The sequence below is a fragment of the Delphinus delphis genome, chromosome 11 (assembly GCF_949987515.2).
Source record: "Delphinus delphis chromosome 11, mDelDel1.2, whole genome shotgun sequence".
Taxonomy (NCBI): Eukaryota; Metazoa; Chordata; class Mammalia; order Artiodactyla; family Delphinidae; genus Delphinus; species Delphinus delphis.
The window spans coordinates 68,383,517-68,455,605 of record NC_082693.1 but is presented as its reverse complement, the minus strand read 5'-3'; the positions used below and the strand labels follow the sequence as shown (position 1 = coordinate 68,455,605).

Below are 72,089 nucleotides of genomic sequence, written 5' to 3'. Positions count from 1 at the left end.
GCAGGCGGACTCTCAACCACCGGGCCACCAGGGAAGCCCTACAATCTATCTTCTTTTGGCTCAATATGTATAAGGGTTGCTATCCATTAAAGTTACATAATAATAGCATAGATTTATTTGTAATTAGTGATCTTTCCATTTTGAAAGTTTTCCAGTCAAAGAGACTTTGGATAGAGCAGGGAACACTTGGGCCTTAGAGTGTTCCTGTGGTATAATACAAACTACACCTAACTAGATTGTTAATCTCAAGCATATCAATTAGCCTCTGTGCATAAATTTTTCCATCTTTTAAATGGAGCTAACACTACCAATCTAGCCAGGCTCTTGTAGGTATTAAATGAATCAACCCACCAGAGAGCCCCGGTGTAATCCGTAACATAGAGTTGATATCCACCCATCCATTCCATTCTTTCACCAAATCTTTACTGAATAATGTTTGAGTTCCTGGCATAAATTATGCACTGGGACTACAAAGATAAATAAGATACATCTGTATCCTCAAGAAGTTCATAATCTAGTGGGTAAAACACACAGCTTATGATATATGGAGATAAATAAAATGAGAGAGGTATGCCACAGGATAGCACAGAAGAATATAGAATAGAGACACTAAACAAATACCACTTCCCTTTGGAAGAAAGGTCAGAATAAATAAAATCATTGCTCTATTCCAATTCTAACATTAAATATCAATCATTTTCTTTTATTTTATGAGACAGCTATAGAAAAATATGTTTGAGAGATGACTATGCATGAGAAGTGTGTTGTGTCAAATAATATAGTCTTCATTTTACAACATGATTTGGGGTTCATGATATCTGAACAAGGCTGCCTCATTCTACTCTGTTTAAAGTAAAACAGTCACATTTAGCAATCACCAAGGACTTACTGTGTACTAGAACATGTCCTAAGTATTTTATACATATAACTTATTTTATCCTTACAATGAACCACTGAGGTAGGTCCCATTATTGTGTACACTTTACAGGTCTTGAACTTTTCTACCTATACATACTCACATACTGATTTCTAATCTTCCTTTAAATACTATTTATATGCTGAACTGACTTCCTTATTTATATCTCCAATTCAGACCTTTCCATCTGAACTTAACCTTCATTTATTTCACGGCCTTAGATGCACAACAGGCTTTTCAAACTTAACAAACGGAACTAGCTTCTATCTTATTCAACAAAATTTTCTCCATAGCCTTTCCCCTATCAGTCAGTGTTGACCCTTTCTTTCTGCTTAATCGGACCAGAAATCTTTGAGTTATCCCTGATTGTATTCCCCATGAGCAATCCACTCACAAAGCCTACTAGCTCTATTTTCCAAAATATGTTCTCAGATCTGACCTCTTATTATTATCACCATTGCTACCACCTGGTCAAAGCCTCTTCTTAAACTCTTGGCTGAATTTTTGCAGTAACCTCCTTACTGGTCTCATTCTTCTGACCTCACCCAATTTCAATCTATTCTTGACACAGCCATCAGAGTGATCCTGTGAAAACATAAGTCCTATCAGGCCACAACTCTGCTCAAATTATTTTCACTGCTTCCCAACTCACTCAAATAAAACTGAAGTACCAGAAGCCACCTAAGGAACCTATAAGATCTCCATCTTCCTCTCCTCTTACATTGCTCAGGGCTTTTGAACTTGCTATTCCCTTCTTAGAAAGCTCTTTCCCCTACACTTGTAGAACCTTCTCCCTCTCCTCCTTAAAGTCTTCTCTCAAATGTTATATTCTCAGCAGAATCTTTCCTCATGCCCCTGTTAAAAATTGACCCCCATTTACCCCTGCATTCCTTATCTACCTCCTTATTTCTTTCTCATTTTTCCTCAGAGCACTTCACTAACTTCTACATATTTCTGTTATTGTTATCTAGTGTCTGCCTTCTCCCACTAGAATGTAAGGTCCATGACAGAAGGAATTTTTGTTTATGTTGTTCACTGCTCTTTCCTGAGCACCTAATACAGTGTCTGGCACATACTAGGCTCTTAATACATCTAAAGTGTTTGATCACACTTGCCTCATGTAGCAAGAGGCAGAACAAGAACTGAAACCCAGTAATCTGATTCCAGAGTCTGTGCTCTTACCCTTTGTACTGTACTCTTGAGATTACCTTTAGCTTATCTGCATCTCAACCCCGAATACCCATTCTTTTCATCATTCTCAGTAAACTGGACCACTTCCCAGAATTTCTCTGGTGTTGCAACTCTGACAACATGTGTAAACTGAACCGATGAATGCAGAATATTGTTATAGAAGAGTGGGTATAAGAGGGGATGTATTACTGGAGGAGCTTAGAAGATGTCAATTAGGGAGATACTTGACGGTATGTCAAATCATGACAAAACTTCATATGGTTCTAGAGTCAGTGTGTATGTACTCCTGAAGTACAGCCAGTAAATTTAGGAAATGGTTGTTAAGCACAAGAAAATTTTATATTTTACAGATTATCTGTAACACACACACACATACATCCCACTCCCCCTCCCCCTAAACTGACATTGATATTCCATAATATTCTACTCCCTAAACATAGACACACCTGCACAGGTTAGTATGAAAGCCAAGTTGACAGCATGTTTTATGCACTGGCTTATTTCTTGGCCAAAGATTTGTTTTCCGTCATGGAGATCCGGCTTTGGAGCTGTTTTTAATGCAACATAATAGAACACTTATAGAGAGATCTCAGCCAACTTAAAAAGTGAATATTGAACACCTCCTTTGTCCAAGGTGCAATGAGGCTAGGAAGAAGGATAAAACATAGTTGTGTCTAGGAGTTTGCAGTTTGATGAGGAAAAAACACTAATATATACATAAAATAATTATCAAATAACTAAGAGACAAACTGTAATCCTGACTGGAGAGAATTAAAATAAAAAGATGAACCTATGAACGAAAGTAGTTAAGGAAGGGATAAAAGAGAACACGTAGTAAGCACCTGCTCTGTGCCAGGTGCTTTGCATATATTGCCTCACTTAATCATCATAGTAACCATATGGGTCTGAATTATTACATTACTTTTATAGGTGAGGAAATTGCATTGAGGTTAGTCCAGCAAGAATTTATTGCCAGGTTATTGCAACCATTTTTTATCTTCAGCTTGGCATTGTGTTCCTGGCTGAAGACACAAAATGATTGTTTTTCTGCCCTTTATGAAACTTCAATCTTTGCTGAAGGGGTTGGTAACAAGATAGGTGAACATAATTTCAATTGAATGTTGAATCATACTAATAGGACTCAGCTTACATTCTGCGGGAACAGGAAGCTTCTACTCAAAAATGCGGGGTGCCAAGGAAGTTTTTCTGGAAGAGGGATGCCTGTACTGAATCTTGCATGATGACAATGGTGAAACTATGATTTTCCAGACAGAGACGACTGCCAGAACAAAGTCACAGAGTTCTGATACTGGACAGCATATATATATATTAGTCAAAGTCATGCTAACTGTTATAACAATCCAACCCAAAAATGTATATTGGCTCAAACCTGGTAGAAGTTCATTTTTCTCACACATGTACTATCAAAGTGAGTGTTCCTGATGTCAAAGAGGGTCTTCTGAAGGTGATGACTCAGAGAACTTGGATCCTTCCATCTCAAATCTCCACCATCACCAATATGTAGCTTCCAAGGTCTTCAAACTTTTTGGCATCAGGCTGAAAGAAGGGTAAGAGAACTTATGGGAGGTTCCTTTCAGTCCTGGAAGTAGTTGACCTCATTTCCATTTGCCTAGAACACAATGGCCACTCCCATCTGCAAGGGAGGCTGGGAAATATATTCTATCTTTTTTTTTTAGGAAGGGAAAAAATTGTTTTCATGCACACATTAGTGGCATCTGCCAAAGTGAATAAATTCTGTTATTGCTGTGGAATAAGGTTCAGTGAGAGAGAAAGGAACAGCCCCATCATAGACAATCTTTCATTTCATGATAAGAAATTTCAGTTCCAATCAACATTTATTGAGCATAGCCAGATACTATATTAGGTAGTAGAAGGCAAAGAATAAATCACAAGCTTTGCCTTCAAGGTGGTTATATTTTAGTAGGATTACATTGAAAAGTACATCGGTAAGAGAAGCTTTGATTTTTATCTAGTAGGTGATGGAGACATGGGGACTGGAGGAGCACTGAAGTTAGGGGATGGGATGATCTGATTTGCTTCTATCCGTATTTATTTAGATGACAGCAACATGACGCACTTGAGAGTGAAAATCTGAAGGGAAACACAGAGAAAAATTTGACTTAAAATAGATTAATATGAGTGACATGGAAAGAAAAAATGAAAAGTAAGAGGTAACAAGTTAATATATGTGGAGAATAAAGCAAGAGTCATAGATGAATCCTAGGTCTCTGACTTGGGTAAACGAGGGGATGGCTTTACCAACAACTAAGATGTTACAAAAGAGGAATTTGGTCTAGGAAATAGGATAATGGAGTGAATTCAATTTTGACAAGTTTAGTTTGAAATGCCTGTGAAACATCTAGCTGGAGATATTCATCTGAGTCTTAGGTACTGGGGTAAGCAGCAAAATGGTCCCCCAGGGATGCCCATGCCTTAACACCTGGAAATTTACATAGTAAAAGAGACTTTTGTATGCTAACTTACAAGGTAAAAGAGACTTTGCAGATATGAATAAATTAAGAATCTTGAGATGGGAAGATTATCTTGGATTATCCAGGTGAGCACAATGCCATCACAAGGGTCCTTGAAAGAAGGTGCAGGAGGATCAGAGTCAGAGAGAGAAGATAAGAGGATGAAAGCAGAGATCAGAAAGGAGAGAAAATGCTATGCTGCTGGCTTTGAATATGGAGGAAGGGACCATGAACCAAGGAATGCAGGCTTGGAAGGAGAGGCAAGGGAACAGGTCCTCCCCTCCAACCTACAGAAGGAACCAGCCCTACTGACACCTTGACCTTAGCCCAGTGAAACTGCTTTTAGACTTCCTACCTCCAGAACTGTAAGAGACTAACTTTATGTTGTTTTAAGCCAGTAACTTTGTGACTCTTATAGCAGCTATGGGAAACTAGCACAGGTACAAATATTCATTTCCCAGGAATAAACACTTTGTTATAAAGCAGAAACTAACACACCATTGTAAAGCAATTATACTCCAATAAAGATGTTAAAAAAAATAGGTAAGTGATAGTTAAAACCATGAAACTAGATGCACACCCAGAAAATGTGAGGAAAATATAGAGAATAGCATCCTGGGGATTACAAAACTTTCAGAGGAAAAATACTTCTGAGGCTTGACCAAGAACTAATGAGCAGGGTGGTATCAGAAGGACCAGGAGACCACGGCATCGTAGAACTTAAGGTTAAAAACAGAATCAGGATGGAAAGAAGTTATCAGCAGGTTCAAATGCAGGAATAGAAGAAAACTCTTTATAAGTTAAGGGACATAAATTTCTTGAATGGAAAAGTGAAGGTGATAGGCTGGAACATAAATTGGAAGAGGAAGAGAGAATATCATTGTGAAGCATATATATTCTGAAGCATTAATGATGTTGTGGACCTTTCTGATCTGAAGTTTTGATATTAAATTAGATTCTCAACTTAATTCCACTGTGGGAGTGGGGTAGGGGGTGAAGAGGTTCCCCACACATCCAACAAGCAATGCTCTGGATGCCAGCAGGGTGTCCCACAATTCAACTTAATTCTGATACTATCTACCTAGAAGTAGCATCAGAGTCCACAGTTTAAGGGGTTAGACTTACTAGACTGACACCCACCCCCCACCCATTTCAGATGCCAGTTGCAAGCCCAAGTTGTTACCTGTCCTTCTAACTGACCAGCTACAGATCAGAGGTTTCTACAGCCTCCTCCTTGGATTTCAGATGCCGGTAGCCAAGTCCAGGTTCTCACTTGTACTTCTGAAGGAATGGCTATAAATCAGAGGTTCTCAAGACGCCCCTCCTCTGGTTCGATTAATATGCTAGAGAGGCTCGCAGAACTCAGAAAAACATTTTACTTCCTAGATCACCAGTTTATTATGAAAGGATATGTATAACTCAGGAATAGCCAGATGGAAGAGATGTATAGGGCAAGGTCTGGGAAAAGGGCAATCACGTTCCATGATCTCTCCAGACATGCCACTCTCCCAGCACCTTTCACCTGTTCACTAACACAGAAGGTCTCTGAACCCTGTCCTTTTGGGTTTTTATGGGGGCTTCTTTACATAGTCATGATTGACTAAATCATTGGCTATTGGCTATTGATTTGCCCTCCGGCCCCTCTCCCCTCCTCAGCTGGGGGTATGGTACTGAAAGGTCCAACCCTCTGATCACCTAGGTCGGTTCCCCTAGCAACCAGCCCCCATCCTCTGGTAAACAACTACGGGCTATCCAAAAGTTGCCTCATTAACATAACAAATGATACCTTTATTGCTCTTATCACAGGAGATTCCAAGGGTTTTAGCAGCTCTGTGCTAGGAACTAGGTTGAAGACCAAATATATATTTCTTACTATAAATCACAATATCACAGATATCAAGTTCAGACTGATTTTTTTTTTTTTTTTTGGTACTTCTACCCTGCCCATCTGCATGGCATTCTGTTGTTTCCAATTGATATCCCACTTTTCTCTTTGTAGTACAACTTATTTCATGGATGCATAACTGGTTCTTATTAAAACAATGCAATGTGATACCTGTCTTTGGAATATTTTTATTCCAAACTTCTTAGAAAGTAAGCTTTTGTTCTACTTAAAGGATGACGAACATCAGGAAGGTGGGATTTCTGTGAGTGGAAGTGGCAGACCATTAACAGTGAAATCAGAATGGTATGACAGTTTTTTTCCTGGGGCCATGGCTCCTTTGCACTGCATTGACTTTGCATCCCTTCTTTCATATGCACGACTCTTTATGCTAGATGTCAGGATCTTCAATTTACATGTGCAAAAATAGAGATCTGAGAGTTTAAGCAACTTGCACAAGGCCATAGCTGATAAGTAGCAAAACTGGATTTTAATCCCGATCTACTTCAATCAAAATTCCGGTTCATTCCACTACTCTCTTCTGTGTTGGTCTATAGGATGAGGCAAATAAGGAAATTGTATTACATAGACAGTAAGTTATTAATCAGTCTCCCCTAAAGAGACATCTTTTCAACACAAGGAAAGTCTTACATAATTTTTTCTATAATGAAAAGTCATGTCATTGTATTTTTAATACTGGCTAGTTTTATTTGATTGAGTGCAATATGCTTCTCAACTGGTATCTGCTTGATGAAGATACAACATAATTTTTACTCTTACCGCTTCAATGACTTTAGCATTTAGTTACTGAACTTAATGTATGGAAAAATATTTTAAACTTTATATACTATTAAAAAATATAAACTGGTACATACTCTGAAATATTCTCCGTAAGTTAGTAACATATGATCCTACTAGACTATACATTTTCTAAATGCTATAATTATATAAAGTGTGCAACATATAATAATAAATTCTGACTTCCATAGTTCTCAAATATTTCATATCTTTCTCTAAATGAAGTGTTTCCTCTGTAAATGTTAACTGCTCTATTTTTTCATGTTTTCCTCATTTTCAGAGATTTTCCTGCAATTTCACTTCAAGGATTGATGCAAGTGCAGCTGTGGTTTTTTAAGGAGGTGTTTACACCACTTCTTGCACAGAGAGTTCGTCCATCATATTCTACTCACATATTTCATGAATTAAAATATAGAATGACAGTGGCAAATGCATTTGACACCAGCTAGGACTCCAGAAATGCAACATACATAAGGAAAAGTTGAAGTTAACCAAATCTAAACATAAATATAGGGAATACCCCAGTATGACCTTTTGCCCAAATGAGTGTAAAGATGTTTAAGATTTTAGTTCCCAGCTAGGCTTAATATTGAATATAAGCTCTATATTGAAAAGACATTATTAAAAAAGAACTAAAATATAAAATAATATTTACTTCTCTATTCACAAATCACTGTTTCCAGTGAGTTTGACATTCCTACATTCCATCCTTTGGTTCAAGAGGACCTTTTCAAAGAACAGAAAACTTCACAATTCCTTCCAAAAAATTTGGTTGCTTGCCTCTGCTTCCCACAGAATAAGATTAAAAGTGCTTTACTACAGCATCTCCAAACCCTTCATGATTAGGCATGAATTTTTATTCAGACTTATCTTTTCTCCATGGCGGAACCACCATCATATTTACTCTACCCCAAAACATTGCAGGTACAATCAAATTATGTACATACTGTGTAAGAGCAAAGCACAGAGCCTGGCAACAACAAAAACATTTTTGGTAAAATCTGTCAGAAATATGTATCATCTCCTTCAATGCTTACTTACCTATTAGCCATACTTCAAACTCCAGCTTAAATGTAACCTCTATCAGAAGCCTTTCTATTTAGTCCAGGCCTAGCTATTTACTCCCTCCTCTGTACTCTCATCAAATTTCTAATGGAACACATTATGTATTGCATTGAAAGTTTATGACTGCATGTCCGTCTCCCTCATTGGACTGTAAACTCTATGAAAATAAGCACCATGTCATCTTCGTCTTCAGATCCCTAAAGCTTAACACAGTATTCATTTTTAATTTCATATCTGAAACTTGGTCTTGGTAGAATCCAAAATCATTTGGATTTTAGAAAAATAATATGGTATATATAATACGTAATCTGTAAGACCACAACCAGGTATCGGCGACTGTACCCTGTAATCACCATGATATTTCTGCAGTGAAACATAGTTTGATATTCATTAGTGTTATTTACCAAATATATGTCCACTCCTCTTCCCTTCCAGGCACAGAGTAGGATTATACTTCTTGTGGTTGGGAAAAGTCATGCAGCTAGTTCTGTTTGTGAGTGGAAGTGATGTGTGTCATTTCTAAATTCAAGTATTAATTGTTAATGTGAGATCCTCCATAGTTCTCTAACCCTCTGGCATGACAGTCAGTGGTATCTGAGGTGGTGGATGTCCTACCAGCCCAGGTTCTTGAGTGACCATGTCAAACTGTAGTGAACGTATTGTTTTAAGCCACTATATTTGAAGGTTGTTTATTACTATAGCATAACCTAGCTCATCCTGACTGATATGTAGATAAGCGTTCATACTAAATTGACAAAAAACGACTCTAGACATCATGTTATTTCAGATCATGTTTTGTAATCAAATGCAATCAAATGATTTATTTGGATCATATTGGGGTTTTCTACCAAATTAGTTACCAAAAAACACCTTTCAATTTTCAGAGTTTCATAATTTTGAAATTATGAAAAAGGCACTATGAGCCAGTATCTATCAAACTTACAGCAGGCAATAGAGCCCAAAACAGTAGGCATTAAAAGGAAGGTAAGTGATTTCCCTGGTGGCACAGTGGTTAAGAGTCCACCTGCCAATGCAGGGGACACGGGTTCAATCCCTGGTCTGGGAAGATCCCACATGCCACGGAGCAACTGAGCCCGTGCGCCACAACTACTGAGCCTGCGCTCTAGAGCCCTCGAGCCACAACTACTTAGCCCACGTGCCGCAACTACTGAAGCTCACGCACCTACAGCCCATGCTCCGCAACAAGAGAAGCCACTGCAATGAGAAGCCCACGCACCACAATGAAGAGTAGCCCCTGCTCGCCTGGAGAAAGCCCACGCGCAGCAACGAAAACTCAACGCAGCCAAAAATAAATAAATAAATAAAATTATTTTTTGAAAAAAGGAAAGGAAGAATCTTCTTTAACACAGGGGCATGAACTTTTTGATATTTTATCTGCTTGTTTTATAAAAATGTTACATGTAAATGGTAAGAAAAATAAAATAGTGTAGATCTACTAATATTAATTTTGCTTTTATCTTATGCAAGGGAATAGAAGCAAAAATGAAAGCAACTTGTCTAAGATCACAAAATTAGGAAGTAGGTCAGTCAGGCAGCCTGACCTCAGAACCTGTGCTGTTAACAACTATAATACCGGAACTATGCAGTAACTCTCAACCTAAGGAAACAAAAATATCCACTAACATTTTTTTATTCCGTTTATCCTGGGTCTTATTTATCACTAATTTAATTATTTTGGGGATCCCCACTGAAATTCTCTTTGAGTTCTTTGATCCTGAGTGGTTGACTCCAAAACCTATAAAAGGATTAGCATCGGAGAAAAATTACTTAACCCTACAATATTATATTAGCATTGTCTTTAAAAATACCATTTCTGTGTTGTTGATCCATATTTTATTTGCCAGTAATTAAATACAAAGTATATATTTTCAGAAAACATGTCATAGACACCCATCTTTCTATTTCAAAATGTCTTTCAAGAAACAGTCATTACCACTGAATGCATAATAATAAAGTAATACTATTACTTTATTTATTTATTGGACACATAATATCTGCCAGATGTAATACGACACATTTTGCATTCATTACATCACTTGGTCTGTACAACAGTCAGGTTCTGTATTCTTAATTTTATTTTACATATGAGGAAACAGACTCAACATAGATTTAGTAATTTACTCAGAGGTAGAGCTGTTATTGCAAATGAGATCAGCCCAGACTCAAAGTCTATGCTCTGTGGGATATCAGGTATTTGGATGGCCATTTCACAAGTAAATAAACTAAAAGTAACTCCACACAAGGGTTTTGGAGTTTTGCCTCTTTCTTTTTGTATCTCAAGGAAAACACCATAATTGTTCATATAAAAAATGCATTCCATTCCAGTATGTATTTTAAAAATGAATGAATTTATTGAGTATTCTCTCTTGGAAAACTCTAATAAGTCAATTTATATGATATGGTGGCAGATAAACTGGGAAATTGTGGTTTGGTTTCTTTAAAAGTTTATGTTAGACAATTCAAATTTACAGTGAGGCATCTCAAAGAGGCATAATCATTTCTTCAGCTACAAACCATGTACTTTTTATTTCAAAATGTAGCCCATATAAATATTCCTTGTACAAAGAAATATGGTCTTTTTAGCTCTTTCTGGGGAGAGTATATTTCAATATGTGTTTCCTATAGCCAATCAGCATTAACAAGCCCCAGTGCATACGGCACTTTAAAGAGCTTTGATGAACTTCAGTTAAAAAGGTGCATATTGATGGAAAGATGCTCAACATCGCTAATTATTAGAGAAATGCAAATCAAAACTACAATGACGTACCACCTCACGCAGGTCGGAATGGCCATCATTAAAAAGTCTACAAATAAATGCTGGAGAGGTTGGAGAGAAAAGGGAATCCTCATACACTGTTGGTGGGAATGTAAATTGGTGCAGTCTCTATGGAAAACAGTATGGAGGTTCCTTAAAAAACTAAAAATAGAGTTACCATGTGATCCAGCAATTCCACTTCTAGGCATATATCTGGACAAAACTATAATTCAAAAAGATACATGCACCCCTATGTTCACAGCAGCACTATTTACAATACCCAAGACATGGCTATTGTATTCATGTATTCATCAACAGATGAATGGGTAAAGAAGATGTGGTGCATACACACACACACACACACACACACACACACACACACACAATGGAATACTACTCAGCCACAAAGAAGAATGAAATAATGCCATTTGCAGCAACATGGATGGACCTAGAGACTATCATACTAAGTAAGTTAGAAAGTTAGAAAGTTAAGTTAGAAAGACAAATATCATATGATATCACTTATATATGGAATGTAAAATATGACACAAATGAACTTATCTACGAAAGAGAAACAGACTCACAGACATAGAGAACAGGTTTGCGGTTGCCAAGGAGGAGGGATGGAGTGGGAGTCTGGGGTTAGCAGATGCAAACCATTATATATAGAGTGGATAAATAACAAGGTCCTAGTGTATAGCACAGGGAATTATATTCAATATCCTCTGATAAACCATAATGGAAAAGAATATAAAAAAGAATATATATATATATATATGCATAACTGAATCAGTTTACTGTACAGCAGAAATTAACACAACACTGTAAATCAATTATACTTTGGTTTTTTAAAAGGTGTGTATTATATTTTAAAAATCATGCATTGCACAATTCAAAGATAGTTTGGTAGAGAATACGACAACACCTATACCAAGAAATCTATTTCTAACAAATTTTGGTGCTATTTATCAGCAGATACTGCCTAGTTTTCCTTAGAAATCTACACAACCAACTTCAGAAACACTCATGCCTAAGAGAACACCAGAAGCAGCAAAAATCCCCTCAAAGAGCAATGAAATACCTTTCCAGAGAAACCAGATCCAGATTCCATACCATAATTCAGGCAGCACAGCCCATCATAAACAAAAATTCATTATGCCTGCTGTGTGGAAAAATGTTAAGCAAGAAGAAATAAACAGAGAATGTTTTAACAAATCATATTAGCCAAATGAAAAAAAAAAAGGATAAAGCCACAGTTCTGAATGAGTCTGCCAATAAAGCTTAAAACCGAGCCAAAATTTGGAAGAAATCTAAACATAGCCAGACCAAGTCTGAGTCTTCCTATGATATTATATTCTGTTTTTTTCCTTTCAACTATTTCCTTTAGGTTTAAGGGGAAACCTTGACCAGATCTAGAGATGTAATATTAAACGCACCCAGAGTGAATCTGAGCCTAAATTGAGGATGCAACTGAATGAAACTTAAAGACATGAAACAGAGCATCATTCTCATAGAAGAATTACAAAATACATAAGGAGAAGATGAAAATATTTGTAGTTCTAGAAGGTTGCCTTTAGAAAAATCTGAAAATGGTTGTTTATCATCCAGTCCTCCGTCAATGTGCCAAAGCATAAGTAGATGCAGTATGTATACTTCTCAGAAGTTCAGCAGCACGTTCAAAGTCGTTAGAAACGTGTGATAAAGTGTACTGATCTGTGTAGCTAGGACAATCAAAATACTTTTTGATTTGGTATAACACACACAATGACAATGAGCTGGCTGAGAAAATCCAAAGAGAATGAAAATCCCCATCATGAAATAAAATCCATCATTTGTAGAACAAGGCAATCATTCAGTTCTCTTCCATCCTGGTACTTTGGTCAGGTGCTCACTGCCTAAGGCAAGTGGACAGATATAAACTGACTCCCCTCTATGGCTGAGAAGGCCCTCTTCGTGTGCTGGTCGCCGTCCCACAGTTGTGATCTTGGAAGAGGGAGAAGGGTTAAAGATGAAGTGTGGAGAGGGAAGAAGGGAGAAAGGAAAGGAAGACACCTTATAGAAGCAGGTAGAATTTAACTGCCTCACCTCTGCTGGGGGGATTGGGAAGTTAGGCACATCTTTTTTTCTTGGGGAATGGTTCTTACATGCATGCAAGAACAAGCTGGGCTGCAGAGTCAGGCTAAATGTCTAAATGTGTCTTTGTGAACTATCCTGAGATCTTAACCACCATTTTTAACATTGTTTAATATTGGAGAAAAAAAAATAAGGTCTATTAAGTTCCAGTTAACTGAATTATGAAGACATTTTTAGAACACATTGCCTTTAGAAATTGTTGTATATTTATACAGTATAGTGGAAAGCCGTGAACTAAATACTATCAATGTACTAACCACAGCAATTGAAACACATCACTCTATATTCACAATTGGGACTCTAAAAGAAACAAAAAATTCATCATCTGAAAATTATAATTGATCAGATGATTATATAAAAGCTGTGTCACATTCTTCAATACAGATTTTTAAAAATAATGTTATGAATATTGAATTCATTCCTCATGGATACATTTCTGAACTAGATGTGTGCTTTGAAACAATCTGTGTTTCTTCCTATACTTCATACCTATATATACTCAAGTGATCTTAAAGAGGGAAAAAGATGACAGAGGAAATGAAACAAAATATGTAGCACATCTTGCCCTACGCATCCGTCTTATCATTCAGTGTCCTAAGGCAATTCTCTCTCTCTAGTCCTTTCTGGTCACTTTTCCCTTTTATATTCTGTACCTCTCAAATGATTAAATGATTTTATTTAAATCATTGTTTTCCAATCTCCCTTCCTAAAAGAAAAAGGAGGATGGATGGTGGAGGAAGAGAGTACAGAAGGGGGAAACTCAGTGAAGACCACGAGACAGTTCTGAGAATCAAAGTGCTAGAATGATACACAGGTGTCATTCACACAGATAAAAACTGCACATATCTGTGTGTTCATTATGGCCTTAAATCCTAAATTGGAGTGGGGGTAGGGGAGTTAACAAGTCAAATTTTGAAGAAGATAATTTTTTTTAAATCCCTAAGCCTGAATTTTAGTGAATGTATAGTTTCATTCTCTTCCTCAGTGCCCTTTTTCTTACTAGAAATACTAACAAGTTGAAATAAGGATTTGAATTTCCCCTCCTTCTGCAGCCCCTACAATAAAATAAATACATGTGTGTTTGTGTGTGTGTGTGTATTTACGTATGTAAATCGTCATGAAGAAGAAACAGTGAGTCTACAGTGAACAATTAGACTGAAAAAATTAGACTCAGAAAAGCTGACAGATGGTTAATTCATAACTATTACAGGACATGGCTTGTGGACAATTTTTTTTCTTATAATTAAATCCAGCCCTATTCCGACACACAACAAGTTTTGAAGATTATTGAATTCAGTAAAACAGACTGGTTAGTAATCTTGTTTATAGCCCGATTATTATCAAAGACTTACTTATTTGCCTACATTTTTAAAAATTAGTCTTTGTTTAGAAAAAGGCTAAAAGAAATACATTCATCTATATGAAGCTAATACTAAGATTTCCTTCTCAAGTCTTAAAATAAAATCCCAGAAAACAAATATGCAATTATTTATTTCCATGACATCTACTATTTCACGTGCTTTAAATGCTATCAGAATAAAAATTATGGCAATGAATCTGTTTCAGGCTAATAGCTAAATATTCCAGCTTAAATAGACATTCTACTATGTGCTGTTCAACAAAAGCTTTCCTTATACTGTACTCAAGGCTGACAACTTCTAGTTAATTTACTGAAACTGAAATGTCCATATTTATAATATTAATAAATCATTTGTTTCTGTGCCTGCTTCCATAGGCACAGAAACAAATATTTTGCTGTGTGATTATATGTATTGAGGATTCACAACTTTTTAACTTAGCCAGATTACACTAGAGATTTAATCGACGTTCTTTATAAGCAAATACAATATGGAACTACTGACAAGAGGAAAGATTCAGAATTAGAATAATAAAGAAAGATGAGGATTGCTTCTTGAATAAGCTGTTTTACCAAATAATCTATGTTACCTTTAACGTTTTGTATCCTGTTTGGGGGAAAATGTTTGTTTCTTTATGCTTTGCAAATCACATATAAGGTTGTTGTTTTCACATGTAATATGAAATCAGGTTACTGAAAAATAATAATTACACTGAATACATGTTTCATTTAACAAAAATTTTAAAGTTTTTTAGCTATTTCTTCACCTTAAGTTACACATACATATTGCACAATCTATCCTAAGAATAAAAACCTGAGTTGGTCAAATTAATCAAACAGCTATCCCAATTTGATATTTTACTCTGCATTTTAGAGAGCAAAAGCATTATAATTTAAAAAATTCCCTAGAAATGGAAAATACTCCTTGTATTTACATTTTAGTTAAATACCCACACTTGTAATACTAAAACTTAAACTTTGCATTATCTATGTAATTGCTATTCATTATTATTAGCATTCTAATTTTTAATAATTGTTACTTTGAGTAACAAAATATGCATAAAATTAGAATATGTACATAAGCAAAATATTTTTAATCTCCAGTTGATATAGATTTGGATATGTAGAGAATGAGATGTAAAGATACAGATGTAATTGTTCATATACTCCAGTGTTCATGGATCCCCCACCAAAGGCACAAACATAAATATGCTACCCCATGAATGCATCCACTCACATACGTATTTCTTTCCTCTTTTTCTCTTCTTCCTTTTTGTTCTGTTCTTTACTCTGCCTGCAAATGTGTATCTATGATAGAGAGACAGAGACATCAATACACTTTTAGATGGTTTTTAACTTGTCAATGTACTATAGTACTTAGATGGATTTAGTAAATTTTAGAAGTTGTAAAGCAGAAGTATATAAACAGATAAGGAGGATTTGTATCATTTTTTACATATATATTCATAGGTATATTGTGTACACATTCATATACATAGACATCCACAGAGCACATGTTACCAATCAAAAGCTACATAAACTTAAACCTAAGTAAAATCTTCAAAGCTTGTCGGCCTATGAAAAATGTACATTGCCTTTAATTCAATGAAGAAAGCAAAACAAACAAACAAAAAAAACCTTTCCATAAATAAGCACAAGAATTCTTCTATATTTAATTTTTTTCCATGGATCTATAAAGTCAGGGAGGGGAATAGGCAAAGATGAACTCTCCTCAATTTTTGCTAAGTATCGTCTAACATAAGAGCTAATTGTTAATACAGTGGTGACGTGACATTCTCCTTTGAAATCAGGTATCATATATCTTGCTGCCGTTTGTTTATGATCTTTTTTTTTTTTTTTGGTTACTCTTAACTCAAAATTTTAATTTTGAAAATTAGAATGCAAGCATTCACCTATTTATAGAATATGTCCCTAGGCACCTACTAAATAAAAAGAACTCTATGAAATACTAAAAGTATAAAAAAAATATTCTCTGTAGTATGTGTAATCTAGCAAAGGAAACAATTGCCTGTTTGGCTAACTATAACACATGAAGTAATGGAGGTATGATCAAAGTGTAGTGGGAGCATTCAGGAGAGAGTGATGAGTTCCAACTGGGGGGCTGAAAAGCTGGAGACTCCACAGATACGTTTTTGAAGAAACAGTAGCAGCTGATTTCAAAGAAAATGTCATAACTTGAAATTTACAAAAATGTCAGGGAAACATGGCATGTCATAACAAACAAGACACAGAGTGATGCTGTCTAGTCATATAAACCAGTTTGATGTTTTGACTGACTTAATCAGTCAGGTCAGGAGAAAAAGAGAAGGCTGTACTCTATGACTGACGTGACAGGTACAGACAAAACAGTACCCCGTGTTTGTGTGCGTAAAGAACCAGTGTGCATATCTGTTTACATTGCACAAGAGAGACACATAAGTGATAGAAGCGACTATGTTAATGCTTTTAAGGAGCAGATTGTTCTCTTTACCCTGTAATGACTCTGAAAAAGAGAAGAGAAAGGTAAAAGGAAAAATAGAATTATTAGTGCTAAGGAAATACAGAGAGGAATTATAGTTAGGGGTAGAGAGATAGAGGGTCAAAGGCTAAAAGAAAAGCAAGATTTGGCAACATGGAAGGAAGGAAGGAAGGAAGGGCGGGAGGGAGGGAGGGAGGAAGGAAGGAGGGAAAGAAGAAAGAAGAGGGAGGGAGAAAAAGAAAAGGGGAACGATCAACACAGAAACAGGAACTATTGAAGAAAGATGAAGGTGAAACATCTGTTAAGTGCTGTGTGTGGGGGGAGAGGAGGGGGAAAGGACAGGCAAACTTATGCCCACAGACAACAGGGCTCTCACACGAAAATGTTTTCTTTGATTGTGTGTATCCAGAAAATTTTTTGGTTTATTTATCCTTGTCTAGTAAGCCTGTAGGCACACAGGTTCTATGTTTTAAGCATTCTAAAATTCCTGTTACAATTATCCACTGAAAATGCACATATATATCTTGAATAAAAAGGCACCAGGCAAAGATATTTAATAAAAGAATTTGAAGGAAGCTATTTCATCGTGTTTGTTTCCTTTTGGCTTTGATGATAAACAATGAAAGATAACTGTCACGTTAACAAGCTAGTAAATAGTATTTGCCAAGCCTGTTTCAGTCCCATAAAATTTCTTTATTACTCCTCTTTGTTCAGCACAGTACCCTACCCAAAGCATTCTACCTATGCCCATAACTGAGCTGCAGAGACTTTTTTTTTGGTATTTTGATGTAAACATGCATTTGATATAATAATCATTAAATTAGAACACATGTCATTATTTTCAAGGACTATTTGCTACTTCATAAGCTAATCTACTCTGTAATCAGGTAAAATATAAAGCTTTACAGCTTTTGGAGTGCTCTTCAAAAGACGATATTTATGTCACTTTTGATGGTATTCAATAGATACATGCTAATTCATAGGGAGCACTGTTCTCTTTTTGCTTCAGACCTGGTAGAGCTGATGTCGGCAAACATAACTCCCAACTGAGCATTTCAGATGTGGAATACGAATTGCTTTTTTACCTTTTAGTTCGCTTTAAAATGTGCAAATCTCATTTTCCCTTAAAAAACTAGAAATGGAATTATCATTTACCATGAAAAGATAAATATAGTTTAAATATACATATATGGTTAAACCTCTTTATGGAAGAATTCCAAACAATAAATGTAGAAGAAATAAAGAAAATAGAAAGTCACCATTAGAACGCCACAGTAATAATGACTGCAGGCAAGATCCATGAATGAACACTGTAATTAGCAGGTGAAACTTTAAGGAAAAACAGGATATTTGTGTATCCTCAAGGTACCTCCCCCAAATCCTTATTAATTTCTGTGGTGGTTTTAACATATGTCCACAAATCCTTTGATCCTCTTCCCTCCAGGAGGTGGAGTTTAATTCCCCTCCCAAACAGAGTATGGAATAGGAAAAAAATAGTAAATTTGAAGTGGAGAAAATAGGTAGTGTCAAACACTACCTTCACCAAGTGATCAAGGCTAAGGTCACCAGTGGTGATCCATGTTGATATCATGTACCCCTGATATAATATGATGAGAATGGCATTTCACTTCTGAAGGTATTCTTTCCAAAATCTCATAACCCCACCCTAATCATAAGTAAAAAAATAGGTGAACCCAAATTGAGGTATCCTCTACAAAATACTTGACTAGTACTCTTCAAAAAGTTTAAGAACATAAAAAACAAAGGAAAACTGAAAGACTGTTACAGACAAGAGGAGACAAAAGAAACATGATGATTAACTGCCATGGAGTATCCTGGAGGGGAACTGGAGCCCAAAAAAAGGGGGGAGCGTCTGTAGAAAAACTACTGAATCTGAGTTTAGTTAATAATATGGTACCAATGGTAATAGATTCATTTTGGTAACTGTATGATGGTACGACAGATGTTAACGTTAGAGAAAGCTGGTCAAGGGTGTAGAAGAATTCTATGTACTATCTGTGCAACTCTCTATCAATCTATTATTACAAAATAAAAAGTAAAAAAAATATCAAGTTCTTACAGTAGCCCACAGGTACCTTAGTGACTGGTCCCTTGTATCATGTTCTCCCTCACACAGTGGGGAGAATCCTCCCTTGGGACCTTGCAGTTATTTCCTCTGTGTCAGTGCCTTTCCTCCCTATGTCCCCTTGGCATCTCCTGCATCTCCTTCGACTCACCTTCTCCAAGAGATGTCCCCTGACTATGTCAATATAAGCATAGTCCTCTTCCACTCTAGTGTTTCCTTACCTCCTCTTTCCTCTGTTTTTTTAACTGAGCACTTATTTGTAACATACCATGTTTTCACTCATTCCTTTAGAATATAATCTCCATGGGGACAGAGAATTGTTTGTTTTATTCACTGCTCTATACCAAGCACCTACAACAGTGTCTAGCATCAGTGAATAAATATTTCTTGAATGAACTAATGAATTCTATAAATATTGCATCTCTACTATGTTCCAGATTCTGTGAACAAAAAGGACATCATCCCTATATTCATGGAAGGTTACAGTGCAGTGAGGAGTTAGACACAGAAACAGCTGTAACAAAGTACGATAATTGCCATAACCAGGGAAATAGAAGGTGCAGGGCGACTTTGAACAGAACCACTTGGGTCAATGTCAGCAAATGATCAGGAAAGACCTCCTGATAAAAATGACTTTTAAGTTAGAACTCAAAAGGCGGGAGGGTAACTAGATAAAGAAGAAAGAGAACATTTTTTCAAGGCAAAGTTAATAGAAAAGAATCTCAAAGGGAAAGGACCAGTTTGGATGCCCACCAAGACTCTGAGAATAACTACAAAGAAAACTCCTTGTGGTGAAGGTTCTAAGACTTGGGACCTTTTTCAGATCAAGATCTACAAGCGATTCATTGACTTACACAGTCCTTCTGAGATTGTCAAGCAGATTACTTCCATCACTACTGAGCCAGGAGTCAAGGTTGAAGTCACCATTGCAGATGCTTAAATCAGACTTTTTAATAAATTTACATCTAGTTGTTAAAAAACCCAAACCCTAAAGATCAAAAAAGAGCATATAGTGCATCCAGGAATTGAACAACAATTGGTCATGGGTTAGAGATGTTAGCAGACACTGGATCACAGAATCCCTTGTCCACCATGTTACAGGATTGTGACTTTAACCTAAGTCACTTGAAGACACTGAAGAGTCTGAAGCAGAGAAGTGACTTGATAAGATGTGAGTCTTACACTCGATTGCAGTTTAGAGATGGGCTCTGGATCGTGACAGACACAACTAGAGGCAGAAATGCAGTAAGCCAGGTAGACACAGGGAATAGATTACATTTTTATTCCAATGTGGAAAATTTCTGCTTTTTATCTTGTTTTATGTGGAATATTTAGGAACGGCTTTTTCTTCAAACTAATGTTAGTCATTAACTCATGAAAGATAGGTTCAGCATGGCCTTAGAGCATCTTTCTTCCTCTCTTACTTTCATTTGTTTTTAACCTGCACATGAACAATCACACACACAAACACACACATTCACGTACATAAGCACACACGTCACATTGAGATCTATTTTTAAATAGCCACTATATAGTAAAGGGAATAGGATCTTTATTTGAGAGGATTCTTCTACAAGGTACTGGGATACTTAATAATGAAACTCTAGTTTCTTAGGAGCTACATGAGTTCTTTAAAGAGCTAAAGTTTATCCCTGCCAATTGAAAGTCCAATATTAAAATACTTTTAAAGTGGCATTTTTTTCATTCACTCAAGGTCAATTTAATGCAACTGCATCACATAAGACTAACATTTAAACTTGTTTATGATCATAGTTAAACTATAAACCCCAGAGGGCAGGATTTATGTCTAAGGATGTATTCCTGTATCCTCCATGATACTTAGCACACGGCTTGCCACAAAGTATATGTTCAGATTGTCCATACATGACCTCAAATTAATTCAACAAAATTTTGTTGAGTACTTCCTATGTGCTGTTCATGGTGTAACATATTGCTGCCCATCAGTAAATCCTATCACCTTATTTAATTAACATGATATACTGATTATTTCCTTAGAAATATTTTTGCACAGAAGATCATTTTTGGTGGCACATAAATTGGCAGCTCACACCATTAATATTACAAAATGAAAGACCTTCTTTTCTTTCCTTCCTTTTTTTTTTTCTTTGTACACTCCTACTTTCAAGAAGTTCTTCTCCAGGATCTCCCTGGCCTCCAGCGCTCTCCTGTTGCTCGCCCTCGAAAGCTGTGTAATGAGGTGTCTGAGCCAGTGATAATCCCCTGAGGTTCTCAACGTCCCAAAATTCCCTCTCTCCCTTCTCCGTCAACAATGAAAACCTGAAACCAGTATTTTGGAAAAGCATTTCTGGAAGGCTGCCAGCCCCTGACCTGGACATTAGTGAGGCTTGATTCTCATTCCATTCATGTGACCTTATTTCTTTAAAAAAAAAAATTTAAAAATGTGGTAGGTTTTTCAGAGGCGGCAGCATTGGTAGCAAAGACAATAGAAGAAAGAGTTAAAGTTGTTTTACAGAAGCCAAAGTGAGAGAATCCAGTTCGTTTAACACTGTTCTTCTCTTCTTTTGGGGCCATATTATATGTGCGCTTATGATTAATTGCACTTTAACACTTTTTGATTACTCTGCCTTTGCCAGAAATGAACCCTTGATACTTTGCTTTCATGTTTGTCAGTCTCCTCTCACATTAACTGTACATTTACTCTTTCATATCTCATGGCATTGAAAGAAGAAATATCGGCACACAATAGCTTGATTCACAGCATAAGCTGGAAAATGCCCCAGAAACAAGTGGGCCTTCCTGTGGTTGTGCGAAAAACAGGAATTCAGGATGTCCAGTAGATTCCAGGATTCAATCACCACTTCACCACTATATGCACAGTGAGCTTACACGCCTCATTCTGCATCCTGGGTAATGAGACCTCGTAGTAAGGTGTCTGAATGAGGGGCTCTGTAATGCAACTTGGGGGGGGAGTGTGTGCAGTCATTGCCAGTTAGCCAGTCTTCTATGGGCCCTAAGAGCATCTTAAATGCTTATATTCAAAGTTCAAGAAATGATTAAAGACTTGGGGGCAGTAGGTTTCTCTGAAACGTAACCAAACAGGCATGGAAATCAACATGGCTGGCACTTCAAAACATATATTAAAAGTGAAAGGTTAGTTGAAGGTCAAGGGGGGGGTGACAATTCACCTTATGTCCTTTCAAAATGGTTCACAGTCAAAAGTATCTCGTTTGCAAGGTTACCTAATTTTCTCCCTCTGTCAATGGAATCAAAAGTAATAATCCAAAGGAGATCTCGTCCTCCTTGAGGCAGGAAGCTTCCACACTATGCCACTCATGTATTCCTTGCAGTTGATTAAGATCGCCTTACATGTGGGGAAGCTGTTTCTGATCCCCTTATCACAGTGTAAAGTAAAACATGCTTGACTGGTTAATAAAAATGGAAGATGGAGTTACAAAGAGGAAAAGTTCACTTGAGAATCCAAAGACTGAAGTTCTTTGGTCATACCCAAGAAAGTCAGACAAACATATTTTGGAAATAGATGGTTAAAGGCTCCTTGGCAAAATTTTTCTAATTTACCATTAATTATGAATATATCTAAGAAAAAGGGCACTCTATATTAGCTGTGTGAATTCAAATACATAAAACAAAACCCCCCAAAATGAATGTTTTCCAGACTTAAGTTCCACAGGCTAGGTATGCAGTTGCCAAAGGCATCTGTAAAAGTAATTTTTTCATGTGTACAGGGAACACTAAATGAGTTCACTGTACTTCGTAAGTTATTAATATGTATGATTTTTGACTTCTTCTTTCATAAATCACTATTCATTCTCTCTAGATTTTCCATGTATAATATAATCCATTTCGGACATTGCACAAGTAGTCACTTCTCTAATGTTTTGCTATAACAATTAGAACACAGAACATCAGACCTTCAGTTAATCTCAGGAGTCAGCTAGATTGGCCTCATTTTACAGATGGGGAATCCAAGACACAGAAATTAAAGTCAGAGCTGTGTCAGAACTGGTTCCCCAACAATGCTCTTTCCATGGAGGACCATATATACTATAATGGTTACAAGTGTTGGTTGTGCAGTCTGGTTGCCAGAGTTTGTATCCTGGCTCTACCGCTGACTAGCTGTTTTACTTTGGATAAATTACTTACTCTCTAAACCTCGGTTTCTTCATCTATGAATTGGGAATAGTAATAGTAGCTGCCTCACAGAATGATTCTGAAAATTGTTGATGAAGTGCTTAGTGGGATACTAGTTGGCTATACTAACCTTTGTAATATATCAACCATTTTTAATAATCTCACTCCCATTCGGGCCATAAGAGCTAAAACCAACATTTTCTCCAGGGGAAGTTTGCCTGAAAGGGGATGTTGTTTGAAATCAAACAACCACCATGACAAATTCTTAGTTTCTTTATTCCAAAGCCTCTTTGCAGAGTGTCTGATACCACTAAATGTCCATTTTTATTAACATCAATCTCTATTACCCAGTCATTCAATAAGCTGTAAGAATCATGAGATCTTTAATGGGCTATCACATATATGAAAAAATATATAGGAAAAAATTAAAAACCAATTATGGAATATAAAGAACATTAAGCATATAATATTTAATTATTATGGCTTTCAGAAACAATTTTTGAAGATTGAACTATTTTGACTTTCAACAGGAAGAATGGCTTTTATTCACAATTGTTTTTAAGTAAGGAGACTCACCAACTTATATTTAACACTTGTTATATCACTCTGAGTATATTTTCTTAAAGCACACTCCTCTCTGTGGTTGAAAAGTTCACAAGAGGCCCCTTTCGTTTCTCAAGCCTCACATAAATGGAGCTGTTTCAGGACATTGCTAAGCACTTAGAAAGAGTTTGCAATGTGGTTCATTTTAGTGCCGGGAAATCCTTCTTGGTGTTACCCTGACCTCAAGTGGTCTATTTCCTAATGCTTTTAGCAGTCAAAAACATCATATTACATTCAAACCTATTTTATACAGTTTATAAATTAGATAGGAAACACCAATCCACTTTAAATAGCCAGAGTTTTCCTTAAAGTCTGAAATAGAATTAGTAGGAAGACCAGTTTGCTCTTTGGAGTTCATCCTACTTCATTTTTGGTCCTCCTTTATCTCACCTCCTCTTCACATAGTCCAAAACTGTATGTTCTTATTGTCCAGGACCTCACATCTGATGCTTCTATTTTGGTAGTGTCACACGATTTATTTTCCCACAATGAAACCCATGTACCTATTTTTTATTTTCCCACAATGAAACCCATGTACCTATTCCCTCAAGACCCTGAGCAAAGTACATATATTCTCCCAGCCTCGGTTTCTTCCACATTAAGAGGTAATAAGAATACTTACATCAGTGTTCTGAGATCTATCCAAACTGTGGCATTATCATGGCATAGTGGGTAAGATTGCAGGCTCACAGGTCAGATAGAGATCATTTCAAAGCACTTTTCAGCTACATACTACGCCTCTTGAGTAAGTCTCTTAAGTTGTCATCATCTGTAAAGTGGATATAAATGGTGAGATTGACTTCAAGGGGTTGCTGAAATCATTAAATGAATCAATGCAAGTAGAAAACTTCGCACTGTGTGTAGTGCGCAAAGTGCTCAAAAAAGACTAGCTATTGTCACTATCATCATGAAAAGCAACTGGCACAGTACTTGACATGTGCGGTTGAATAGATGGAAATTATAAAAAATCAGGGCTATGGCATTTGACAATAATAGGAACAAACGCATCCTCACCTCTAGGTTAATAGGTGATGTGCCACCTTTCAGATGCAACACGTTATATGTTAACTCTCTGGTGACACTCAACCTCATTCAAATGATGGAGGGAAGTATGATTTGGAAGGCAGATCTGTGGCTCAGGACCCTCAAACTGCAGCTCACAGGGGCCAGCCCGGTACTCTGATCACACACCAGGCCTGCCCTGACTGACTGTTGCCTATGGGGGCTTCAGCCATATCACATGTGCTATTCATTAGTGAGAATTATATTTTACCTTTGAAGTTCCTGTTTTTAAATCCAATAATACTAAATATTCAGCCATCCAAATTACATATAACTGCTTTAGGATTTTACATACCTCCTTATGGGCTTACCAATTTCTGTGTCAAATACAAACTTTATTTTATATACACTAAATCCCAAAGACATTTATTTTGAAAACTTTTTGGCACTCTAGTTCAAAACAGATGAACATGACCCAATAAAGCTAGGTCTATTTGATAAATTTTGTGATCACATCTTTGAGTCAGGCATTCCAAAAAACCTGTTTTTAACAATAAAAATCTAGTCAATATACTCACTTACCCTGAGGAGAGCATCAAAATCTACATTCGGATTTCCTAAATCAGGTGTTAACTAACAAAAAAATTCTGTGATTAATTAGACTAGAACAACTCTATATATTATACATCACCTCCTAGAGATCGATTCACTATGTACATGAACATGTTAAAGTTCTGAAAATTCCTAGAGGACAGAAATCTGTCCAAACTTGTTTTGCCTACCTGATAAACTTATAATGTGTTTTCATTTGAACAACACCTATTATCAATCTGAGGGATAGTGTTCCTTAAGACATATTATGGACAAAAAATATTAATGACTAATATAGAAAAATTTTTTTTCTCTTAGATTGGGTAAGTGGACAGTATTTGGTATCTCAGCTGTCACTTCCAGCCACTGGAAAGGAAAGAAAGTCCAATCTTGCTACAATCTAGATAAGTTACACACTTAACAGCCTACCACTGAACTTTGCATACCTCTGCCTTTGCGGTTAGAGGAGCTGAGGCTGGCCAGGAATTAACTGAAGATAATTTATATAGTTCCACAAAATTCTAAATCGAGAATGTCAAAGTTAAATACAAAAAGCAATTTCTACTAAACACATCAAAAATAAGTATAAAATATATCTTAATAGTTCAACTAATAGCAACCTACAATGGCAAAGTGTTAGAATTGAAGGTGTTGAATCCAGTCATAAAAATATTTAATAAACATTTGTTGAGCACGAAGCGTTGGATGTCTAGACGCTGGAGACATGCTGTTGGAAAAGACACTCTCTTTCCTTAAGGATGGTGGGTGAGATGGATGTATTACATGAATAATAGATAGAAGTGGATATTGTGATGCAATGAGCATAGGAGGCTATGGGAACAGATCAGAGGGCACTTAGCCCAATCCTGGGGATGCAGTCTCAGAGATTTCCCTAGGATATAGGGTTGTCAGAAAAAATAGAAGATGCCCAGTTACACTTGAATTTCTGATAAACAATGTATAATTCCTTAGTATAAGTATGTTCCATGCAATATTTGTAACTGGGTATCCCGTGTTTTTATTTGCTAAATCTGACAACTGTAACTAGGACATGATATTTAAGTTGCAATCTGAAGAAAGAGTCAAATGGAGAAACAGAAAAGACCAACAGAAGTAAATGGACCCATATGTACAAAGATGCAGATTTAAGTATGGGCAAAGTGCCTGCAGAGCAGTACAGGTCAGTATGGCAGACTTAAGGATTTGGGTGGAGCAGGAAGTTATAAACATGTTTTGGAGTGTCTGCTTTCTTTAGAGGTGATGGGGAGCCATGAGATGGTTTTATGTTTAGTGTTATCAGATTTGTGCTTTAGAAACAGCAGTCTGGAATAGGGCCAGACTGGATGCACGAAAGCCATTAAGAGAGTGCTGTTAGTAAACTTACTGAAAGATGATGGTGCTTGAATTAATATGATGACAATGAGAAGAGATATTAATGACTTCAAAATATATTTAGAAATTAGTGTCATGGTTGGGGGTTCATATTCTGAAGTCACACTGCTTTGCTTCTTGTGAGCTGTGTGTGGTAATATACCATAAGGGTTAAGAATAAAGGTGTTTCAGTCTATTTATACAGAGTCCCCTCTGAGCTCAGGTCATACCCTAAATAGGGTATGACCCCATTTTTTAAAGTTATGTGTATAGAATGCAAATGCATTAAAAAAGAACTGGAAGATGAAAAAAATAGAACAAAACACAGTACTCTTCATGGATTGGCAGAAATCAAAACCCAGTTGTGGAGGTTTGAATAGTAAATGGCAAGTGAAAGAGACGAGGGCAGATATACCTTCACAGGAAGTTTTGGGGCAAACCTGGAAGTAGTGAAGGGGTGTGAAGATTTTTTTTCCCACTTTTATTATTATTATTATTATTATTATTTTTTTTTTTTTAACACATAAGGTTAGGTAAATGGCAGAAAGAAGCAGCTTAAACAGACAGGACATACTGTAAAAACTCTTGACAAGATGGAAAAGGATGCAACACAGAACAAGGATTAGAATTAGAAAGAGAATATCTCTTCCCCTAAAATAAGCCAGAAGAAGGAAAGCACTTATGGATACAGGTATATTTGTCGATGTAGTGGCAAGAAATTGGCAGAGTTCCCACAGGATTTTTTTTTTTTCCTCATGGAGAAGATGCAGCGCGGTGGGAGAGCATTAAGGTAAAAGATTTGAAGAGTGGACAAGATTTGAAATGTTTACGGTTGAAAATGGGAAGAAAGAGCGACTGGCTCAGGCATGTGGAGGGTCCCTTTGGGACCGAAGGCCCACATTTTTAGTGGACCTAATACACATTCTTTTAGTGGAGCTAATCTGCACATATTTCTGATTTTTTTTTTAAGCGATGTTGATTAGCCCAGGTGGAGGCAGGTGTGATAAAAGGAAAACAGCAGGCTTTTGAAGGTATTGGCCAAAGAGTAGTGAAAGAGTGGGCTGTGAAGTTTAAGCTGGATAGGAAAAAATGGAGATATGGAAGGGTGTCAGAGAAAACATGCAGAGGCCCAGGGACTGGAGGATTTGACGAAGTCAGATAATAGGCACATTGAAGAAAGTAAGTTAAAATTTGTGAACGGGGTAGGGTACTGCCAGAGAACGGGAAGGTGGAATTTCAGACTTCCATGATGGTACAATTCTGGGTAACCTGAAGCTCTGAGGTGTCACTAGAGATGTAGATGCCTGGAGGAAGGGGGAGGCGAGAATTACTGGAGTTGATGCTCCAACGCACCGAACAAGTTTGTAATCCACTTAGTAAAGTTTTTAAAGTCTTTTCTACATCAGCTAGAATGTAAAATACAGTTGAACAATCTTAAGAGTGTATTTATCTTAAAAACATGCAGCATCCTGACTCTAAACAAAGCTGTGAATTGGTGAATTTTATGTACGTATAGCATCTGTTCCTCTTTGTTGGTGTTTCTTATTACTGTTACCTTGGCCTATTTTCCTCCATAACAGACCCATACATTCCCTCCCCCTTGAAGACCCCTTTGCTTTCTTCAACATTACCCCCATGATCCTAAAACTTCTCTGTTTCTTTAATTGGAATCTGTCAGTTTCAATACCTTAGATTTTCAAGACAGCTCCTTACAAACTGTTGATTAGAAAAATGAGTGATTCCTGTTAGTGAATTGAGAGGGAGCAAAGAAGAGAGAGCACAGACTAGATCAAATGCCTGGGCCATATCCTAGTCCTACCACTTAAGTAGCTGTATGACATTAAAGAATCTTAACCTCTCTGTGCTTCGGTTTTCTTATCAGAAAGGGGATATAAGAAGACTTGCTCATCTGTCATGTAATAAGCACTGTTTGAGTGTTTGGTAAATAAAATGACTGTAAATGAATTTCTGTTCTTTCCTCACATACAATTGTTGGGATTCCTGGATACAGTACTCTAACTATGAGAGAGAATTCTAGTGGAGGGAATTTCACACCAGCCGCTCGGTTGATGACCCTCTCTCGTAGACGTCTCTTACACCTGTGCAGTGCCATCTACTGGTAAAATAATAATAAGTGGATTTAATATTTTCCTCAATAATAAATTTTTTCAAGTTTCTGAACTTTTAAAAATGCATGGAGATCTCTGATCTTTTGCTAGCCCGATATCCTTCACCTAACCTGTTTCTTGTTTTTCAAAAGGTAGAGTTTGCCAAAAATAAGATAAATACAATAAATGCACAGAATGTTTAGAAGGAATGGCTTTCTACAAATGTCTGAAACTGATTATATTATTTGTGGGATAAAGCAATAACTTTTAATCCATATCTAAGTGTCTGATTGCTGAATGGGTTATATACTCATTCAGGAAGACAAGTGAATAGCAAGACCAAAGTATTGCAGGTCCATGGTAGATGGGCAGCTTCCATGTGGTTTATCAGCGGGGTCTACTCAAGATTATGTCATTCACCTTAATAGCGTCAGCCAAACATGCACTGGAGGGAAAGTAAGGAAGTCGCTTTCTTACGGTTGCTGTGTTATCCCAGGTAGCTGCTCTTTCCCTGAATGTCACCTAAGACATTAGACTTGAAGAATGGGTTCTGGCTGGGTATGGGCTCCAGGAAAGGGGAGAATAGATAAAAGAAGAAGGGATAGATAAGGAGTGGGGGAAAGAAACTATAGAAGAAAGATCGAGAATTAAGAGATAAGTAGATTAAACAAGCTGATACAGTGAGTTGAGGAGAGATACAGAGGGCAATCAATCTTTTTCTTGGGTATTATAAATTGTCCCCAATTTGAGTTTTTCTCCATTTTTATAATAGGCTCTAAATGCTGAACTCTAGTTTTGTTGTATATGCTGCCATCAAACTGGTTTCATGGATTTCTTTAATGATCTCTGATCAATTTGACTGATTGATAACTGACTTATGATAGCCAAGGATAAATCCATATGATTTCTTAAGTGTCCATGAAATTCTCTTTGCATGGGAAGGCTTAAATTAGAGATGATTTCTTATTCCACGTTTTAGATTCTTTTCAGGTGATCAGATTCAACAGACTTTGAGACACAGCTATGACCACATCCAAAAAAGAAAAAAACAAACAAACAAAAAAAACGCTTCTGTTAGTGGACTAGGATAAAGGCAATCTTCCCCAAAGGGGTTTGTTTGTAAATTGCTTTGGTCCACTTTACAAGGTCAAATCCATTCTCCTAATGATGAATCTCATCTGTTCTGGCAGAGAAAGAAATGTTTTCTTTCACTTCTACGTGTGGCCAGAGCTCATTCATCTCAGTAAGTTCTGAAGAGAAATCTAGCTACATCAGAGAGAGGAGTATTCAAAGGGCAACTGATGGCCAGGAAGATATATGGAATTCACTTTCCTGAGACAGACATTCAAATGGTAACAAGTGATAGAAAACAGCTCTATATTTCAGCATGATGTGTGTTCGCTCCTGATGATTAAACCCCCTGTGAGCCATCTGCGTTTAATGGGTTAGAACTACTTTGTAGCTGCAGTTTTTTCCTTCCACTGCTCTCTTATTTATTTGAGAGAAGACCGAACTCCACTCTTTAAAAGTTAAGCATGTAAGAAACTCTGCCAAGAGAATCAGAAAGAAAAGACAAATTTATAGCCTAGTGTTGTTTTAAGCATTTAGTAGTATAAATAAGAAGTGTAGATAAATGTGTACAAGTAGACGCATAAGTGACCCTCTGTTTATCTCGGTTACATTATTTGCCTAAATTCCAGAGCAGAATTAACCCAATTAGTTTATATAATGGCTAATGCTGTCCCTCAGCTGAGCTATTAGGGACATGTATAACTGATGCTAGACCAGGGATGGTGTTATTTTACTTCTAAGTCAAGCCTTGGGGACTGTGGTTTGTATCCAGTGATTCTTGCAGATAAAAATCCGAATCCAGTGTGGAAATTATTGTAGCTTGAAGCAATGTATACTATTGGTGTTATTGATGCAATTAAATTGAACTTCTGGTTTAAAATGCCAATGATGATAATGGCTTTCTATATGCAACTGTGTCTTACCCAAGCCATGTCACATTTTACTAACATCTCATTATTTTTCTCTGACTTAGAAAAGTCGGCAGCCATAAGCACTCAATAAATATTTGCTGAATTGAACTGAACTCTGAGAACTGAGAGGTGAGGTGGCACTGATCATCAGTGACACATCTGGGATCAGAATCTTGATTCTGTTCTGCCAGACACTTAGTGATCCCAGCCAAAGCCATTGGAAATATTACATGAAGAAGTTTAAATCTAAAAAAAAATGTCACACAGCTACAAATGTTAATCTGAGTCATATAACTATATAAACCCAGTAAATTCTCTCTTGCCATGTATTTTCACTCAATACGTTGACTGATTTCAGGGTTTTCCCCCTTCATAACATCTAGCTTATAGGTCTCTTCCTAGGTCATTAAAATTTTTTTCAAAGATATTTCCCTGAACAATTTCTCCTGCCTTTTTTTTTTTTCTTTCCTTTGAACCAGAGAACATATCTACAAGGGGAGGCTTCTTAGGGCTTTAAAAACATCAATCAATTTCACAGCTGGGAATGGAGAGATCTAGATAAGAGGGAGCAATTCGTCCATTGAACCTCTGTTTATAAAATTTAGGCAAGAGTTTTGTATAAAATGAGACAAACTTTGACCATACTGAGGCAGACAAAGAGTTAAGGACACAAAAGCAACACCCAGCTGCTGCTTCTTTTTCTTTTCCCTTTCATGGAGTAGGGAGTATTTTTCCTGTAATGACCTTAGAATCTTCTGTCTTTTTCTTGGTCAGAGATCAAGGGGTACACCAGGGTGAAACCTTCTTCTTATTGAACTTTTCTATCAACTTTCTGCATGCGTACTTTGAAGCTGCACTTACAATTTTTCCTTGTTTTCTGTTATACATTTATTAAATATTAAATATTTTAATAAATACATTTATTAAATATTAAAATAACATATTAAAATATGTTTGCTGTATTTTCATATTAGGTAAGTTTCAGCAAATGTTATCCATCCAACTAAACTGACTGTTCCCTGAAGACAAAAGTCATGGTTGCATTTATTCATAACCTCCATGGCTGGCACAGCACATTGTAATACTATGAGCTCAGCCCATATTCACTGAATTGAGAGGAAAAATCTTGAAAAACATTATTGAATAAAACAAACTGTTTCTCCACTGAACTTGAGAGCTTCAATCCAGTTAATAAAGTAATAATAATAAGGAAAAGAAATATTTAAAATAGAGAAAAGTTGTTTGGAAATATTTTTAAAAAGTTGTTTTAAAATTAGAGAAAAGGTTTGGAAATATTTTAATTAGCATGGACATAGTCTTTCAAGACACATTTGGGTTATCTTTCAGAGAAAAAGAGATAAAATGCTATACTCTTATAAGTTCCTATTCATCTTTCAATGTCTGGCTCAAATGTCACCTCTTCTCTTCAGCTTTCCAGGACTATTTATAATGGCTGAATTAATTGCTTTGTTACCTGTTTTCCAATAGTATTTTGCTTGAGCCACTTCCATGCCATATTTTTAATTATTTATTGTACTTTTTCATCTCCCCAACCAGCATGTAGTTTCTTTAAGGTCTTAGCACAAAGGGAGTTCTCAATAAATGTTTGATAAATTGAGTAAAACTGAATTTAAATATTAAAAAATGAAGAAAAGGAAGAAAAAATTTAACATCAACTCAACAGGAGGAAAAATTAGAATCTGTAAAAAAAAGTATTTCCATTAAGTACTTTATAGACTACGAGAAAGTATTCTCAAATGCATATTTCAATTATTTTTTTTCATAGCTTTAAAGAAAGCATGTAGAATAAGAAGGCAGAAAGAGAGGTGTTGCACTTAGAAGCTCCTTATACTCTCTGACCATAACTTTGCTTATCTGTGAAATGGAGATGATGATAATACCCACTGTCACAAAATTGTGAAAGTCAGGGAAAATAAATGTGAAAGTGCCTTGTTAATTCAAAGCTTTATACAACTTTTTCAATTATCCAGAAAACTAAGGCTCAGAGAAATTGAATAACCTTCCTAAAACTTTAAAGCTAAAAAGTGGTGGAGCTAGATTCCTAAGGCCAAACTCTTTCCATGATGCTGCCCAAACCACTTGCCTCTTCCAAATGCCTAGCCCCCATCTACTGTGTCCTGGTTCCTCAGTGATCCTCATTAAAATGCCTCATTCATTCATTCAACAATGAATGCTCTGGGTCTGCCTGCCTTAAAAAGTCCTATTCTCTTTTAATCCTCCATTCTGCTAGTAAGAGATAAATAATCTGATAAATTATTAGGCACTCTATTATACTCCTTCCACAACATAGGACCATCCTCTAGGGTGAAAAATTATTTAATCTGGAGAAACGACTCTGGTGCATCAAAAGGGTTTCTTAATCCCTTTTGTGCCACAGACCCCTCTGGTAGTTTAGTGATCTTGTGAACTCCTTAGTAGATGTCTTTAATAAAATATATAGGCTTAAGAGGGAAACTAACTATATTAAAACACAGGTGTTCAGATATTTACAAAACTAATTTTAGGATGTAGTAGTATCTGTGAATCTTTATCGACAGATAACAAGATCTAGCAACAGAGCTAAAAATTACCCCAACTTTGTAGTAGTTTGAAACTATTGAAGCAGTCTGAAAACTGTCCTAATCAAGTGATAAGCTTGAATTATTTCAAGATATCTTTAATAACCCTAATAAATGTGATATGCAAATATCTGTTCTTTCTATTGGTGACAAAAGCACAGGTACTGCTAAAACTACTCAGATCTGTTGTCCATTCATAAATAAAACGCTATGTTTCATTCTAGGTGTTAGTGGAAACAAAGATCTAATTATTTTTCTATCTCAGTTTATGTATCCTCTGAGTTCTATCCAGAGATACACCCTCCTATACCCACTCTCCCTACATTATGAACTCTGCTGTAGTGATATGGAGAGATTTTGAGCATTTGAATCTTTTCATCTTCCCTAACTGGACTGTGTAAGTAACCTGTAGGGGGCTCCTTTTGCCTTCTACTGAAAATTTATGTTTTGACAATGCTGGTAACTGTTCTGAATTATTGTCTTAAGTCTTTAAAGTGTATGTCAAGGTAAATAGATTTAAAAAATTACAAGTATATATTATGTGAAGATGCATGAAAACCTTCAGTATGCAGTATCTCTTTTTCTAAAGTCAGACATGCTATAAAATAGTGTCATGATGAAATACTCAAGTCATTTATTTGTCCCTTGAACTTAGAAAACTGCATAGTGGTATACAACTCTCAGACTAAGAAGAAAAAAACTTCTGTTAATCCTCTACTATTTTATGCAGTAAAATTGAAGAATTAGCTAGGCCCTGCCCTGAAGCCTTGCTCACCGTTTTTGCAACATATTTCCAGGATAAATGACGGCAGTATGTTTATTTAAAAAGTAGAGTTATTAAAATAAAACAAAATCCTGTTTTAGCATTTACTATACGCTGTGAAACCAATATCGCATTTAATCTGTTTTTGAGGTTCCGTGCCATAAATGCTGACTCTACTACTGTTAGGTATTTCACTTATGATCTTGCTTTCATTTGTATCATTAGTGACATTACTGCCTGGCTTGTATAAAATATATGCAATATATGCTAAGAACAAAAGTACTATTTAACACATATCATTCTATTAGATTCCCTCACAAAAAGTCATACTTTCTTCAATGCAAAATATGAATAGCTATAAGGAAATAATGTCTGTTTGAATTTTAGATGACTAATTTCTTAAAGTAGAAATGGCTTAAAGTTAGCAATTATATTTTAAATAATAAACATACATCTTTATATTCTAAAAAGAGAAGTCAATCCAAGTAGAATTTTAAAAATAAGATCATTCCCATATTTCTTCTAAAATATTTGGCAGCAAAAGTGGTCTTTTTTTAATGAAAAATATATATCTAACATAATCACTCATCATTTACAATACTATTTGATTTAAATGTTGAAAGACAAAAGTTAGGGTCACTGGTAAGTTTAGAAAATTACTTGAAAATTTCAAACAGCTTATGCAAACACTGTAGTTGATCTTTTCACTTCTTATTTCTCACCAAGGCATTGTTTAGTTGCTGATAAACTAAAACTACAACATTATATATAAAACAGCATTATATAAAACACAGGGAGATGATGTATGAATTGTACCATGGAAGTCAAATAAGCGTCTGGAATTTGAGATGAAAAAGTAAAGATACTAAAAGGAAACAATAGCATATCATCTTTGTAAAAACTGTGTTAAGTGCATTGGTCTGCCCCTCACTCCTTCCTTGGAGGTAAAAAAAATCAACAGCCAATTGAAACGATGAAACTAATACACTCCAGTAATTTATACGCACAATTTCATGAGTTTCCTCAAGGTTATATAGGTTAAGTAACTCTGTTATTCTTTTAAGATATGTTGTCAGGACTGAGGGCAAAGATTACAGTGGCTTTATTTCTCTGCTTTCATAAAACGTTACATAAGAAGAAAATAATCAGTATTTAATGTCCATAAATAAATATTTTCAGAATTTCACAAACCATTTTCTGAAATTTAATTTTATGTTTATGAAAGAAACTGCATACTTTAGCTAATACTCCATTAAATTTCTTTCTTATCATAAGGTCGAAACCTTAACCAACTCACTCAGGAAGAAAAAGAGTATAAGAATCATCTATTAAACCATCTGTGCAAGAGAAGTGTGGAAGGGGCAAATAGAGGATGAAATTGTTACAGGAACAAATGTCCAAGTGGATCAACTACTTAATGAACCAAAATACCCAGTTTCAATACTGTCAATAATGAACCAAAATAAAAGTAAACGAAATGCTCCTTAGTTTTTCCTTTAAGTAGGTACATTCAACATTTTTGTGAGTGTTACGAATTCTAGTATATAAAACTTGTTAACCTAAGTTCAGAAAGAGCAAGAGAAAATTCAGGAAGTGCATCTATGCACTTTTTGTTTTAGCTTTATCTTATCCTACTACATCAGAAGTTCATTTTTGTTATATTTTAGTCACTTAAATGTGTAATAAAATTTTCAGCCAATAAAAACAAAGGTCAGAATGTTAACACAAGAAAATTCATGCAATTCTTACTACCTTCATAAAATGAGAAGCACGGTTGAGGGTGCAAACTTTAGGCATGTGTCTGTCCAGGAAGACTGTGAACTCATCAAGGGCAAGAACCATGGTTCCATTAGTTTTTTTATTATCCCAAATAGTACTTCACACACTGTAGGTGTCAAAAAAAAACAAATGTGCTGATTGAATTAAATTTATACAAAGCATTGAAGACGTAGAACTTCAATTAAAAAGATGTTATTTACACTGAAAAGAATTGAGTTACAGAAGCTCCAACTAATTATTAGAATTAATGAGGAAAACATTTAGAGAAGGAAAAAAAAAGGAAGTGAAATTCAAACTTGATTCAAAAATGAGTTTTGTCTCTCATTTTAAAAATATAAGTTATTAGGCAAGGGACACTAAAATTTCAATTATGAAAGCAGAAGAAAATGAACATGGATACCACTGATTGGGGAAATTTTTGAAAAAAAAATCTCACATTTTAGTTCTAAGTTTTAGTTCACAAATTCCTACTGACCAGATATATGTGTGTATTAAAGAAGTCATTCTCTTCTAAAACATGAAGGATATTTAACAGCTGCCTAAACAATCCTTTGACAAAAGCTCCTGCATGTAAGCATAGTTCTCAGGGCCAAAGTGGAACAAGTTTGTCTTGGGAACAAAACGAAAAAGAGAGAACACAAAAGTAATAAAGAACAGAGTTATTATGAAGTCAAAGAATGTTTGTTTAGGACATCACTCATCTCCATCATCTGCTTGATTTAAAATTTTATTACAGAAGATGTCTAACTGCCGTAAATATTTTCCCACTAGAAACAGACACTTACTGGATTTAAGTACTTTTTCTGAAATTTAATTTTAAAAATTCATTTATTCTTGCCCTTCAGCCTTTAGGGCTTCCAAGCATATCCCTAAAGGTTGTAGGAACCACAAGGAAGATTCTAAGTGAGTACAAAGAGCAGATCGTGCTCTGATCCAAGCCATGGAAGCCATCTTCATTTCAATTAATTTACTTTGCCTTTATGAACTTAAGAGTCTTTCAAGGAGGTTGACATTTCACTCATCTGAAAAAGCCTGGAATGTGACAGGGGAAAGGGAGGAGAAGTAAATCAAAGGGGTTAGCAATTTTCCAGATGCAATGTATTTTTCTTCTCTTCTTTTCCACCAGAAATTTTAGAGAGCCTTCTGACATTTTAATTCCCTGTGCAAAACCACAGTAGCAAAAAATGCTTACAGCTTCTATGTCAAAAAACAAACACACACACGTGCACTTGCACATACTCATGAAATAAATACAGATTCCAACTGCTGCTCCTTTAACTGAAAATATTTCTTTGAGTGTATTTATTAGATGTTTGTGTGTACAGTTTAATTGACAATTTTAGTTTAAAAGCAACAGCGGGTTTTGTAACTTTCTTTTTCTCTTGTGTGTGATAATTAATTGCTGAGTCCGTGCTGGCTTTTTCATTAAAAAGATGGCATTTATACAAACTGTTCTTGTGACTGTATTTTAAATCACACCAGGATATTTCAGTTATCACCTTTAGCCACATGGTTTCAGGAAACGATGCCCGAATATTTCATGCAAATGCTGGTCATTTCCGAAGAGTCCTTTTTTCACGGAGTGGAAATTCACCAAAACACGTAGAGGTAAAAAAATCTTCAAGGCCTGTAGATAAATTCTCAGCAACAGAGGATATGCCCATTGTGTCTTGGAGCCAGAGAGGGAGAAACGCCAGTTAACTCCCCCAAACACCCTGCTTCAATATTTACCTGACAGCTTTGGTATCTTGACATTTTCCCCAGTGCATTTCCTCCTTTTTCAGGTATTATTTTACAAGGGATTTCTTGTTATACAGAACTAACATAAATCAATCTATAACAGAGGAATTTGTTTAATACATTTATTCTTTTCAGAAGCTGCATGATCATATTTCATTGACTCGTACAATAGAAAAAAAATCTTACTACTAAAACAGAGTTTGTGGAGACGGGTGCATGGTAAACCTATTTAGTCTTTTCAGAGGTTCATTCTTAGATTTTAATGTTAAATAATAACAACTATTCATTTAAGCTGGTCTCACTGTATATCTTGACCTTTAGCAATTCCACACACAGCAGCTTATTGTGGTATCCTTTAAATATGAGAAATAAGAATGTTTTACTTTGCCATTAAGAGAAAAAGAAAAGAGTACTGTATGTTACATGGCCCATGAAATATTGGCAGTGTGCTCCTTGGCTTTCATTCGAAGAACTGCGATACTGGAGGACCTCCTTTCAAACTCTGGCTTTGTTTCAAATGCATGTCCATTGGTAGCCCCGGTAAGAAGAGAGTCAGTGAAGAAATTGTTGAGGGGCACATGGCTGAACTGGTTCTGGTGGTTTGAAAACCCTGTGTAACTGGAATCTGTCCGAGGCGAGTGAGAGTAAGGTGTCATACAGGAGGAAGTGTCACGTGGCAACATGCATGAAGTGACCACAGAACCACCACTTGCATTTCCTGCCCACAGATTGTTCTGAATCTGGAATATATAAAACAACAAATATTACATTTACACGTTCTCACTTTTGTTCCCTTACTTTTGTGAAACTGTATTTACGAAGTTTTGTTAGTTGTTCATTTTTTTGTTAGTTGTTCAGTTGTTTGCTCCTGTTGGGTGGTCTGTAATTTCATTCTGAGTACATCAAGCAATTACTGAAAAATAGTTATTTGAAAGATTCTTCTAGTTTGTTATACTGGAATGGATCACCAAAACCCACATATTTGACCACATAAAATACTCTCAAAACATGTCAATCTCGAGTATTCTTTTTATAGTCATGATTTTTAAAATGAAATCTGGAAGATTTAGTCATGATTCCTGACCAATTCATGTGCTTAGAAAAGTGGTTAAGAATATGGTTTGAAGTTTAAATATAGTTTTCATCTTTCTAAACAAAATTACACAATTGCGTTTGTTTTTTTAAATTCCACATCTGGACTCTTGATGTGGTAGTTTGTGCTGGAAACCAATGCTGATACGAGGCTGTTTGTTCTTCAGAGATATTTTTGATCAAACTCATTTTGGAAAATGTTCACTGTTTCATTGTTTTTCATATCCTATAGTCTTGAATACATAGCTCTGTGAAAAGGACAATTATACACATATTTTAAACATTTATTCTATGATTTATATGTGATATACTGAGGTTGCAGCATAAGTATGACATGTAGAACAGATTTAGAATTCTAAAACTTGACTATTACCCAATAATGAAAGCACAATTGAGAAAAATATGCAAGTATTAGCAAAAAATATCATATGAATACAAATAAAGTACTAGATAACATCTTATATAAGATTGAAAACTGGGTTATCATTTGTGCCCAAGAAATTCACATCTCATCTCATTAAATCTCTACAGGAAACATTTCAGTGCAATATTATCAGCAAATACAAATTTCTCTAAAGTTACTAGCATGTAAAAGAAACATTAAGTAGAATTTGTATACTATGAATTCTAAATAGGAGGTATATTAAACTAGCTATTTAAAGAAGGGCAAAACAAAAGTGATCACATGCATGACTGAGAAGCACAGAGAAAATCCTGATAAACGGCAGGAGCTGGGAAAAAAGGAAAATGTTGCTTGGTATAGCATGGCAGAGAGATGCAGCCTTAGAAAACGAAATTTAAAAATTATATGCCTTATACAGTATTATTACAATAGATTTAGACTAGAACACAACAACAATAAATATGTTTATCCCATCTGACTTTCTTTTCTCTTTTAAAATCATAATTAGAATGGAATCATCAATTATTTCCACACGTATACAAGAACTGTTTTCTCATATTTATTTTTACATAGAAATTTCAGTCTGCTACATATAGCCTCTGCTATAGTCTTACAACACCCAAGCTGAAGCCATATTTTTTAAGACAACTTATTTTCAATTAATAGCCAAAAATATGTTGATGAAACTTCTAGATTACACTGTAGAGATGTTACTCTGTCACTTAGAAAGGATCACAACCAGTTCTAAACTGAACAACAAATATTATCCCTTAGGTGGTGCTTCAGCGGTTGGCAAGGTGCTCATTTTAGTATTGTTTAATAGTTCTTTATATAAATATTTTCTAAGCTGCTTTAAATATGTCAAATCTGTGAGAGATACCTATAGACATCTAGCTAGCTATCTAGCTAGCTGTCCATCACGATTTGCATACATTATCAATCCTTAAATCGTCATGGGCTATGCTGTTTTAATTTTGGCTCATTCTAGTGTATATCTCCCACTTTAGCCAAAGTATGATGATTGGTGCCAGTGACTGCTGAGTTATGTATCTCAAACCAACAGGAGGGGCTGTTAATGTCATTAGTCTGTCAAACTAGCTCTTCTAACTTGATCTGGGTGATTTTCCTCTGACATTCAATCATTGTGCTACACTGCAAAAACCACAGTCATATGTCTGACAAAAGGGCTTTCAGGAAATGAAAGTGAACTTGCTTGCTTACTTTTGAAAAAATAAATGCAAGGCAAGATAGTGGTGGAGAAAGATTATTTACATTTTATGTTTGTTAAAGGATCCCTCAACTTATACACAGTGTTGCTAGAATTTATTATTAAAATCATCTACTTGTATGCCAAATGCATAGAAATATATTTAACAACTCAGTCAAAAAGAAAAAATAAGGAGAGTAAAAGCAAGGAAGGAAATCTATGAATTTAAATTTAAAATATTTTTCCCCTGAAAGGATTAACAGTAATCTATGTATAAAATGAAAAGAAATTCTCCACTTTCCACGACATGAGCAAATATTGTTATTTTGATCAAAACTTCTTACCTGAACATGATCAAGCAAGTTAAATGAGTTACTTTTCATGAAATACAACATATAGAAATGTCTTCTGAACAGAACAGATTAATAAAGCAATTTACAAACAGCAATACTTTAGTTGGACTTGAGGGGATACCCAAATATTCTCATGGGTAGTGATGCTGTCACATGCTTTTACTGCTATGCCCTGTTTCCATGATCTCTATCACCCCTCTCTTCCCAGCCTTTCTTTGATTTTCAAATTTCTGGCATGTTTTCATTAGACTTTGGGGATCTAGTTGGTTTCTATATTAAAGTTAGATGCAAATCATAAAAAATAATATCCCCAGTGAACTGAGGTTTTGCTTCCTCTGAAGCATTCCCTCTGGATGTTTAAAACATCTGATGATGACGATCAAGATCACGCTCATGATAGCTAACAGTTATCAATTAATTACCATTTGTCAAGCATTATGTTAAAAGCATGATGAAGACTTCTAATCGTTTTGACATCGGAAAAGGTATGTGCTTTTACTATCCCCATTTCGTAAAAGGTACAACTATAGAACAAAGAGTTTAAGAATCTCACCCAAGATGGCATAACTGCAATGGCAGAGGTCAAATCTGAACCCAAGAAATCTTATAAATGCTACAATGACATAAAAACTAGTCTTATGACTTGAAATTGTTATTTACTTATTAATAACCCTAAGTTTCGGGTTGTTCATAGACTCCACTTTCTGAAAGCAAAATTCCCAATGATCACTCACAACCGTTTTCTCATCCCCAGGCCTAACACAGCATATGAAAAACCCTTTATATACATTTATTAAATAATGGAAAAATCTCCAAGAATATGAAATTTGGACTGATCCATCTTGCAGATGTAATCAAAGCTTTATGGACAATTTATGCTAATATATCTAAATTTTTTTTCCTGATTTGAATGCTAGAATCACCATACTACACAATCTTAACAGAAATCATGAAAATTACAAAGCTGGACCCTGTTGACTATATTTCCCTAGGCAGCTTTTTGTTTTTTTTTTTCTGTTAAACACTTACTATCCACCACAGATGTATCTTCCTGGAGATTCTGATTCATTAAGCAGGGGGTGTGGCCGAGGGGATTTGTACTAAAATAATGGCAATAGTAATACACACAAGCAATTCCTAAAATCACCTAGGATCAGGAAACGCTATTGAAGTCCAGCTTCTTTCCAAATGCAAAAAACCCTTGTACATTTTCAATTATGTTCGATTCCTGTGATAAGAAGCTCACCCTGTTTAAAAAACATTCCATTCCCTTTTGGAGAGCTCTGTAAAAAAGTGACTGTTATCTTTCTCCTCTATCTATCTCTTCTATGTCTGTCCCTTAAAATGATACAGAATAAGTAGCATCCTTCTTACATGGGAAAACCTTCAAATATCATCAGGTGACTATTATACAATCACAAGTCTCTTTCCTCTAAGGATTCCTCATATGACATGATTTCCAGACGGTATCATTCCAGTCACGTTCCTCTGGATATGCTAGAGGTTGTCAACACCCTTCACCCTTATTAACATCCAGCACTGACAACAGAATATAATCTAGATGTCGTCTGATCACCGTAGGGATAACCCAGCAGGTATCATCTTTGTTCTAGATCATCTACTTCTGTTAATATTTGAAGGCGATATTTGATTGAACAACAAAGTCGTTTGAGCTTGTGGTTTAATAAATCTACTGCTGTCCAAGTGGGCTCGTTCTATGCCTCCTCCATCCCTCCACCAATCCTATTCTTGTAAGTGATCATTTTAAAATGATGCGCTAGAATCGACACATATTGTCTAAAACTGCGTATATATTTGTCAACAGAGAAGTCATACAAAAATCTTACTCTCTGACTTATTAAAAATACTGTATTTGCTGTGAAATTTTGGAATGAAAGAATGCACTTTTTTCTAAATAAGATCACTACTTTTCTTTTTTTTTAGACTAGTTTTAGACTAGTTCACTGACACCAAATAATTTTTTTGTAGGCTTCTAACTGTATAATATTCAAGGGCTTTACAACCAGGAACAGCATTACTGAATCATGTCCACATCCTTTTTTCACGTGTGCTTAAAAAAAAAAGAAAAGAAAAATGAGAAAAAAAGACTGCTTGCCTTTCCATTTTTTCTTCTTTGTGTTTAAAAGGAGTGGATAATCTAAAAATATTCAATGTTTTAATGCGGTTCACAGCATTTTTTAAAGTTCTGATGGTATGTTCAAAGCACTGTCCAGGGAACTTAGCCAACTACTTCCCATTAGCATGAATGGAAGTTCAGCTGACTTAGAACTCTCCACTTTGAACGTCTGCCCCTTAATGTTTTTCTAATCACGTAAAAACTTAATTATTCCATAACTTTGAATTTTGGAGGAAAGTTGATTTTTTTGTCTCTTTCCAAACAAATCAAATTCATTTAACGTTCACTTTCCTTTCAAGGAATTAAAAGCAATGGCTAGGAAGGAGAGGGGTGATATATAAGTATACACATATATATTAAGAGTTCTTCACTGTGGATCTATATATGTCATGAATTGAATAGGGTAAATCATGGATAGGAAATTATAAATTTCATTTACCTTCATCATGGAAACTTGATACAGACATATTCTTTATATAACCAAAACTGTAAAGAAATTTTAGTATGCTAAATTTGGTGTATATTTCTAATATATTTGCTGATTTTATTGTAGTGGGGAATTTTTCATACTTTTAAAAAACCTTTTAATGTAAGTTTATTAGTCTTTCCCTTAGTTGTAAAGTAGCATGATGTGTAAAAAAAAGCAAATAGTTTCCTGATTTATATACTCTATATCCTACTGTTAGTGGTATTTATTGAGACACTAGCCAATGGAATTTAATCTGGATTTAATAGAAATACTGAAAAATGTGAGCATATATGAGTAATAACTGTTCCTTAATTTTAGAGCATCTCTAAAACCAACTATTTTTCTACTAAAACAAGTTTATTTAACCTTACTCCTCTACATATACACTGTTTCTACCAGCCACCAACATCTACATGTACACACATACATAGACACACACACACATCACGATACACATATTATCCTATCCTCACACTACCCTCACATCACAGCCCCAACACTTCCCTGAGGGAGTTAAAAGGTTGCTATAAAAAGACAGAGATCAGGGATTCACAAAGAGGTATTTGTGATGATGTTATAGCAATAGCTTCTTTGCATTAAAATCTGAAAGTTGACTTTGGTTTTTCCTGTTTGACAGAATGTTTACATTTATTGACTACTCTGAATATTATTGAATACTTACTATATAGATTTATTACCACATTATCACTATATAATTTAATTTACCTGATTTCTTATATGGTCTCTTTTAAGAATGAAAACATCACTGTTTACAAAAGCAGTTCAATTTTTTAAGAGACCATTACATTCTTTATTAGCATATCTGTTCCTTTAAAATTTAGAGGGATAAAATATTAAAAGAATCATATGCTTAGTAACTTGCAGATATTTTTAGCTGTTGTCTAAACTTAGGGTCCCATTAACTTTTCTATTAACTACATCAGTAAGCTGCTGGCAGGGAGAAGGGGTATAAGTGTTTTTCTAAATAGTGAATTTGCTACCAGTGAATAACACACACTGAGACTTTGTGCATCTGGAAAAAAAAAAAAAATCCCAACTTGAATTAATTACGCAGTGAAAAGATCAATCTGAGCAAGTTTAGGTACTACCTGAGATAGAAATGAGGGTATGTTTTCATCAGTGCCCTCTTATTAGTGGAATTGTAATGAAAAAAATTTAAGATAATATACAAATACTAAGATTTGGGGGGAATCAATTTACATTTCAAAAATTCCAAAAATATATGTTTTCAGCACATGGTACTATTAAGTTGAAGGGATTAGAAATTATTTATTCATCAGAAAAGGACCACATGTTAAGTATTCATTGCTACTTTGAGTTCTTAAATAAAATTTCATCTTAGAAATGTATACAGGGATTTTAAACAAGAAAGAATGCCTTTTCTGTTAAAAAAAATCACTACTAGATATAATAGTCATATGATATTAATGAACTGAGAAGAAAACTGCTATATAGAAAAAATAAAAGTATATATCTCATTAGTGCAAAAATTAAAAGCACTAAGTCTCATGAGAAATGTTAATGTCTGAAAATTTTAAGAATGATACCATATAAAGGTATTTAAATTTTGTATTATTCGAATAATATTTGAAATATGCTCCAAGTCAAAGACAGAGGAAGCATTAAGAACATTTCTCGTTTCCTTTAGTGTTGAATGTGTTCTCAAATTTTGTATTAATTGTGATCATTTTTAAAAAAAGATTCATAGAAAATCTCACCCTACATGCCTAAAATGAAACTTTTCAAATCAACTCACTTAAGGAGAGAATAAAATCAAAGCACCTAGCATTTGCTATTTTTTAAATAATTATCCAGCAACAATTATCATATGAAGTATTTTCCAACTATTTGTCACCTTATTTTTCATGTATTTTAATACATGCATGGTAACTATTGCTGATTCATTTTTAATGACAATTCATCTATTAAAAATTTACAATTATAAGAAAAAAATTATAATATAAATTAAGTTTTCTTTGTGAATTATTAACTTAAAATGTAAATCAAATACGCAAACACTTGAAGTATTTACACAGTATATTTTTAATCTTAGAGAGTCCCACATGGTGTCATGTACGAGATTTGAATTTATTCTTAAAATCGCGAGTAAAGTTATCAATTATATTCATCTTGTATTTGTGTTAACTATAATTTGAATTTTATTTTTGTGATTTCTAATTCAACTGTGCATTTGCACAAAGATTTTTTTCTATTTAACGCTCCATAATTTAAAAGAAAAAAGAAAGCCCACAGACACACGTGGCCTAATAAATATGGCACACATAAAATTCTGGATTAAAGTATATCCTGAGGGTCACACTAACAATAATGGTTTGAACTGTAGGTTTTAATCTGCAAGTCTGTTCTCATAGACTTCTCAGACTTTGATGCTTAATTTCCCCTGGTTCTTCTCTATCCTCCTATAAGGTAGTTTTTATATGTATGAGCAACACTGGCACTTCTCAATAATTTATTTTCATATTTATTACTTATTTTGGTAACCTACTCAATTTATTGATTTATTCTTTCCTCTTAAAATATAAAATATGTATGACCAATTCAGTTAAATACAATGCTTTAACAGTGGTCACTTATTAAAAGCAAAAAAAAAAAACAAAAAAAAAACAAACAGCTAAGTTATTACGACTATGTAAAGTCTTTAAATCACATTAAATTTGAATATTACATTAAAAAAAATAAATCTTTCATAGTCAACAACATGAATGCACTTTACTTTTTTTGGAGGATATTCTTTACCTCTTTAAAGAACCTGTACTTTCAACAAAATAAAAGAATTATTCACTGTCTGTGTCTAGCTGCACCTTTACCTGATACTAACAAAATCTACCTCCTACTACACGTAACTTAGTTTTAACATACACATGTATGTGAAATAGTCTTTATATGTGTTTATATAAAATATATATGCATATATTTAATTAAATTAGCAACTTTATCCATTGTAAAAATTATATTAATTTGAATAAATTATGTCCTTCTATAATATTAAATATTTGTGCTTATAATCAGTGAGAAATTGTACAATACCACTATGACCTGCTGACCTGATGCTGTTAACATTTTTGTCCCTCCATTCATCATGAGGGAAGTTTTATTGTATCACAATATATGACCATCTTATTGGTTGTTTGACAGCTATGAGACTGTTCATTACACAATGCACCAAGTATAGCTATATTATTAACATTTTTTAAAGACCTTGGGATCTTTGTTTACTTCAAATATCTGGGGAAAATAGAAATAATAGTGATAAAAATGTGATACTTTTTCTAAAGGTAAAACCTGCTCCAGAAAAAAACCAAAAAACAAACCTGCTCCAGATACCTTTAAATCACTAAACCACAGTGGTAAAAGAAAACAAGTTTCATATTCCTTATTTAGATTAAGCAAAGGTAAACATTAAGATTAGGACAGATACTTGTGAGAGAAGAAAGTAGGGTGCACAATATCTTCAAATCACTATTTTACAGAAACTTTAACATTTCCTTTTATTGTATAATAACAATGCTTGAAGTAGATTTGTTAAACTAGAAATATTACACAGCTTTCATCTGTTTTTTAAAATTACTCCAGTTACTACAAATTATCTATAACTTGAATCCAACTCTTGGTATGTTCAAACTCCAAGTGGCATATATTTATAAAGTCATCAATTAAACAACAGAAAGCAAAAATACTGCATGGGTCTTTTAGTGCATTTGGAATATATAGATTTAATTATGATTCTCAATATATACTAAGTAAAACCTCAATGAAAATTTTGGTGGGAAAATCTTCAACGCTTTTTTCGAAATTTTTGATGAAAATATTTTCTTCATGAGAAAATAATTTTGGTGGATTAAGAATATACTCAAATTTTCCCAAAGGTACCATATTTGTTCATCCTAATTTAAAGAAGAAAGTGTATTTAACTGAATTTGATCTTTCTCTAGATCCCCAAATAGTAAATATACTCACAGATTGGATGAGCTTAAATGCTACAACATAAGGGAAAATTCAAACCACTTAGCTACCTCTCTACTGCAGAAAAAAATTAATAATGATTAATGGCTATCATAGAACCATGACTATTGAGCACTCATTATGTACTAGGCAATATCCTAAGAACTCTGCATAAACTATTTTGTTTAATCCTCACGAATAACATATGAACTTGTATCACCATTTTATAAATGAAGAGAAACGTTCCTAGAGGTTAATTTATTTGCCAAAGGTCTAAAAATCTATTAAGTGGCAGAGCCAGGATTTGAATCCACAACTCCCTAATTGTGCAGCCCACAGTCATACATGAATCCATGGCCCATCCCAAATCCCAGGATTTAGCTGCAAAGACTGTTTAGAAATCACTCTAATCCTCTCCATAACAGAAAAAGTATCATCATCATCATCTATACTACTAAGACCACCAACTCTAGCACCAACAATACCTCAATCTTACAAATAAAGACTCTGAAGATCAAGGAAGCCCGGAGACTTACCCAAAGTTACTCAGCTAGTAAATGATAAAGTTAGTGTACTTTTAATCCAAACTAAACCTAATGGCATGAAATTAGCTCTTCTTTAAGAATGAAGGCTGCTATAAACTCCTAGAAAATGTTTATAACTTAACAGAAAATATTTTATTCACTAAAATTAATTATTTTAAAAATACTTTGGTTTTGGGTTTCCCTGGTGGCACAGTGGTTGAAAGTCCCCGCCGATGCAGGGGACACGGGTTTGTGCCCCGGTCTGGGAAGATCCCACATGCCGCGGAGCGGCTGGGCCCGTGAGCCATGGCCACTGAGCCTGCGCGTCCAGAGCCTGTGCTCCGCAACGGGAGAGGCCACAACAGTGAGAGGCCCGCGTACCGGAAAAAAAAAAAATGCTTTGGTTTTGATAAATTAGAAACAAGTTAGAATCTAATGTTGATAGATATGTGCTTGCTTCTTAAACTCAAGGACAAAATTATGTAGGTCTCTAATTGGTTTGGTTTTCTGGGTCTAGTTTGCATCAAGAAGTGTTTGCAGAATTTGTAATATCTAGTTTGTAATCTGTCCACAAAGCAGGAGATTTTGTCTGGATCATTTGTATAACCTCTGTGCCTAAAACAATACCTGGCATACATTTGTTTGATAAAATGCAAACAACTCTGCAAGAAAAACAAATTAAGCTGCAAGGGGTCTACAAAATCTTTCTAGTCTATTCTTTTCAAAGAGGAAAAGTTAATTGCTTAAGACCACAGAGCTGGTTAATATCAGAGATTCAGAAACCATCTGTTTTATTAAAAATAGACTAGTTTTTGTTTTATAATGTACTCCTGAATAGTGAAGTGAACCAGTACTTTTTTCACATCTATTCAGTGTATACATAATTTGCTTAATACTGTGGTGATACAAATGTGAATAAGAACTGAATCATCTTTTAAATACTTTACATTCTAAATGTGTGGGAGACATTTTACACAATCCACCACAATGTCAATGAGAAAGTGATGCGCTGATTGAGGGAAAATTGAGAGGAGGCTTCATGGAAGAAATATGGTTTAGGTGAAGGGAAGGGAATTCAGGATAGAGGGAAACAGACTTAGCACAAGCAAGGAGACTCTTTTCTAAAATATCATGTGTTGGAGAATATCAAGTAATTTAATTTAGCTATACAGTGTTGACAAATGGCAACTGATATTGTGACCCAAAATAGAGCTTTAAAAACTAACAGCTTTTCACTACATCAAAATATACTACCTTTAGAGTACATTACTACTGACATCATAGCACTCACTTTCTTATTTGTTTGTTTGCTATCACATATGATGAGTAAGTTTAAGAAAAAGAATATCTTAAACAGTCTAAGAAGTATCTACATTTTTTAAATGTTTTATATTATTATTTTACAAATTTAAAAAATGAAAGCATTTTTCCTTACCAAAGTAATGCAATGCTTTAGGGTCAAAATTGAACTATTTCAACACCATGTTGGATTAGGGAGACTCCAACATAATGTTGCATAAAAAGCCTGGGACTCCTAAACTCAAGAAACTTGGGCTCAAATTCAATGAGTTAATGGCTATAAGAAGGAAGCCTGGCTTATAATAAGCCCTCAACTGGTAGTTACTATTTTTACTGTTACAGCTGTTGTTACTATAGTGTAATGAGGACCAGTGGAAACAAAGTATTTAGAACATTTTAGAAAATATTAATTACTATTCACAAATAAACATTATATGTTATATACATATACCTTTATGCTAGGTAAGATTATGATACACAGGCTTATTTTTATGAGCAGGCTTAAGGAGATCATTTTGTAAACCATTTCTGGTTTTGATGTATTTCTGTGTATGCTTTTGTTTCCCTGCCAAATTGCTAATTCTTTATTTCTGTCCTGCCGCCAACATTTTCTAGTCCCAACATTTTGTAATTAATAATTTTTTTTCTGTAATTAGTAACAGTAACCAAATTCAGTGTCTTACCGCATTGAGTTGGTTAGGCTCTATTTCAGTTCCTATTTTTCCCATTAAAAACTTCTATTTTTAAGCCACATAATAAAAAAAAAATTTCCTTAGGCTGAGTCTTGAGAGACATGATTTTTGCATAATTATTTTTTTTCAAACAAACTAAAAAATGTCAACCATATATTTTTAAGTTAAAATGGAATTTTCCCCTGACTTTATCCAATACCTATAGTGGGGAGTGGGAGATGCTTGATTTCAGAATTTTTGGTAACCAAACATTAAATGACTTACCAATACAGAAAAGTAGTGTGGATTCATCAGTACTGATTTTTATCATTGTTAATGAATTGCACTGTCAAAATAACTTCAACATATGATCTCTGCATTCCCATACTTAAATTATGAGGTGGTGTAACCAATGTATATAAGTTATGGAGAAGCCACAAGAAGAATTAGTGCAAATTCTGTTATCTGTGAGGGGAATTTTTTTTTTAATTTATCCTTTGTTGGAGTGAAAAAGACTATCAAATGTACAATTTGATTTTACCATTTCCTTTCCTGCCTGAGCTACTAGGTGACCTCATTCTGCTAATCGTTAATGTCACAAGCTATGAGGCACAATAACATAGTAGCAAGATAATTTTAGGAAAAAAGGGTGACTAGTTATATTGTTATATTAAGCTTTTGTATAGAGCTTAATTGGTCCAGGCACTATTCTACATGTTTTATGATACACTAAAGAAGAAAGGGGGGTTAGAGATAAGGCAACCAAAAGCAAGGAGCAGAAAAGTGGCAAATAGAAATGGTAACAAGGAAAGGAATGAATATTGAAATAATAAGGTGAAAAAAAGACACATCACAGTCAAGTGTTGTGGGACATATCAGTAAGACTGTTTAAAGTCCATTTGAAAAGAGTTCATAATTTGTGACTTTATTATTTCTAAAGTCACCAACAGTCAAGTAGTTCAAAATTATATGCAGTATATGCCATCTCCGTTACTTTTTTAATTGTTATTTCACTGTTTGTGAGAACATTCTCTGCTCCCCTGAACTAAACTGCAATTTGAATAATGCAACTTAAGCTCCTTTGGTATTAGTTAATCATTCAATCATTCAAACATATTCCCTGGGAGAGACAGTCTATTGTGGGAATTAGGATCTTGCCCTTGAGAACTAGACTGGCTCTGCTCAAATCTGGGTTCACTACCACTAATGAAAGTGAGTAAATACCTCACCTCTCTGTGCCTCAGTTTCCTCATAAGAAAAATGGGAATAATCAACAACACCTACTACATAAGGTTGTGGTAAGGATTAAATGAGTTAATATATGGAACCTAGTTAGAACAGTGCCTGACAGTAAGGGCTACAGTCGTGTTAACAGCTAGGAAAATAGCAGTGCCTGATCTCACGGCACTTACAGCCTAGAGGACAAACATCCTCACAGCACTTTGTTTAGAACTCAACTAGGACACTCAAAATATTTGGTGAATAAAATTTCATTAGCCCTGTGATGTTAAGTAACCAGGAGTATACACATGCTTTTAAAATATGAGAAAATATAAAGGAGCTACTCTAAGATAAAATTTTTAAAGTGAAAGAAACAAGATTCTTCTTAAGGTAGGTATGGGCATTTATTCAAAAGGTACCCATAATGTTGGTCTTCTGGCAAACTGCAGTGGCAAGGCTTAGCTGTAACAGTCTTTTATAGACTAAGGAACCATTTGTGTGATCACAGACCAGTTTTTTTTACCTCATCTGGGTCTGGTTTCCTGACTTCTAAAATGAAGGAATTGAACTAGGTGATCTCTAAGGCTCTTGTTTGCATATAATATTACATTAATAAATTTGGTGGATTTATCTGGAGGAATGAAGTTCTCAAAATAGGGTTTTAAAAAATCATGAAAGGCACAAGAACAAAAAGATAGCATGAAATTAAAGGACTGAATTCATGCTCACAGGGTATGAATTTACAGTTAAAGAAAACGAATACCCTTAAGTTTGGGCCTGAGATGATTTGTTTACTGGACTATCAAGGTATTCTACCAGCATATATGTTACATATTTGTTTTCAAAGTAGTCTGTTACAACGCATATCATTAAACAATCAGGAATGAAATAACAGATGGTTTAAAAGTTCCTTATAATACACATGTCCTTTATCATGTATCAAATACAATTTTGAATATTATAATTCAGTATTAGGAAAAAGTAATACCCAATTAGAAAGACAAAATTTATTTATGTGAATTACAAAGTATGAAAAACAACCCTCTCTAAATTAAAAGGAAAAATTATAGGAAAAAGAATTTCTAAATATTCTTTGAAATGAGATGAGAGCTCCCATTATAAAAGAAGTCTTTCTTAACATGATACATTCAAAAAATTATGTCCAGTACTAATTCTATATATGTTTTATGTCACAAAGGGCTAAATGTTTCCTTGAAACAATGAGCAAATTCAAAGCTGAAAAGACAACACAGTTTTAAGTGGAACTTAAAACTGAAAAAAAGATGGTTTTCAGTGAAAGTGAAGGTGTCACAGGCCACATGTGACACCAGGTTATGGTATGGTTCATAAAACAACAGCCACAGAGATAGCATGCCAAGCAATGCTTTATGTATTTTAAAAGTTAACAAAGGGAGTGAGTAGAGAAATTAAAAGACATACTACTGAATGATGCTACTTAAGTTGTTTCAATGTATACCAAAGAAGAGACCCTGAAATATTTTTAAATGAATGGTTCTAGAAAAATAAATTAAAATAAATAAATAAATATTTTAGTAAAATAAAAATCTAACAAACATGGAAAAATTCTTTTGGAGATTAAAATTTTCATTCTTGGCTATTAGATATAATAAAGCTTATACTAGCCCTTTTAAGAATATACAAACCACACCTATGCCTCTCAGTGTTCTGTGCAGTTTACCATACCTGTGGATAGCTGTCAGTCCTTGGCAAAACTGATATGTCATAGGTGGCAGCAAAGTGGCTTTTAGCTTGCTGGATTTGGCCATAACGTTCTCTTTTTCTCCACTTGGCCCTTCGATTTTGAAACCAAACCTAATTTTTTAAAAAAGTAGAATTTTAGGCAAGGAATAGTTGATAATGCAAATATGATGTTCAAAGACTTCAAATTAGAAAGGTAAACCAGGTCAACATAATTACTAAAAAGGGAATTTTTTTATATTAGAAAAGGATCCACAAATTTTACTTTCTATTTTACCCTGACAAGTGCCATGTCCATGAGGCAATATAATTTAATACAAAGAGACAAGACATTTTCAAAAATTTATTTAATACATCTGAGCCTCTGTTTTTTCATTTACAGAAAATAAAAAAGAATTAGATTATATGACCGTGAAGATTCCTTGTATCTTCAAATTATCACAGATAATAATCCCTCTCTCAGAGAATGCTACAAGTCTGGAAGACATTCATAACTTTTTAGTTTGGGGCTATGTATACAACATTAACCCAGCCAATCTATAACCAAATTAATATCTGGGTCTGTCAAAACAATTGGCTCTTCTGGGTTGTACCCAGACTTAGAAAAACTTAGAAAAATGTAAACATAAAGATTATATCTAAAACATATGGCATCAGCAGAAATATCATGATTATTTAGAAACAGAAACCATTAGGATTATATATTATATTGATTATGATAAAGACTTTGGGTAAAATGGTATCATCTGAAGCTGAACTATGGTTTTAAAATATACAAATTGTTTATTATGTAAATGACACCACTTACTTATTTTCTCTTATAGAAAATGCTCATAAAATCTTCAAAATCATTTATCCAATTTAAAAGACCTACGGGTAATGTAAATTAAAAAAGAAACAGGGCAGATATAATCAACTGTCAAGAAAGCCTGTGAGTTAGTACGGCCTCTACAGGGTCACTGAACTGCCTTCCAAATCTCTCTAATTAATTGCATAGATGAAATATCCATTATAACACCTATCTTCCTCAGAGGGTTAAATATTAACTAATTCACACTTGTAGCTTTCCAGAATCATCATTTTAATATTTTAAGGTATTAAAGCTCTCTTTAATACAGCTCTCTATACAGAAAATTATATTCAATATGTATAATTTGATATTCAATATGTATAATTTACATAAGCAGCTTTCAGGAAGCTCTTTAGTCTTTACAGAACTATATTCAGAATATAAAATACTTAGGAAAGAAGCTGGAAATGAAGTATAAAAATGTAAATTGTAAAAAGCCTTTCATTAAACTTTATTTGAAATTTTTACTCTTTTTCATATTCAATTCTAATCTGTTATATCTTTACCTTCACACTTATGGAGACATATTAATACTCAGTTTGGTGCGTAAACATGTATTGCAAATTTAAGATGGCACTTGGAAGAGTTTTCAGCAATTGAAAGAAGGCAAAGACAGCTACCTGTTCAGATGGTTTCTTAGAACACTGCTGGGAAGTGTGTATTATCCACTATATTCAGGGCTTAAGACAACATCAACAACAAAGCAAAACAGAACACACTTTCTTGCTCTCTCCACAGCAGGAGCATACTGAGGGAATTTAGTAATGAGGGCTTTTCTACTGAGAAAAAGACCTTGACAGTCTCCTTAAAATGGGTGCCAATTACCACTCTGATGTGAAAAGCAGAAAAGAGAACCATCTGAGTAAATTAGGTTCAGGCTGGCTCTCTGTGCATGTTCTTAGACAAAAATTAATCAGAACTTGCTGAAATGATAAGGGGAAAACATGCTTTGTGCACAGCTGATCACTGTGTGTGTGTAAACACATTTTTCTATGGTTACAAGTATAACTAATTTACATATATGAACACAAGACCAAAAAACACACATGTGGGGGGTTTGTGTTAACACTTGACAGTTCTAAAATTCTTCCTTAGCGTTGACTTTCTATACATTTACTTCCTGAACTAAGATAAAGTAACCATTTGTCTCCGCAAACTAAAGCAAAAATCTGCTGCTTGGTATTCCTGCACCACCAGATGTTGTCTTTACTGATGTATAAGGGCCTTACAATGGCTCAATCTTCAGGAGGAATACTATTACTCCACTCAGAAAAAATTTTTTATTTATTTCTCTATTCTAGTGGTTTATGGGAGTTTCAAAATTCAAATTATTTTATTTGGAGTAGTAAAAACACACACAAAGAAAAACGTTATTCTCCTGAATTATTGTTACTTAGGAACGAATAAAATATAGTTTCGAATATCAAGGCTAGTAAAAATAAAATACACTTAGGAGGTAGAATTTTACCCAGTATTTTAAAATTTTTTTCAAATTATTAAGAAATTTAGTATATTGAATCATCCAATTTTATAATTTGAATATAACATATAGATATAATTTAACTGAATTTATATATTTAAAAATTACTTTAAGATTATTATTCCTATTGCCTCTGCAAAAATCATATAAATTATCTAGATTTTTAAAATTATAATGGAAGGGCATGTACTGGCAATTCCTGGGGCGAGAAAATTGTAGATGAACTATATGATCTTTCTTTAATTATGTATAGTGAAAATAGTTTATGGTATACATAACAACTGGGAGTTTGTGAGACTGCTTCATTTTTCCTTGTTTTATTATAACCCCAACCTCAGTAAAATTATAGACGTATGGACCACTATACAAATAAGTTACCAATATAGGGTATCTAACCCCAAAAGAACTTCAACGGCTGATAAAATAGAAAAACAAAATATATAGATTACTAGATTGGATAGCTATGACTAGTTTTTTGTCCTTTAAAAATCACTTTTTGAAATCAGAAATTTGTTCATATTCTGTTCTTTTAAAATAATCATTAGTTTTTATGCCTATGTAATAATTCAAGTGTTCTTTTCTTTTATACTTGTGTGCGAGCTGTCAAATCCTTTGCAAGTAAAAAGTAACTTTAGTAGACTTACATGCTACACTTACATACTACCCCGTTCTACATCTTCAGTAGGAGAATCGGTTTCTTCCTTTGTAGTACAACACAACTATGGATCAAACGCTATCCCCCCTCCAACTCCGCCCTCCAAACACACACACACCCAAGCCTTCATTTGGCTCCTACCTGGACCCTGGCCTCAGTCAGCTCAGTCCTCAGAGCAAGCTGTTCTCTGACGTATACATCCGGGTAATGGGTTTTCTGAAAGACCTTTTCCAGCTCCTCCAGCTGCAAGCTGGTAAAGGTGGTTCGGTGTCTCCGCTTCTTACTGCTGGATACGTTGCTGTCACATTTATCCCCAAGTTCATCCAGTTCTCCCTTCTCTGGCATCCCTTTCACGGGAGACATCCGGAGACTGTTACAGTTGTCCATAGCTCTATTTAGTTCGGTGTGAAGAGGCTGTCCTTCTACTTTAGTGATCCCATAGTTCACTGTACCCAAAGGGGGAAAACAACAGTTCTCAGGATTGCAAAACATGGATGAAGGACTTAAGTTGAAGTAATTTAGAGCATCAGGCAAGCGGTCCATTATGATTTATTGTGCCAGTATTAATTTGATCATCACATTATTAATTCACTTCGGGCAGGTTTAGAATCATCTAAAAATGTGTACATGGAACTCATATAATTTGTCAAAACACACAGTTCTATTTTCCAGGGTTAATGTAATGTTTATGCACATAATTTATAATCAAATTAAAAGACGCTCTAGTTCAAAAAAATCTAAGTGAGCCAAATTTAATATGTCTTATTTATTCACAGCAGACAAAAGTAAGCTACTTACATGGCTCAAAGAGGATATTTCAATTTTAAATACTATCCGTAAACCAAAATCCAAACTCTTTTCAAAAGTTATGTTTCTCCTCCACACAAAACCTATGGACTATAAAGATATGGTATTGTTTCCTACTGTATTTCCAATATTTCAACTGTATATCATGTCTGCATTTACATTTTTTATTTCAAAAAGCGACCTACTAAGTTAAAAAATGAATTTTCCATCAGTTTCTGTGTGTGTTTCCTACAGAAAATAATAAGATTTAGGTAGACTTCTTTAGCTTAAAAACTCATTTGCAGTTCTTTCTAAATTTGTCAAATTTATGCTTAACTCATGAAACATGTTTTAAGACAGAAAGCTTTACTCTTCCCTCTAGTAAAGCACGGAAATTAAAACATCTATTAAAAGATTACAAAGGATGTCATCTGGCATTCTGTTTAGGGGTGCTTTAATTTTAGTGATTTCCTCCAGATTTGAGTGCATGCTTGGCAGTATGATATAAAACGAAAATATATCATATGGTGCCATACACACACACACAAATGTAATGGAGGCACATAATGCCACGGGAAGCATTTTCTTAAGTCAGCCCTGCCACAACAATGATTTCCAATGAATTGTTATACTTTTTTCGTTTCTGTCTATCTTAAAATTCTCTCATGACGTATTTTTACAACTGCTTTAATCATCATACAAATGTATTGAACTCTAGTACCTAGGTAACTTAAATACGGAAGAGTATTTAGGCAAAAAAAGATGTGAGGTAAAACTAAACAGAAAGAAGAGCCTGGACATTAACAAACAATACGGTTTTGTCTCCGCGGGCAGAGTTAAATGGGGAACTGCGGTAATTAGGGATGGGGGAGGGGAAGCAGGCGTGAGGGTAAGGGCATCTCAGGAGAAAGACTTCCTAAATTTAGCGGACTGCTTGTTGCCTACATTTATCTTACTTAATACTTTCCTATTAAAATCCCTCCTAATAGTATGATGTTCTTTAAAAACTTGATAAAGTATCAAAAATCACCTATTTCTCTTCTTATTTTTGGAATCCCGACAATTTAAATAAAAATTATGATTGAGTCGTATCCAGCTGTCAACAGAGGACATTTCAGAACCATTTTTTAAAAAATCCTGTCCATAGAAATAACTTTATGTATACCTCTATAAATTTCAAAATAAAAATATTACAATGTGAAATACAGCCAGAAAGCCAAAACTTCAGTGTATTAAAATAAATTGTTTTTGCGTCTTCCTAAATAAATGACTGAGATTTAACTGATTTACTCTATTGTTTGCGCCTTTATTTTTTATTTGACCTTGCAAGTCAAAAGTTACTTGCAACGTTGAACAAAATAAGTAAAATATACGAGGTCGTTTTTTAAGCTTATTGCGTACTAGGTATTTAGAAAAGGAGCTTCTATGAGCCGGTGCCTTGCCAGATTTTGAACTACCATTAGAATAGGGGGCGGCAGGCTTGCTGTAAATATTTCACACTTATTTCGTTTGTTATTTTAAAACAACCCGCTCCTTACAGCTTAACTGTTGAATATATACAATGATAAGGAAAAGTCCTCTTGGAATTGTAAACTTGCTTTAGCTGTCGCGATCTAAAAAAAATAGGTTTGTATTGGGTTACAAGATAGAAAAGATAGATGGTTTGTTTTGATAACATTTTGACTTTGAGATACTTGGCCATCCAAAGTTAAAGATTTCATCCAGAAGCATTCCGAAAGTCTTCTGAGGTGACTTCTACGTGGAGTCAGAAAAATAGACAACGCAGAATTCGGGAGTGAGTGATTATATTGAAGATTCTTTGCCCGAAGCTATTTCAAGTGATTTGGCGTTTAACAAAAATGTATGTTGTTGTATCGCAAACCCAAAGAAGTAGAAATCACAGATCCCCACAAGCTAATCTAGTAACCCTCTAACTTCACAAAGAAAAATATCGTTGCGTCTTGAAAAGTAAAAAACATTTTTCACCTAAGTTTTCTTATTCGTGACGGTAGTGACGTCCTCTAACGAGCTGTGATGGATTTCAGCTCCTCCTGCCTGGGCAGCTCGGCGGGCTCGCAGAGGAAGCGCGCTGTCTTGACTCAATTATGCTCTATTTAGCGCCCTATCAGTTTACGGTGGGGTCCTGGATAGAGGGACTCCAGGACCCGTGGAGGACAGCGAAAGGAGAACCGCGCGGAAGTAACCGGGTGCGAGTTCCTTCCTCGGCTCTGCAGCAACCAAAACTCCGCTTCCTAAAATAAGCAGCGTTCCACTGCCTTCCTCCGCCCTCCAGCTCTCTCGCTCCCCCTCCCTCCCTCCCTCCCTTCCTTCCTCCCTTCCTTCCTTCCTCCTTTTTTCCTTCCTTCTTCCTTCCTTTCCTCCCTCCCTGCCCCGACCACTCCCCGCACTCCGGATTTGCGGGTGGGCTTCCGCGACCCCGGCTGGAGCAGTGGACTCACCGCTGCCGTCCTGACAGGGCGAGGTCCTCTCCAGGCGCACGTGATGCTCGGCGCGGGGCAGGGGCCCGAAGGCCTGCACGCATTTGCCCGCCGACGCTTTGCTGTAAAAGGACTCATTGTCCAGCGTCTCCATAACGTGCTCCAACGCGCCTCCTGCGCCCATGTAAAAGTTACTGTTTTTACTCGGTGGGCTCTTGAGGGCAAACTTCTCGCTCAGAAACTCCATAATCCTGGAAAGCTGTCTCGGAGCTACTGGAGCTCGGAGGCTGGAGCGCGCTGGGGGAGGGAGCGAGGGGGCGGGAGGAGGGAGGGCCAGAGAGGAGCGAAGGGGAAGCAGGCGCTGCGGCGCGGGGAGCTGCCCGGCTCCGAGCCCTTTAAGACGTCCCGGCTGGAAAGGGGGCACCCGAAGTTGCTTTTATATCTTGAAACTCAGCTGGGCTCCTCGGGCAACCTCCCAGTTCTAATGAATATGAAAATAGGCAGGCGACTAACTCCACCCCGGACTCCCCTCCGCCCCCACCCCACCCCCATCTTCCCCCACTTACCCGGGAAGGGCGCGTCCAGGCCTAGGTTAGACAGACAGCTCCATTTCAGACAAATGCCATCAGGGATGAGGCCACGACACCCAGAAACATTGCCGTCGCGACAGTGGACTGGCATTTCGGAAGAGCTCGGTGAGATCGCAAAGCAGTTAACCCTCCACTCCCCGCTCTCTGCGCCCTCCCGGGCCGCCCGCCCGGCACCCGGTCCCCACCCCACCCCCACGCCGGCCACTCACTACCAGAAAGATTTAGAGGCGTCTTACGAACTTGAAAGGAAGTACTGCTCTAAAGGGCTTTTACTTCATCCGTAAATCGTTTATGTGGAAGATCCACATTGATCCGAAGCCCAAGAAGCCGGGTACGTTGGCAGCTATTAACTGGGATGGCCGTGGTAGAGGGGCCGCTTCTCCTTCCAATCCCGAGGAGCTCGGCGTCCGGGGGCTCTCGGCGCTCACGAACTCGTGGCCTTTTCTTTCTGGAATGCGGTGGCGTGTGGATGTGGTGGCAATGGGAGAGGAAAGCCGAGCAAGAGGCACTGAAAACATTATACCGATACCAACCTGATTTCCCCACCCTTCTTCCACCCCTCCCCTTGGTCCACGATTTTATCATTAGATCCAGATTATTTTAAGAAACCCCGATAGGAAAAGTACCTCCTAAGGGCCCCTAGTATAGGCCAGAGAGGTTCGTTACACAAAGGGGTTTAAGTACGAGGAAGGCCTTCAGGGTGGTTTTCAAAAGATTATTATTTTACTCTTAAATGGTCGCGGTCGAGTTTGAAAAGCGCGTTCGGGGAGCGACGGGCGCGCGCGGAGCTGGGCCAGGACCCCGGTCCCAGCCCGAGGGGATGGTGGGAGGCTGGGGAGCTGGCCGCTCCCTGAGGGCAGGCAGCACTGCGGAGATGAAAGCTCCTCTGTGAGGCTTCGGGACTGCCTTTGGTTTCGGAGGAGCCCGCCGCGTCGGAGGGAAAAGCGTTCAGCGCCTTGGGCAAGGAAAGGCCGCCATTAGCAACAGGCCTCTTAAACTGGCAAATAGGGTGAAAACTCCCACAAGTTGGGGACTACGGGTTGCGCCCTCCAAGGGAGGCCTCTACCCGACGGCCTTTTTCGCACAGGCCCTTGCAGCGCCCGTCGCGTCTCCCCAGGACAGCCGGGCAGTCACCCCGCGGCCTTGGGCACGCGGGGCAGCCCCGACGCAGGGGTGGCGAGGCCAAGCCCAATTCTGGCGAGCCTCCGGATGGGCTCGGGAATTTCCACTTTCTTCGGGGTGGTGGCTGTCCTAGGACTCACTGGGAGACCCTCTTCGAGGCCAGCATGGGCCGCAGCCGGGGAAGAATTGTGGAGCGCTGCGCACCTCAGAGCGGCGCTTCAGCACTGCCCAAGAAGCGGGGCCGGTCCTAAACCCAGATCCGGCCGGGTGGGACCCGAGAAGGCGCCCCGGAGCAGCAGCCTCCATTCTCCCAAGACGCTTCTCCCGAGCAGGGGCCCAAGCTCGATTCACGTGGCGCCGCGCTCTGCACGGCCTTGAGCGCGCACTCAGGTTCTCGCGAGTTGACACCATTCCTGAATGATACAACTTTAGCTGTATTATTACTATCTCCGGAGCCGTGCAGCCGGCACCAAACACTAACTGTTAACTCTCGAAAGGGGTGGAAAGCTTTCAGGGACTGGGCTCAGGGAGAATTCCAGACTGCACCAAGGCTCGCGAACTCCAAGCTTGGCATCCTCGGATGGGGGGTGTGGGGTGCTGCGGGGGTGGAGTACGCGGGAGGAAGGCCAAGGAAAAGCTGGCGAGAGGTTGCTCTAGTACATCCTATCCATGCTTAAGGCGAAGGAGCAAGCTATGCGCTTCCTGAGCACTTTCTAGCTGTTCCTGGGCGATCCCTACAGGAATGTCGGAAGTCGAGTTATCCACTCACTCTTATCCGGGTTGATAATTTTTGATTCTCTCCTAACCCCTTCTGTACCTTACCTTCAGATGTTCTGACAGCCTGCCTTTCTCTAATAGACACGGGGAGGATAAGAGAAATGGTCGTTTAATAGGTTTTTCAAAAATTCACAGCAGCAAGAACAACGCCTTGCTGACTTGAGGAAATATACAAACAACTCCTAGCTATGAACTTAGTTACCTCGTAGAGCTCTGTCAGCTTGTTTATAAATATGCGTCTTAAGAGCCCTGAATTCCCTGAAAAACATTCGGTGTCTCTTAAATGAAAGACATATGATGCAAGCTCTAGAGTACTTGTAAACCAATAAAGGTCCAGCTCGCAGAGGAAGCTACAGAAGAGCCAGGGTCCACAGCTGCCTAGTAAACCCGTTTCCACCCCACACCTCAACCCCACTTCTGATGGTAGTGGTTGAGGGATGGGTGCAAGGTGTCACCAACCCCACTTAATATCCCTGGAGCCTCTTGGAAATGCAAATCTATTACACAGAGTCCTGTATGTTTGGGGACATGTAACCACATGTGCCCAAAACATAGGGAACAGCTAATGGCAAACTCCCATAACGAATGCTTAATCTGCAGTTTTTGGCAAGAAGCTGGGTCTCTGGTTGCCAAGAGCTGCATTAAATGGATTCTGAGAGGTTGAGATGGAGTTTATGGTAATGTCACAGCTCTAACCATTGGAGCCTTAAATAATAAATTTAAAATAATACTAATTAAAACTACAATAATTAAATGATTTCTGGAAGGCACAAGAAGGGAGAAGAAACTGAAGGCTGATTGGATTGGAGGGTGTCTTGCCCTCTCTGAGATTTACCTGGGCATTTTCTGCCTGGTGCTTTGAGGATAACCTTCTTGGAAATTGACCACAGCACTTTGATAAATACTTTCAGCTACTCTATCCAGAGCCTACGTGGCTCTTTCCTCTTCAGCAGGCTTTAAAAACCTGCTTCTAATCCACATTCCTCATCCCAGCCTCCCCAGTTCCAAAGGGTCAGCATGGCTAGGGCCCCAGGGTGCAGTGCCTGGAGGAACCATGGCTGGCCAGAGAGACCCAGTTTATTAAACCAGGTTCTAATTGGGATTTTATCTCAGCACACTCAGTCCATCACCCCCAGGCTACCATTCCCTTCTTTCCTCCACCTTTCTATTTCTCCTTCGAGAGAATTGTTCATCACTTTCCATACCTGGAACCTGGGTTCTAAATCCAGGATTCAGCTCCCCATCTTTCATGTTAGTGAAGAAATCTACCTGGCAAAACGCACTTGCAGGAAGTGGTGGGAGTGGGGTGAGAGTGGGGGTAGGAGAGGGACAGAGATGGGGAGCCATCAATTTCTTTTAAATCCTAACAAAATTTAGGACATTCTAGGATGCTGGCACTTTCAGATCCCAGGGTGCAGCTACTGATGCTTCTTCACATCTCCTTGATGGGATTGAGGCAGAGTCAGGAAGGAATGTGCAGAGTCCAGGAAGCAAAAGGATGAGGGTTAACATGACCTATTGCAGGTTCAAGTCTCAGCCTCTTTGCAACACTGTTTTCTCATTTCTCTGGCACCAGGGATGCTAACACAGCGGAAAGGCTGTTTTGTGAAGTGACTCTGATGTTCTGATTTGAAGTTACATTTAACATTCCTGCAACCAGTTTGTGGTTGTTCCTGCTGTTGTTGTTAGGTGCCAGCTCGCCAAACACAGTGATTTGGGATGTGTTTAAAGTTTTCTTTATTTAGTTCCCTTTAGAGCCTAGAATTAAAGTAATTAAATTAAAACTAGTTTAAAAGCCCACTGAAATGACTGACTCCTCCTCCCCCCCTCCCACATACAAAGGTAATTTCAGGTAAGTCAAGTTCAGATAAGGGATTGGCTGTCAGTTTGACTTATTTTACATTAAAAAAAATTCTCATGGTCTGAAAGTTGCTTTTGATGCCTCCCTCCCCCATGAGACTATATTTTGGGAAATGAAAAATATTTTGAGTACATACATCAAAGCAACAGTTGAAACAATGTGTACACCACTCTGGTTCCTTTCTCAACTTCTTGAAAGAAATGTCACACTTATATAGTAATAGTGGGAATGTCAAGATAGGATTGCAAGAATTTTCATCTCAGCCCTTTCTTTTTTTGGCAAGAGTTTGAGGCATACTAGTAAGTAAAGCTAGGAAAAATGCGTGCTGAATTAGATGAACTATGACAAATGTAGAAAAGCAGGAGTCTGGAGAGGGGAGGGGAAGCTGGGTGGAGAGAAAACTCTCATGAAAAAGTACTAAAATAATTGAATGTCATGTAGGATGGCAAGAAGCCAGGTGGCCTCATGTTTTGTGTGTGCTCCGCTGCTGCTTTCCTTCCCTGGCTTCATCTTCACCCTTCCCACAGCTCTACAGACATAACAGATACAGAAATATAGTCTGCATCGAAGCAGCTCAAGAGGTTTTCATCAAAATAAAAAATATATATGTACATATATATACACAAACACAAAGAAACCTTTCAGCTTTCCTTCAAAATATCTGTTCCATCATCTACTCCAGAAAACACACCTATAGACTAATATATAACTTTGTCATATTTTTGAAGCTTCCGTATTTTAATTTAAAAAACAATGGCCTGAATTTTAATCAGTCCTGTCAGTCTTTCAAGTGTGCTGTTAACAAAGCTCTCAAATATAATGGATTAAATTTACCTGTGATTTCAATCATAGTACGTATACTGGTATTTTAGAAATTCACATGCTTTTTCGAAGACCTACGCTTGTTTTTGAATTTCAACTTGTTTCAGTAATAGTCTCTTACAGAGTTGCCCTTTTCTTAAAGAGAGAAATGGATTTAATTTCTGCTCTCCTGAAGGATCTAATTTAAATGTGAAAGTCTAAAATGACTATTTTCCCCACTTGCAAATACTGTGACTTATCTAACATGCCACTGTTTACATTTAGTAGAGAAATGTATTTTATTACAAATATTAAAAAATCATAATTCAACTGCAATAATATAATTACCTTTATTTCTCTTTATGGCTGTCGTCATTGCTCCAGGAAGTTCTAGATATAATAAAATAAAAAGACAGTTAAAGTTAGATCTCTTTTATGACACATATACTTTCGTATAGTGCATAATTGAGCTAAACTGTATTCAATTCATAAACCCAGATTTCACTAGCATATTGTTAATCGCTTACCTATAACATGTCTTCCACCGTTTTATTTGAGATATGAATTGTTTAAGCTTCTATCCAATATGTTTTCGATACATTTTTCCTGCTGATTTATTAGCTATCTCTTAAAGACAGAACTTACTTTCAAAAAGATGCTGTGCAAACACTTTTACGAGTTGAGGTTTCGCGTCTCAGGGAAAGACTTAACATCTCAATACAGATGGAAGCAAAAACGACAGGACGGATGTTTCTCCTTTGGACTGGAATTATATACAATGTAAGTATAAAGTCCATGGTCATTAAACAAACCCGATCAGGGTAGGGCCAATAGACATAATCAAGGCAGATCCAAACCGAGAGGAGCAGATTCTCCTCCTGTTAGACCCCCACCTACTGTGCCCCTCCCTCGCCCACGAATACCTTTACCTCTGGACAAGAAAACAGGGTTTGGGTGCCGAGGAGGTGCGCTTAGAACGCACCTCATCGTAAGCAGCTGAAAACCATTCGTAATCTAGTTTAACCTCTTTGCCGCGGTGTTCTGTGAATTCAACAGAAAGAAAAACACAAACACGGTCATTACATCAAGGATTAGTCGGGGAGGGGAGAAGGGTGGGGGGATGGGGAGGGCGCCAACTCCTTCATTCGAAAAATCATTAAAGAACTTTAGAGAAAGGTCAAGATTAATATTCACTCAACTTCTCCTTTCCAACCTGTCCTTCCTGTCCCCAACAACATGGATTTCCGCTGTGGATTTTGATAAAGTAAACTTTAACCTGCAAAGTCCCGTAAGTAGAGATGCGGAATAAAAAGTCTCTGTGGCTCGCAGAAGGAGAGCCGAGCCCCTGGGATGCCCCTCGTTGGGGCGCAGGCTGGACCGGGGCTGCGAGCGGCGCCTCGGCCGCGCGAACCCGCATTCCAGAGTCTGCGCGCGTGTCCCACCGCGGCCGCGGTCGACCTCACGCCGGCGCTCTCCAGTCGGGAACCTGAGAAAGGCTACGAGCCGAGCGAACTTCCGAGGCCGGTCGGAGCGCCCCCTTGCACCGGTGGTTCGCCACCTGGTGCGCACCTCTGGGGTAGGACCACCCTCCCGGCTACCGGCCCGGGGGAGCCGCAGGGGACCGCCCTGGCGGGCCTCTGGGCTGACGGCTGCGTCTCCAGACGCCGCCTGATTTGACCTCAAGGCTGTAGGCGAAGTCACCTACCGGCCGGGGAAGACGCTGTGGTTAAGAGAGCAGATGTGGAGGAGTCTCTGTTCTGAGCAAAGAGAATGAAGTTTCCTTTCTCCTGAAAACTTAAAAGAGCCTCGACGACTACAGAAAGAAGTTAGTGGTTAACCGATTTGCTGCTAATATTTCATCAGTGGTGCTCTCCCTCCTTTAATGTCTAACTCTTGGGAAAACAACATATTTTAAGCTTTCCATCCAAATATTGATATTGGCAAATAGATCATCAAACAGTCCCCTGGTAAGGACAGGGCGCTTTTTGTTTCACAAGTTGGCAACCAGAATTATTCCATATCACAAATTGCTGCAGATTTAGGGGATAAAGCAGAAGACGTGTGACTCTTTAACAGTAACGTGTGGGCGTGAGTGTGTGAAGTAGCGCACACCTCACTCTTGTACCTGCCTTCCACCGGGAATGAGCACCTCTCCCGTTGGGGAGAGCCAGGTTTCACCCTGATTGCAAGAGGTTCCTAGCGGATACATATGTAAATGCAAGGCAATGATTCGGTCTCTTCTTAAGACCTTGTTTTGCAGTAAAAAATTCTCAACCTTCACTGCATTTTTAAAAAAATGTCCTTTTTGTTAAACAAAACCGACGCACTACCTTTAGCAGGGTGGTGCCCGACGCATTGGAGGTCGTCTACAGGAAAGGAATCCTCCGGTCCTTAGCGGATTACGTCATTTCTCAGCTCCCAGAGGCAGATGCCCCATGGACCTTTGTTATAAAGTCAGATCAGTCAAACACTTTCCTACGTTCACAGTTTGCTCTCGGAGATAACAAAATGTCATGAACACACAATTTATTAATAAAGTTCAAATATAACAAGCAGTTAAAATATTTACTGCCATTCTACCAAATCCTTCAGCGAGTATTTTCTCAAGTTCCCCAAGAGAAAGAAAGAAAAAAGTTGGCTTTAAACAATTCATTTATATTTTATTCTTTGTGAGATTTCAACCACTTGTGCAATACATATATATGTGTTGCATGTATATATGTATATATATATGTATATATATATATATATGTAGTAAGCTCAGTTCTTAAGGAGAACTTTAATTTTAAAGGAACTTGTTTGGGGGGAAATCTCTTTAATACAGTTACTTATAGGGAAGCCACATATTTCCAATAAAGTTCATTTCTGATTAACATTAATGAAATTATTTCTCTTACCCTGTATTTGATTCACATGTCCTACTTTTGCGGAGAGGGAATTGCAGTCATTCTTTTGCTGCATTAAGAATTGCTCAATAATTGAATTGAATTAAACAAAATCTAAGTAACTGATTTCTGTTTTTAGTAAGAATGCTCTTTAATCTTGCATTCTTTTTAATGTTAATACAACTTTGAATATTGTCTTAGAGTTTAAAAAGAAATATAAATCTTGGCAAAATAAATAAAGAGACTTTATTAATGTAATTTTTATTTTTCAGGAAATAAAATAGATCTATGGGCAATATTTAACTTGAACTATATGAGCTTCTTTGGGCATCTTTAACTGCTGGATCACAGTTGAGGCAAACTGTATAGGATGGATATAAGAGCTTCTCTAAAGTATCCCTTGCAACTTTTTGGCTCTAGAAGTGAACACTGAGGAATCCTGTAAATCATTAAAAAAAAATTCCTTCAAGTACTATCTATTCAAAGTGGACCTTAATTCGATTCAATATTTTCACCAAAAACTAAAACATAGTTTGCACTTACAAAATTTTATGAAGTATGCATTCCTAGGAGGGCTAGTTAAAGCCTTAGAATACAAGAAATTGGGAGGCAAATATTTTTGGAGAAGGTAGAATGAATGATGGAATTAAACCTGTGAAGACCAACATAAAGCTGCAAGTTAAGGTTAAAAAAAGAAATATAGGAGAAGGGAAACAAAGCTTTATTATAAGAGTCCATAGAATAAAGATCTGTAGATATTTTGAGTCCACAGCATGACTTAGTTGCTAAGGTAGCTGCAACAAACTTAGCTTATATTGCATTAGCAAAAGTGAAGCAGTCACACATCAAGAAAGATCAGGTCCTCATTACACACTGTATTATGCAGAAATCTAGAGAACTGAGAATTGCTCTGGAAACTTTTTACTGAGAGAAATTAACAATTTTGAGCTTTTCTAATGTACAGGGGGTGAGTCAGAGAGGATCTGGAAACCGTGTCATGGAAAGAATGGCTAAAGGAATTAGTGATTTTTTAGCTAAGACATACAAAAGAGCGATTAAATTTTTTCAGTTTAGCCCCAGTGTGGAACTAAGTGGATCACGTTCGGTTGGAAAACAGCTTTTTATGTAAAAAGCAAATTTTTAAAAAACAATGACAGTTCTCTCTGACTAAAGTGGGCTGATTGTCAAAGTTGCACACTGCTGGACAGGAGATGTTAGAGAAATCTGTCTTGTTTAAGTCTCTTCTAAACCAAAACTTCCAAATGATGCTCTTAATGCTTACAGTAGCATCACATCTCTGAAGTTCCTTCACAAAAAAAATTACTGTACTAATTTCCAAATTAGGATTAATTTTCTCTAAGGAAAAAATAACTTTGTAGCATATTTTGCCTTAATTATGAGCTTAAATTAAAGACTACACTTAGAAAGCAGGTGTTTTCTGTCAAATAACCATGGTATCATTCTGGTCTGCCTATATTTTTCTTATCTAGATAATATTTTTGATTACCTATTGATGGCATTTGGCTAACTGGTTACATACAACTTCTAGGACAATGCATATGTAGGCATATCTATTTATCTATAACACCAAAAATGCTGAAAAGTACAAACAAGACACATTCATAGGATTTGGGTCCAGCTCTACCACCTGCTGGCTTTGTGATGCTGAGAAAGGTAACCATTCTAAGATTCAGTTTCATCTTCTGTAGCATGGGGCTAGGAGTAGTACCTATCTCAAAGGATGGGAGGAAATATAAAAGGAGTTAATGTATCTAAAAGATTTAGGGACAGTGCCTGGCCATACTATAGGTACTAAATGTTTACTATATTATGATTTTTAAAATTCAGAATAGGGAAGCATTTAATAAAAATTACGGACATAGTAAAAATAAATTAATGGTGCTAAGAAGTGAAAAGCGATTTTAAAAAACAGAAAATTCAACTATTTAAATTTTTTAAAAATGAAATATATAATTATGGTTATTTAAGAGTTAGAAAGAGATGGAGAAAGTATCACATATGGGAAACAAATCTCCATGAAGATGCTATGTCCTGAGGTGTGTGTGCTAATGCAAGGTAAGTGTGCTTGCCCAAAGCTACTATTCAGTTAGACTGTAGACACAGGCATTACCTCTAATAAATTTTCCAAGATTTTTGTGACTCAGAAGACTGGGGTCCTACTCCCAGCTCTGTGATTAAACATCAATTTGTATAACCTAAAACAGAGTTACCTGTTAAGGTCTCAGCTCCCCTTGTTAAAATATTCTCACTGTAAGCCAAGTATTGAAAAAATGACTCTATTGAAGTTATTTATTAGAAATACAATTCTTATCAATTAAACTATATGGTCTCTAGGAGGCTGCTATGGACTGAACGTTTGTGTCCTCCCAAAATTCATTATGTCAAAACCTTAACCCCCAATATGATCTATTTGGAGGTGGGGCCTTTGGGGCATAAATAGGGTTATATTTGGTCATGAGAGTGGAGCCCTCACGATGAGATTAATGCTCTTATAAAGGGATGAACAGACACGAGGTCTCTCTCCTTGCCATGTGAGGTTACGGCTAGAAAATGGAATTTGTAAACCAGGAAGAGGGCCCTCACCAAGAACCTGATCTCAGAATTCAAGTCTCCAGAGCTGTGAGAAATAAATATTTGTTATTTAAGCTGCCCAGTTTATGGTAGTCTGTTAGAGCAGCCCAAGCAGACTAGGACAGAGGTCTTCCAATTCTTTGATTCTAATATACTCCAAGTAAATAATATTAGAAATTCTAGCTTTTTCCAGCCATTGCTGGACTTAGAGGACTCAGCATAGTGCTCCTGAAGCCCTCATGGAGCTCATTCCCTGGGGTAGAACAGCTTGTTCAGGATGTCACCGTCTGTAGCAATATCCTTGTGAGGAAAGCATTTATAAAGAATTCTGCCAGTGAAGCTCCTTGGAAGCAGCTTCACTCAGATTTAAGAAGCATCAGCATATGTGAAATCAAGTCTCAAAGGACTGAAAGGCCAACGCCTCTGTAAGTCATTCAATTTTCTCCCACTTAACACGAATTAAAAAAACCTCAGTGTACCCATTAATCAGGGACTTTGGGATAGGCAACTATACTGTTATTTCGGATTTGAGTCAAATTAATGTTTTGCCTAATAATATCTATTTTTATTTTGAAATTAGCCAGTAATTATTGGTAATAACATTATCTGAAAATGCTAACATCTTCCTATTAATATTTTTGAAAACCATCACATAGCAGTTTTCCACCTAGAGACCACACACATAACCTAAAATCTATAGGCTGGACAGGTCTCAAGGTACTTTATCCAATGCTACTTTTCAATCCTATTTCCCACTAATTCCCTGTCTCTCTCACGGGGCTCTCTCAGCTCTGTCCAGTAATTCAGTCCCTGGATTGTCTACTCTCCATTCCCTGGACATGCTGCTATCTGTCTCCAGGTATTTATTCAGACTGTGTCCTTTGCCTAAAATGCTTGCTTGCCTCGATATCAATTCATCCTTGAAGATCAGTTAAATAAACAGAATATGAAAACACCCTTTCCCTGTTCATTCTCCTTTGAAACTAACCTTCCCATGCCCCAAACATTTTTTATCCCTTTTAGGATACTAAAATAAAAGTTCCTTTTAGAGCTGTCTATTGGTATACTCATCTTTTAAAATCAGTTTATATTTATGAAGATAATAAAATATGCAAGTTTTTGTTCTCAATTTTAAAATTGAATAAAGATTAAGAAAGAAATCAACGGATGGATCCCCCCTTTTTTCTTTGTCTTTCCTTTGAAGAGAAGGCATGGGGAGTGGAGAATTGGGAGGAGAGGAGAACGTGAGCCAATCTAGCCAATTACTTGGCATCCCCTTTGGGACCTGGTAGTGGAAACATTTTATGAGTCTATTTTGGGGTATAGAGCATTGCCTACAGAGCTGTGGTGCTGACACTTCAGCCCATTTTATAGAAATATATGTTTTTACTTGTCCAAGTGAAAAAATAAGTTAACATGCTATTAGAAGTGTATGACTTTTACATTTCCAAAGTATTCTGCGCACATACATATGGAGGAGGCTCAATATGTATGTATTTGAAGCACTGAATTCTGCTTCCGTTTCAAGGCAAATCTCGAGAAGTAAGTTTTCAAGATATTTTAAAAATATTTTTTCATCATTTCATGGAAATACTTCCTAAAATAAAGTATGCGGAATTGATCCAATTTTTTGTTCAACTTTGGAAGATTGGTCTGGAAAGATTTTCTGTGTCAAGTCACCATTTATTGAGTGCTTATGATACCCAAGGGACTGAGCCAGGAGCTTCTCATCTACTTTGTCACTTGATCTCACTGCATCCTATGAGTTGTATTTTTAATTTACTGGTAAACAAACAGACTCAGAGTTTGCTGCTTGTCCAAGGTAACATATCAGAGGATTAGAAGTCAGGACAGTTAGATTACAAAAAAATCATGTTCTTTTCACTTTCTTCCATATGTGTCATATCAAAATATGTGCTGAGCAGAACAAAATTGATGTGCTGATTTCCTACTTTGCTCTTTGTATTATATTGAGTTATTCTAAGCATTGGTTTCATTTTGAAGTTAATAGAAAGTCCATGGTTAGACCAAATCTGAATGATCCAGGGAGAGATGAAAAACAGACCCACCCTTACTGTGTCTTCTTGTAATTTTCTGTTGCTACATGAACTTTGAGAGAGAAATCTTGAATAACTGTGGTAGGAAACCTCAAATCCATATCAAAGAGCAAAACAGTAAAGTTAGCATATATTTGACTTGGAATGTGTATAGCTGAATATTACTAATTGTTATACATTAATAGATATCTAATCAGAAATCATCTTATTTTTATACCTTTTTATTTTTTCTCCAAGACAGGTAATTTTAGAGGCTGGTAAAGTTGAAGTTTTCTCCTGTAACAATGTTCTT

The 72,089-nt window shown here is 36.4% G+C and overlaps 1 protein-coding gene across 1 annotated transcript; it reads right to left on the bottom strand.

Annotated features, from left to right (window-relative positions):
• Nucleotides 1–38,243: 38,243 nt before the first annotated feature.
• On the bottom strand, nt 38,244–59,359 carry ALX1 (ALX homeobox 1). The gene is made up of 4 exons (XM_060023873.1): nt 59,134–59,359; nt 56,030–56,334; nt 52,889–53,017; nt 38,244–38,564 (listed from the first exon to the last, which is right to left on the bottom strand). The coding sequence occupies exons 1-4, from the start codon at nt 59,357–59,359 to the stop codon at nt 38,244–38,246; spliced, it is 981 nt and encodes a 326-aa protein (XP_059879856.1).
• Nucleotides 59,360–72,089: the final 12,730 nt, after the last annotated feature.

What these genes read in the sequence shown, in the direction of transcription:
- ALX1 (XM_060023873.1), bottom strand. Translation starts at nt 59,359, where the DNA reads ATGGAGTTTCTGAGCGAGAAGTTTGCCCTCAAGAGCCCACCGAGTAAA. An exon ending in GCCCTGTCAGGACGGCAGCG is followed by an intron (nt 56,335 to 59,133) that starts GTGAGTCCACTG and finishes CTTTGGGTACAG; the next exon opens with TGAACTATGGGATCACTAAA. An exon ending in TGACTGAGGCCAGGGTCCAG is followed by an intron (nt 53,018 to 56,029) that starts GTAGGAGCCAAA and finishes TTAAAAAATTAG; the next exon opens with GTTTGGTTTCAAAATCGAAG.